The 57,831-nt window shown below is 46.1% G+C and overlaps 1 protein-coding gene across 1 annotated transcript; it reads left to right on the forward strand.

Moving 5' to 3' along the window:
* The first annotated feature begins 9,914 nt into the window (after window positions 1-9,914).
* CD9 (CD9 molecule) lies at window positions 9,915-49,249 on the forward strand. The gene is made up of 8 exons (XM_004387201.2): window positions 9,915-10,109; window positions 36,195-36,297; window positions 43,196-43,293; window positions 44,085-44,159; window positions 46,481-46,579; window positions 46,734-46,823; window positions 47,534-47,617; window positions 48,779-49,249. The coding sequence occupies exons 1-8, from the start codon at window positions 10,044-10,046 to the stop codon at window positions 48,842-48,844; spliced, it is 681 nt and encodes a 226-aa protein (XP_004387258.1). The 5' UTR covers window positions 9,915-10,043; the 3' UTR covers window positions 48,845-49,249.
* The last annotated feature ends 8,582 nt before the right edge of the window (window positions 49,250-57,831 follow it).

Raw genomic sequence — 57,831 nt, forward strand, 5'->3', positions numbered from 1 at the left:
ATAGAGAGAAGCTTCACTAGTTTTGCTTCTCTGGAGAACTCAGCCTAAGACAGATGACAACCTTGCCCCCTTGACTTTGAGTAGCCCCTTTCCCCTAGTCCACTTGAGTGGTGACCCCAGCCCCTTGGCCCTGGGCAGCTTCATTCTCCTGGCCCTTGGGCATAGCAGCCCCACACCCTCAGTTTTAGGCAAAGACCCCGTTCTCCTGGCCCTTGAGCATGGCAGCCCCATCCTCTTGGCCGACCTCTTGGCATACTCAAGGTGGTAGAAATCTGACTCTTTGAAACCTAAACCAAAAATATCCATTGCTGTTGAGTCGATTCAGACTCTTAGTGACCCTATAGGGCCCCATATGAATTCAGCAGTGGTTAAGAGCTCGGCTGCTAACCAAAGGGCTGGCAGTTTGAATCCACCAGCTGCTCCTTGGAAACCCAATGAGGGCAGTTCTACTCTGTCCTATAGGGTGGCTATGAGTTGGAATTGACTCAACAGCAACAGGTTTGATTTATAGTGTTTCCAAGGCTGTAATCTTTATGAAAGCAGACTGCTACATCTTTATCCCACCGAGGGGCTGGTGGGTTCAGACCACTGACATTTTGGTTGCCAGCCGAGCACTTAACCAAACCACTGCAACACCAGGCCTTTTTCTTTGAAACCTAGGTGGTTTTCCACCCTTTGAAATTGAGGCAGTCCTGCCTGCCTCAGTCCCTCCAACAGTTCTGCTGATCTCTGAACTATTCCCAGGATGGTGACCTCCTTTTCTTGGAGGACATCAGATGTTTGCAACCAAGTCGCTCCATTGGCCCATTTATTGCCTGTAGAATTCCAGGAGGCAGGCAGCTTTCCTGCATTTCGTATTGTCTCTGTCCCTTTCTGCTGCAGTGGTTGAATAGATCCATCAATCATAAGCTTAATCTCTCTAACAAAAGACTAAACAGGCACGCCCTTGGTGAAAGTTTTTCCAGGACGCACTTCCTTAGTTTGTACCACAGAATTTTCCAATTCTCTAAGTTCTGTTTTTATTTTGCACAATTCATTTTTAAGTCCATCTCTTTCCTTTCGCATTTTACTATAAGTGGCAAGGAGAAACCAAGAGGCCCCTTTAAGATCTTGCTTAGAAATCTGCTCAGCCAAATACCCAAGTTCATCACTTCAAAGTTCTACCTTCTGCAGGAGGGGACAGGAAAGCTGGTGATAGGGAACCCAAGGTTGAGAAGGGACAATGTTGACATGTCATGGGGTTGTTAACTATTGTCATAGGGCAATATGTGTACCAACTGTTTAATGGGAAACTATTTGTTCTGCAAACCTTCATCTAAGGTACAAAAAAAGAATTATCTATGTGAGATCAAATTGACAACAGCAATTCAAAAGGTTTGATGGGAAGCCTAGGGGACAGTGAGTTGAAGATAATGGTGATGGAATAATTTGGAAAAGGATAGTGAGAATAGCAGCACAACTGGAAGAATGTAATGGATGTCACTACACGTAGAAACTTTCAAAATGGTGTAACTTTGGCTATGTATATTTTCACCAGAAAAAAAGTCCTCAGGGTTGAAAAGAGAGAGTTGACATGTTGTGGGGTTGTTAACCAATGTCATAAAACAATATGTGTACTGACTGTTTAATGAGAAACTATTTGTTCTGTAAACCTTCATCTGAAGTACAATAAAAAAATTTAAAAAAAAAAAGTTCTACCTTCCACCAAACATTTGAACATAATTCAGACAAGTTCTTTGCCACCGCATAAAAATCATCACTTCCCTCCAGTGTTCAATCACATGTTCATAATTTCCTTTTAAATCCTCACCAGGAGCACATTTAATGTCCACATTTCTAACAACATTCTGTTCATGAGAATAGAAGTTTTCATCACAAATTTCAATTCTTTCTGAGCCGTCATCAGAATCGCCCTTAATGTCCATAATTCTTACCAAAAGCTTATCCAAGGTAAACTAGGGCCTTACTATGAAGTACATCAAAATTCCTCCAGCCTCTACCCATTACCCAATCCCAAAACCACTACCGTATTTTAGGTATTTGTTAGAGTAGCACCCCGCTCATGGTACCAAATTCTTAGTTTCATTGTTGTTGTTGTTAGTTGCATGGGTCAGAGGCCCCTTCCTATGAGCTCACTTAGCCCCTAAACCTATCTCTATGACTCCACAAATCACCTTCAATCTCACATATGCAGAGTAGAACTGCTCCATAGGGTTTTCAAGGTTGTGACCTTTCAGAAGCAGATCTCTGGGCCTGTCTTCCTGGGCACCTCAGGGTGTGTTTGAACTGCCAACTTTTTGGCTAGTAGTCAAGAACTTAACTGTCTGCACCACCCAGGGACTCTTCTTAGTTTCTTAGTGCTGCTATAACAGAAATACCATAAGTGGGTGGCTTTAACAAGCAGAATTTACTAGAAGTCTGAATTCAGGCCACTGGCTCTAGGGGAAGTTTTTGCTCTCTGTCAGCTCTGGGGAAAGATCCTTGTCTCTTTTCAGCTTCTATTCCTTGGCAATCCTTAAATGGCATTGCCTCTGTCTTTCCTTGTTTGTCCTTGCTTGCTTTTCTGCCTAATTTACTCTTTTATATCTCAATCAAAAGTGATTGGCTTAAGATACACCCTACATTGATAATGGTCTCATTACCATAACAGAGAAAACCTTATTCCCAAATGAGATTACATTCACAGTTATAGCGGTTAGGATTACAACACATGTTTTAGAGAGACATAATTCAGTCCATAACAGTCCCCATTATGGGTGGTGGCATGAGGATGAAAAATGAGAAACCAACACAGGGCTTGGAATCAAAAGACCAGGGGTCTTATCTTTGCCACCAAATCACTATATCCTGCCATGGGCTTGGTTCCTTATCTTTAAATTGGACTACCTCAGTGGTGCCTCACAGCAATGAATGATCTGGATCCTAGGAAACAGAATCATATTCCCTAAGCAGGTGTGAGACTAGAGGAAGAACGTTATGGATTGAATTGTGCCTCCCAAAAATGTGTATCAACTTGGCTAGGCCATGATTCCCAGTATTGTGCAGTTATACCATTTTGTCATCTGATGTAATTATACTATGTGTTGTAAACCCTAATCTCTATGACGTTAATGAGGCAGGATTTAGAGGCAGTTACGTTAGTGAGACAAGACTCAATCTACAGGATTAGGTTGTATTTTCAGACAATGTCTTTTGAGATATAAAAGAAAGAATCGAGCAGAGAGGAGAAGGACCTCATACCACCAAGAAAGAAGCACCAGGAGCAGACTGCGTCCTTTGGACGCAGGGTCCCTGCACTGAGAAGCTCCTAAATCAGGGGAAGATTGATGACAAGGACCTTCCCTAGAGCCAACAGAGAGAGAAAGTCTTCCCTTGGATCTGGTACCCTGAATTCAGACTTCTATCCTCCTAAACTGTGAGAAAATAAATTTGTGTTTGTTAAAGCTATCCGCTTGTGATATTTCTGTTATAGCAGCACTACATAACTGAGAGAGGAAGGAGTCACAGGTGCTGATAAGAGAATGGAATGGAATTGGAAGCTAAAGAAAAAAGAAGTCAGTCTAAGGTGTAGGGAGACCCCTCACCCCCCAGAGATTATGGATTCTGACCTCAATGTTTATTTTGACATAACTATATTAGTTTTCTATGTTGCTTCTTTAACAAATCACCACAAACTTAGTGGCTTAAAACAACGCAAATTTATTACCTTTTAGTCAGAAGTATAAAATGAGTGGCAGGGCTGGATTCCTTCTTGCAGCTCTAGGGTGAATTCTTTCCTTGCCTTGCCTTCTCCAGCTTCTAGAGGCTGCCTTCCTTCCTTGGTGTGTGGCCCCACATGACTCCTCTGCATCCACTGTTACATCTTCTCTGACTCTGACCCTCTGCCTCCCTCTTAAAGGGACTCTTCTGATTACTTTGGACTTTCCAGGATGATCTCCCCATCTCAATATCCTTAACTTAATCGCATCAGGAAAATCCCTTTTGCCGTGTAAGGTAACATATTCACGGGTTTCAAGGGTTAGGACATGGACATATTTGAGGGGCCATTGTTCAGCCTACCACAGTAACAGTAGGGCATTGAAGTGGAAATGCCCAACAGACCCTCAGATATCATGACTTGAATTTAGGGAGAGGTCAGCTAAAAAGAGAAAACGGTGGTATGCATGAGAGATGAGTGCTCAGTGAGCAAGCTGAGCGTTCAATGAGCAAGCTGAGCAAGAGGAGCAGCAGGCTGAGGACTAGCCCCTGAGAAAGGACACTCACTTTGCAGTTATTCCACAAACGTCTACAGAGGGCCTGCTCTAAGCCAGCAAGGGACTAGGCGCTATGCAGAACACAGAAATTAATCAAATGGGAGCAAACTTTGGAGGAGCTAACCACCAAAGTATTTACACACGAAAGAACATGATGAAGGCCAATGAGTGGCCCTTGAGGGGAGTCCAAACAAGAAAATCCATGGAGAGAAAGACTGAAGTGTTCAAGCCTTCATGAGGAGTTGCCACTTGAGCTCACTAAAAGGAACGAGCATCAAAGAAGTTTCTAGAAATGAAGGCAGTGAACCAAGTTGGTGTAGCACAAGGGACATGGAGGAAAGAAGGAATGGTCAGGAGAGTCAAATGCTGCCATTGGGTGTGGTGCTGGAGGGCCTTGGTGGCCTGTGAGAGAGTGGGTCCTGTCTATTGCCTCATAAAGCCATCTCCCACCCCTGGGAGATGGGTGTGGCTGGTCATCACCAAGTCTGGCCACTGCATGTTCAAATCTTACCACCAGGGGCTGCAAACAGCCAAAGTGGACCCTCAGCCTGATTCTGGGGTTTTCCAAAAACAAGATGCCCTGGGAGAAGGACAGAAGTTTTCCTACTCCAGCACCACAAAGCCTGGAAGGCCTTACTGCTTCCATGTGATCGCTGACTCAGGGGCTTACCCAGATTTTCCTCTTCCAGTAAAGCAAGCCCAGTTTTTTCCATCTCTCCGTTTCCTGGTTGCCCATAGCACTAAGCGCCTATAACAAATAAATTTTGGCCTGGAGGTTTCCTACATGGTAGAGTGTCAGAATGGAGGGGACCTTCAACATCTCCTAGTCCAGATGCTCATATGGCAGGAGATTGAGGCCCAGAGAGAGAAGTGACTTTCCTAAAATAAACCAAAGGGTTGGAGCCAAGAACACAATTCAGATCTTCCCACTCTAAATCCAATATTCTTATCACATTATAAGGACCCTCTGGATTATATGAAATTTGGCGCTTAATTATAAGCCCTCTATTTGTTCCATAAAGGAGCCCTGGTGGCACAATGGTTAAGCGCTTGGCTGCTAACCAAAAAATCAGCAGTTCGAACCCACCAGCCACTCTGCAAGAGAAAAGACCTAGCAATCTGCTCCCATAAAGATTTCAGCCTAGGAAATCCTATGGGGCAGTTCTATTCTGTCCTGTAGGGTCACTATGACACACAACAACAACAACACTTGTTTCTTGGGAGCCCCTGGGTGACGCAAACAGTTAAGCACTCGACTACTAGCTGAGATGTAGGCAGTCAAACCTACCCAGAGGAACCTCAAAAGACAGGCTTAGCGATGTACTTACAAAAGATCATAGCCTTGACAATCCTATGGAATGATTCTACTCTGCATACATGGAGTCACCAGGAGTCAGAATTGACTTGAAGACAATTAACAATGTGGACCTAGAGATATCATTCTTTACCTGTGTTTTATTAACTGCACAAAGGCATTCAATTTTGTGGATCATGACAAATTATGGATAACATTTCAAAAAATGGGAATTCCAGAACATCTAATTGTCCTCTTGCCAAACCTGTACATAGACCAAGAACAGTCTTTGGAATAGAACAAGGAGATACTGCATGGTTTAAAATCAGAAAAGGTGCACATCAGGGTTGTATCCTTTCACCGTACTTATTCAGTCAGTATGTTGAGCAAATAATCTGAGAAGCTAGACTTACAAACATGAAGAAAAACTTGGCATCAGGATTGGAGGAAGGCTCATTAACAACCTGCGTTATGTAGATGACACAACCTTGCTTGCTGAAAGTGAAGACGACTTGAAGCATTTACTGAAGATCAAAGACTACAGCCTTCAGTATGGATTGCAGCTCAACATAAAGAAAACAAAAATCCGCACAACTGGTCCAATAAGCAACATCATCATAAATGGAGAAAATATTGAAGTCGTCAGGGATTTCATTTTACTTGTATTAACAATCAACACCCATGGAAGCAACAGTCAAGAAATCAAATGACATACTACATTGGGCAAATCTGCTACAAAAGACCTCTTTAAAGTGTTAAAAAGCAAAGATGTCACTTTGAGGACTAAGGTGCACCTGACCCAAGCCACAGTATTTTCAATCACCTCATATGCATGCAAAAGCTGGGCAATGAATAAGGAAGACTGAAGAAGAATTGATGTCTTTGGATGATGGTATCGGTGAAGAATACTGAATATACCATGAGCTGCCAGAAGAACGAACAAATCTGTCTTGGAAGAAGTACAACCAGAATGCTCCTTAGAAGCAAGGATGGCGAGACTTCATCTCACATACTTTGGATGTGTTATCAGGAGGGACCAGTTTTTGGTGAAGGACATCATGCTTGGTAAAGTAGAGGGTGAGCGAAAAGGAGGAAGACCTTCAAGGAGATGGACTGACACAGTGGCTGCAACAATGGGATCAAACATAGCAACGATTGTGAGGATGGCACAGGACTGGGGAACATTGTGTTCTGTTGTACATAGGGTCCCTATGAGTTGGAACCAACTGGACAGCACCAAACAACAACACTTGTTCCTTGAGCAACAGTAACAATAACCAACATTTCTTGAGCACTTTTGTGGCAGGCACTGTAGAAAGCACTTCATGTGGATTATCTCATTTAACACTCACAATTACCCTAAGAAATAGTTTCTATTATAAATATTAACTGAACTCCCACCTGAAGAATTGTAGAGATAAAATCTTTTCTTTCCTTTGACCTGTCTCCCTAGGTAGGTTGGGCTCTGGCTGAAAGCAGCACAACGGGACATTGTTTTTCTATCTCCCCCTCAGGGCCTGCTGGGCAGGAACCATCTTGAGTGGGCACTGGATTAGGGTGAATAACTGAATTAAAACATTACCAAAATTCCTCTGCTTAGCCACTAGTGGCATTAGGCTCAATTTAAGGGAACCCTTTTTTCTCTGCTTCTCCTTCCTTGTCCTCCCTTCCTTCCCTTGCCCCCTCTGTTGGTAGTTCCCCCCACCCCCCACCCCCAGCAGCCTGCCAGCCAGCCAGTGTGTGGTTTCATGTTTCTGGGCCTTTGCGAAAACAGTTCCCTGTGTCTGGAATTCCCTCCTCCGCCTTGCACGCTGACCCACCCTCACAGTCAGCATAGTGCCCTCTGCTCTGGGGAACCTCCTCGGGCTCAGCAGACTTGGGGCCTGTGCCCCACTTATTCCTGGACCACATCTGCCCCGGAGAAAAGATCCCATGCACTTGTCCTTGTCTGTTAATGGGTCTCTCTCCCCTACCCTGAGATTCTTCCATGCAGGATAGAGATTGTTTCATCTCCATAGCCACAGCATCTGGCCTGGTACGTGACACATAGAAGGTTCTCTCAATAAACGTTTAAAGAAGAAAAATTAATGAAGCCCTCCATAATCTGGCTTCTGCCATTCTGTCTCTGCTCTCTCTCCCTTACCTTCTCCCCCTCCCACCTCGTCCCTCCATCAGGTTTTGCAGTACCTTCTCCAGCCTCCATCCCTTCGCCCCACCTTAGTTCAGTCCTCTCCATCCCTCACCAGGACTGTGGAGCAGCCTCCTAACTGATCTTCCTCCTTCAGCATCTCCCCACCCCTCACAGCACACACACAACCAACTAACCCTATCCATCCAATTCAGGTCCTCTGTCACCCTCTGCTCAGCAGCCCTTAATGGCTCCCCACTTGATCCTGAACAACTGAGGGGGGCGGCCTCTCTACTCTGTCCTCGGCTCACCATTCATCTCCCACTGCTCCCCTCATATTACCCCCTTGCAGACCCCCTAATACAACACCTCCTAACTTTCTGTCCAATCTCTGAAAGGCCTGGAGATACAATGTCCTTTATCCTTAAGGAGTTTACTGCTTGCCCCTCCTACCCTCCACCAGCCACCTACCTAACATACAGGTAGGAATCTACCTAAAACCCATAGCTCATCAAACCACCCCCCACTTGAACCCTGCAGTGACCCCTCACTCTCAAACGCAAAGTCCAGGACCCAGAGACTCTTCCTCACCTCACCCCTACCTCGGTCCCCACCTTTACCTCCCACTACTCCTACCCCGATTGGGAGCTCAGTTTTCTCCCTTGCTTGTAAGAACTTTCCCTGTGGCTCCATAGCATCACTTCCCAATCTGGGTCAGAGGCCTCTCCTATGAGCTCACGTAGCCCCTAAGGCTATCTCTATGACTCCACAAGATCACCCTCGTCCCCCTGTCTGGCTGAGTATCTGCTTCCCCCACAGGACTCTGAGCCCCAGGAGGGCAGAAACAGGATCTACTTCATTTTTTTCAGCCCCTGCACCTTACAAAATATCCTTCATAAGATAGATCATGAACACTTTTTTTGAATGAATCTATCAACGAATGAATCACTGGGAAAATTTTTTTAATGATAATAAACAGCAAAGTAAGAGCTACAAAGTGCTAACGGTGGCTGTTTCTGGTGGGTGAAATCTTGAATTATGTTCTTTTTGCTTGTTGATATTTCCTGATGTTTCTGTAATGAGTATGTTTTGCTGTCATAATAAGAAAGAACACCAAAGGAAACTTCATTTTGAAAAAAAAATACAAGAATTTTGGACCTTCAAAAGCGGGGGAATTTCCTTATCCAGTCGTCAGAATCAGAGGAGTGTTTAAGGAGCGATAGAATTTCTACAATGGAAAAGGGGGTGGGTCAGCCAGCCAGAGAGAGCCCCTAGTGCAGAGCTGTGCTGTATGATGGTAGGGCTACAGGTGTTATGAACAGGGCCTTGAATGCCAGGATGAGGAATTTCGACTGCCATCTTTGAACGTGGGGAACGTTTTTTTAGCAGAGAAGAAACCTGCCCGGTGCTTGGTATCTGCAGCACTAAAGCGGCATCAATGGCAGAAATCAGGACAAGACAGCAGACGGAAGATGGGGTGGCGGAGTCCCGGCAAGAACTGGCTACAAACTTTGTTCCCCTCTGGGGCATCTAAAACACACCTCCAGGAAGCGCTCCTGGACTGCCCCAACCTTCAGCCATATTACTATTCGGTGATTGCTATTTGATAATTGCTTCCATACGCCCCTGATCTGTCTTCTCACCTGGACTGCAAGCTTATAATTCCTCCTACTCCGCAAGATGTGCCAAAAAAAAAAAAGAAAGAAAACCCAGCGTGCTCAATGAGTGAAGGGTTGCAAGGAGCCGCCCAGGGGAGAAAAAAAGCCAGGGAGCTGCCCTACGAAAGCAAAAAGAGCCCTCGTTCACCTGGCAGATGGCCTTGGCTAAGGGGCCTTTAGCCCAGACGAGCTGGGGAGGATCTTCCAAAGTAGAGGGTTCGGCGGTAAGCCCAGAATCAACCAGGGGAGAACCGGAAGCGAGAGGCCTCCTGGAAGCTCCTTGGTAAAAGTGGCAGGGGATGGCGGACTGGAAAATCCCCAGGGTAGTCGGGAGGAAAGAGGAGAAAGCAGGGCTTGGCCAAGTCGGTGTGGAGAGGGCTGGGCGGGAGGAAGGAGGAAAGAGTTCAAGGCGGGTTCGGAGCAGCGGCTAGGTCCAGAGTCTGTCCGATTCTGGGTGGGGCTGACCGCACGGCGTGGGCGGGGCAGGTGGGTGGGCGGGGCAGGTGGGGTCTGTAGGCGGGGTCGACGGGGGCGGCACCATTGCACATGCGCACCTCACCGGCCGCGCTCCGTAAGGAGTGGCACTTTTTAAAAGTGCAGCCCGGAGTAGGACTCGCAGCCTACGGCATCTCTGTCCGACGCCTGGTCCTGCCTGTCCCAGTCCAGTCTAGTCCCTCAGCCGTCCGGCCCAGTCCAGTCTAGTTGGCACCATGCCGGTCAAAGGAGGCACCAAGTGCATCAAATACCTGCTCTTCGGATTTAACTTCATCTTCTGGGTGAGTGAGCGCGACTGCCGCGCGCTCCTCCCCGGGGCCACCTGTTCCCGGGCCGGAGGCCGCGCACGTGGGGACACTGTCCGCGTCCGGGGGTGCCAGGCGGCTGGGGGCGCCGACGGCTGGCACTGCCGGCGCTGGGCAGACACTGAGCGGGAAGAGAAATGGCACTGCGGCCGCCAGCTGGCTTTCGTCCGGGTCTGGAGACGGGCGGGGCGGGCACTTTGGTGGGGGGCTCATGCGAAGCGAGCAGCCTGGGAGAAGGTGGGGGTCTCTAGTGGGCTGGGACTCTGGAGACTGTCCTGGCCTTCTCCTTTGCCGAGGGATTTGGACTGGAGTTTGTCTGCGCCCACCCAAGACCCTCCGAGTGCAGGAAGGGAAGACGACAGGGACAAACGGAGCACCCCTCTTCCGGGAGCTCAAGGCCCCAGCCAAGGAGGACTGGAGGGGTGCAGTTCGTGACCGGGATGGGGTTTCACAAGTGGTCTGGGCTCCCGGAGAGGACAGTCTGGGCGCTCTGCGGGACTTGGTGGCGCCGCGAGGGCTCAGCGAAGACCTGTTGGCACTTTTACACTGGAGGGGAAGGGGCGGCCGGCCGGCCGCGGGTGTCTGCCCTCCAAGGCTCACTCGCGGAGTGAAAGTAGGGCACAAGGTATTTTTCCGACTACTCCTAGGTGGGCAACAAAGTGGAGACCCAGCCCTTCCACTCCCGAGGAGGAACCTGGCAGGCCTATTCTCTCAGACTTTGATTCTGAGTCGCTGTGACAAAGTCTGAGCTCCCTCGAAGCTACCTGAAAGACTAGTTTGTCTTGATTTTCTTTCTCAAGGGCGATAAGTATGTTAACTGGAGAGAACTCTGGGAAAGTTGGGCAGAGGAGAGGCCTGTCAGCACATCCAGTGGGATGAGTCCTGTGTTTCTCCATTTCCGGGAGGGATCAGGTGGGAGCCTCCCGCTGCCCACCCAGGAGGGCCTCTGGCCTCGCCCCCTCCCCTCTAGCCCACCCAGCAGCAAGGTGGGGCCACAGAGAGGAGCATACCTGGGCAGCCACAGGGACACCTACAACCGGCCACAGACAGCATTTCTGCAAATGAGAAGGCCACAGAAAAGGAGAGTGTCCACTCCATGCCTTCCCTTGGGGGATTAAGGGACTACCCAAGGACAGAAGCGAGGAATAGGTCTCCTTTGTGTCCTGGTTCTGAGGCCAATTCCTCTGCACACAGGTGGAAACATTTGACCCTCTGGAGCAGGAATGGCTTTGGAAAGGCAGCCCTGGTGCCACTCTCAAGGGAGATGGCCAAAGAAACTAGTGCGTGGATGCAGACCTTGCCACCAAAGGCTTGTCACAAAAAATGTGCTTGTTCTTCTAGTGCTGGTCACTGGGGTCTCCAGGAACCTTGGGATGAATCTAAGATTTAATCCTCTCCCCGGAGCTGACGGAGTGGTAGGAGAGCAATTCTCCAGCCTGCAGAAACTGGCTTGCGCCTGCAAGTCTTCACACCCAACACACATCCTAGTGAGAATGGCACATAGGTGTAGCCCTACCTAGCCCTTGATTCGCTTTAGGGAGACCCTGACTGCAGTGGGCACCCCCACTTCCTGGTGTTCCCACCAGGACCCAGCCAGCTGCCAGGCTGGGCAGCCTTTTCTCACCAAACCCCTGGCAGCAGAAAACAATGTTGGAAGACTGGCTGGCCCTACGCCATCCCACCCCACCCTTGTCGTTTGGGGAGTTTTCTTCTCGCCTCCCTAGCACAGTCTGTCCCCAGCTAGGCTAGTCTGTTACATGTTAGTCAGTCCTCAGCTATCAGCCTATGTTGCATCAGGGTTTGAGGGTACGGGGATACCGTTATGTGTGCTACAATGTGCCTCCACGTCTGCCCCATGACATAGGCAGGAGCCTGATGGAAGCCTTCCAGGGCCACTCCTATATCTGCTAAGTTTTTTGCTTAAAACCAGTCGCCGTCAAGTCAACTCTGACTCGTGGTGACCCTATGTGTGTCGGAGTAGAACTGTACTCCATAGGGTTTTGAATGGCTTATTTTTCAGAAGTAGATCCCCAGGCCTTTCTTCTGCTCTGGGTGGACTGAACCTCCAACCTTTCGGTTAGCAACCAATCATGTTAACTATTTGTACCACTCAGAGACTCTTAGTCTTTTGTCTACTGGCTTGCAGTCTGTCAGTACTATCCCCAACCTGCCCCTCCACTCGTGTTCAGAGCTGCCTTGCCTGGGCTAGGTGCTGCTGGTCAGCTATGTAGTCTGAAACAGAATGATCCAGTCTTCGATCGTTCGGGTTTAGAGTTGGGGAGGACATTAGAGATCATCCACTCCTGCCCACTTATTCACAGTAAGGACGCTGAGAGCGGAGAGGAGGGTGATTTGCCCAGGATCACACAGCTAGTCAGAGACCAAGCCAAGACTATGACTCCTCGGTCCCTTACTTCAGTTCTGTCTTCTTGATCTCCATCACAAAATCATTAAGGGATCTGGTAATGGATTGGTATAGGCAGGTGAGCAGTTGCTATGATTTCTGAATTAATTATTGTTCTGCCACTACATAGTAGAGCCTGTAGACATGAAGCCCCGTCTCCCAGGAGATAATGGGATAAAGGAATATTGTGATCCATTGTATACAGAGTTTTACAATTTGCAAAGTCCTTTCTTGTCCAAGACCTTGCATATGACCCATGATATAGCCAGAGCTGGAAGCATTATCCCCATTTTACTGATAATCAAGAAATTAGTCCCCAGAGAGGTTAAGTGACTTATCCAGGGTCACACACGTAGCAGGATGGTCTCAGAAGTCTGCTTGAATGCAGGTCAGGCTGGTTTCAAGTCCAGCATACTTTCCATTGAGCATGCTGCCTGACCTAGTTGGGTTTGGATGCTGGGTGGAAATGGAAAAAGGATGGGAACAAGCTCTCAAAAAAATATCTATTAAGGGAAACTATGGTCTAAGGCAACTACTTGCACAATTATAAAGTCACCACTACCCTTTCTCTCTTGAGACCAGGAAGTTATAAACTTGGCATTTAGGACTAGATATGGGCCTTAAAAAGTAGCTGTGGGGTCAGGGGCCAGCGGTGCCCTGTGAGCAGAGGACCCCAGTCTGGCAGAGAAGGAGCCAGCCTTGGCAGAGGTGGAAGCATCGAGTGGGTACCGCTTTCCTGGCCCTTTTCCCTGCGGGACACTCGGTGACAGCCGAGCCTGGGCCACCTGCCTTCCCCTAGTAGGGCTTCTGATGCCCACAACCAAACTAGCGGTCTCTTCCTCCAACGCCCCCATAACCAAACCTCCCAGCTCTATTTCAGTTGTTTCTGCATTTCCTTCAGACCTCCCTACCCACCCCTCACCCCCCCCCCAAAAAAAAAGGTTCAGAGGAAAAACATCCTACTGATGTCAGAGTGACAAACAACACAACTATTTCAAGGACACCTGGGCTAAGAGGGCCAGGAATGTGTCTTTCCTGTCTACCCCTGCCTACCACCTCAAATCCTAGGCCTGCACCTAGAGGGCTTCCTTGACATGGTCAGGCAGGGAGATGAGCTCCAGGCAGAGGAGGGACAGGGTTGGCTGTATAGAAAGAGCCCAGTCCCTACCCCACTTCCCTCTGCCCCTTTGCTCACTGACTTTCATCCCATACCCTCCCTCACTGATGGAAATAGCAGGTGGTGCCTCTTTCCCCAAAAATGGTGTCTCCTGGCCCCAACAGAGGCTGCTTGGAAACACGAACAGAGCCCTGGACTGGGAATTCAGAGACCTGGGTGTTGGTCCAATTCTGCCCCCAACTCACTTTGAAACCTTGGGCAGGTCATGTTTGTGCTGCAGACCTCAGTTTCCTCATCTGTAAAACCATTGAGTTGGAGCAAATGGTCTCAAAAGGTCCCTTCAAGCTTAGCCTATGAAGACAGCCATCATCGCCCCCACCCCCACTGCCTACAGCAATAGGACTTTCCCACACCATCCAGAATAGGAGTCAGGAGATGGAAGTGTGCGGTGGACACCAAGGTTGTCCTCTGAACTTGGCTTCATTTCATAAGCCTCTTGACCTTTACTTCTGGAGTCTAATTCTTGCCCCTCTTAACCTCACAGTTCCCTCTACCAACCCTGTGTCCTAGTCATCTAGTGCTGCTTTAACAGAAATACCACAAGTGGGTGGCTTTAAAAAAGAGAAGTTGATTTCCTCACAGTAAAGGAGGCTAAAAGTCCTAATTCAGGGCATCAGCTCCAGGGAAAGGCTTTTTCTTTCTGTCGGCCTTCTCATCAATCTTACCCCGGACTAGGAGTTTCTCTGCGTGGGAACCTCGGGTCCAAAGGACGCACTCTGCTCCTGGCACTGCTTTCTTGGTGGTATGAGGTCCCCCTGTCTCTCTGCTCACTTCTCTCTTTTATATCTCAAGACATAGCCTCAGGACACAATCCAATCTTGTAGATTAAGTCCTGCCTTACTGCCGCCCATCCTCCCTCATTAACATCATAGAGGCAGGATTTACAGCATATAGGAAAATCACACAATACCAGGAATCATGGGCCAGCCAAATTGATACACACATTTTTGGGGGGACATAATTCAATCCATGGCACCCTGTGGAAGGGTGGTCTCTCTGCTTGGGGGTTCTCTGCTGAGAGACACTTTTTCATTGCCCATGAACCTTAGCTGTTTGTGGTTGTGCAGTCTAGTGGTTAAAGCCTCAGCTCTGGAATTGATTTCCCCATCACCAGGTGGGGCTAATGTCTACCCAACAGGGTTGCTGAGAGAGTTAAATGAAAAAATGTATATACAATAATGCAATGAGCAGAGTAGCACAGTACTAGATGCATAGTAAATTTCCAGCTGACAGTACTTATTGTTATTTATTAGTAGAAAATAGATTGTGGCAGTTAGGGAGGGTGGGAGCAATTCCCTAAGAGGAGTGGAAGTTTAAACCACAGACGTACCAGGAGCAAACTCCGAATCCGCACACATTCCTCTCTTTTTTTTCCTTCTTTTCCTGCACCCATGCCAACCTCATTTATGCCACCCCCGTCTCTGCAAGTCCTGCATCAAAACACTGACTCCATTTTATATGTTGCTATTCATTTGACTTTGAGGCGGCCCAGCTTCTAAAAAAACTACATGGCAGAGAAACCCTAAGACATCAGGTTTCTGGGTCTGGGCAGAGAATGGACCAGGTGGGGTGGTGGTGGCAAAAGCCCATGCCACACAACTTGCTGCTTCACCGAAAAGCTGTTTGACTTCAATGTTGGGGCTGAGCGAGGAGTTGTGAGACTGTGGCATAAAATGGCTTCCCACCTCCAGCATCCCGACATCCTGAGCGGGCAGTGAAGCTGGTTGTGTGTGTATTGAAGCTGGCAGGTCTGGGGAAAGGTGAGGCAAGGCCAGGTGTCTGTATCTGTTAAGGAAAATAGGACTTCTCCCCTGCTCAGAATCTTGATGGGTTTTTTCACACATACACACACACACACCACCCTTTTCTTTACAGAGTGGCCAACAACACCATTCTAGACCCTGTTCTTTTGTGCCTGTTTAAGAAGTGGCCACTGGTTAAGACCCAGATTTGGAACTGCTTTGATAAGCAGCCTAAAGGAGGGGTGTCCTCACCAGAGCACTTTCTGTTCTAAATGAGTTTTCCTGTGGTTTCAGACCTCACACTGCATGTCCTCACACCTTCCTTTTGAGAGGAGTGTTGGCTGTGGATCGTCCCTCTCACACACACACAGCCGATGCCCTGTGTTTGTCTCCTCTGTTTGTTTTCCTGTTCAGTTCAATTTTATAAGGAGGTGTGACTTCTGGAATTGGTCACACGGTTTGGAACTTAATAATACCTTGTATTTATGAAAGCACCTTTTCTTCTAAAGAACACCAACCTTGACAGTTCTTCCCCGGGTGCATCTACCTGTAAGGGTAAAACAGCCCAAAGTCACCAGGTTACCTTGGATTCCATGATCCCACTGCTGCCTTGTTGGCAGTGGGTTCTAGATGACCTGTGTCGAGTTGGGGAAAAGAGGGTGGAGAATAAATATGTTTGGTGTTCCTCCCTCCTCCCAGGATGAAGTCAATGGGACTTTATTTGGACATGCCACAGGTCTTTTCTGCCAAAACTTGCAGAAACACTTACTGAGGTACCTCTTACACACAGAAGAGCAATGACTTCATAGTTTCAGGGTTTGAAAGTCTGGGTAAGAGCCTATCAGACCCATGCCCTCAATTGTTGTTGTTGTTAGTTGCCATGGAGTCAATTCTGACTCATGGAGACACCATGTGTGCAGAATAGAACTGCCCCATAGGGTTTTCAAGGCTGTGACTTTTCAGAAGCAGATTGCCAGGCTTGTCTTCCAAGGCTCCTCTGGTTAGGGTTCAAACTACTAACCTTTTGGCTAGTAGTCGAGCACTTAACTGTTTGTGCCATCCGGGGACAACTACGCGGAGAAATCCTCTTACAACTGAAGGAATTCAGAAGACAAAATAGCTAATCTTAATACTTTTTTTTTTTTTTTCTTAACTTTTGTTTTGGAGGTCTGACTGCAGATCACTTGCCTGTTTTCATTCGTGGAAAAAGTAATGCTGGTCCAGGGACATTTTCATTTTCCATCAAGTGATGGCATGCAGCTGTGGAGAGCAGCATCCTGCCCCTAGATGAGATAATGTTATAATAATTACATCCATCCAGTAGTTTCCTCCCTGCTCCAAAAAAGAAAAAAAATAGTTGGGGTTAGTTTTAAAGTACTGTATGCTATCATCCAGGACGAGTGAATCATAACCTTTTGGGGGAAATTCCATAAAATCAGTGGGACCTACCTCCAGAAGAATGTTATGTCCACTTATTTGCCCTTTTTCTGGAGGTCTGTGGACCTCAGTTTATGAACCCCCCACCAGTGTTGTTTTTTCTCCCTCAGTTTCCAGGCAGCACCTGCTCTGTCCTAAATCCCATGTTTCTGCCATGAGAGAAGCAGGCTGCCTCACCACTCCCTGAGGATGGAATGGGGAAATAATAGGGGAACTTTGAGAAAAGCATTAGAGAACTCTACGCTTCTGTGATGATTGAGAGCAGCCCAGACTGGAGAGCTACCTCCCCACCCAGCCTCGCTCTGATGCTCAGCTTAATCATTGCCCAAAGAGTGGCTTTGAACTCTCGATTAATTTAATGAGTGTTGTTCAGTATTTCTAGTCTACGTGAAGAATCCAACTTTATGAGCTTCCAGCCAAGTTTTGCCTCTTGAGTTAGATTTACCCATAGCTTGGGTGATTTGTCTTTGTTCACGAACAGCAGAGTTCTGTTTCTCTCTTCTGCTTCCCACCAAATTGAGACTAGAAGGCTTGGCCCAACCTTCTATGGTCTTGTCCCTGAGGGCGATGAGAAGGGAGAAATGTCTCATGGGAGATCACTTGAAGCTTTGGACTCTTGAGGAGATGATAAGCAGCTTGGTTGAGTAACAGGGAAAAATGAAGCAGTCTAACTTGGAGAGGGGCCCGGATTAATTTGAGTCCGGAGAAGATCCCTTGGTGGAGAGGTTTGGGGACTGTTGACTTGGAGGATAATCAGAAATCTGAGTTTTAGGAGCCTTCTTGTTGAATCCTCTTGCCAAGTATTGTGTAAAAACCAAAACCAAACCAGTTGCCGTCAAGTCAGTTCCAACTCATAGTGACCCTATAGGACAGAGTAGAACTGCGCCATAGGGTTTCCAAGGAGCAGCTGATAGATTAAACTGCCAACCTTTTAGTTAGCAGCCGAGCTCTTAGTCACTGTGCCACCAGGGCTCCAGCATTGTGCAGGGAAGCTGAAACGGCAGCTCTTGCTGGCTCCATTAGGAAAGTGACCCTTCAGAGCTTACCCAGTGCACATTCAGAGTTCCACCTCTCAGACCTAGGCAGGCCACTGGCCCACAACTTCTCTGAAGCCCCCACCTCCACACTGAAGTTCTCAGCTTCTAGAGAGGGAGGGAGGCCTTGCTTACACCCCTAATCTGAACTATGTTAATGCCCAGCTGCAGAAATAACACAACACACGGGTCATAGGAGAAAATCCTTGACTTGGGGTTAAAAGTAAATTGAATAGTTACATTGAATTCAAAACATTTGATGCCCTGTAGCATTTTAGTTTTAATTTATTTTTAAATCTACATTGATTTGAGTCAATGATAAAATTGATTTATTAAAACCTTAATTGAAGATAACAAAACTGTTTTTATACCTATGTGTGTACTCATACCTATGTGTGAACTTGTTGATTTTTATTCAAATCAATAGAAGTTTGGCGTTTCTAAACGAAAATTATTTACAGATTTAAATGAAATCGCCTTTAACCTCCATGTGAGTAATTCCAGTGTGCCTCAGATCAATGCCCTGCCTCTGAGGGGTGTCTTAGGAGTAGGAAGCCACCCAAATCCCCTCACCCACCCCCACTCCTCAAGAGGAATGTGCACTCCAGAGACAAGAGATCTCACTAAAATGTCTCCTTCCTGCTCCCCCAACACAATGTGAACATCTTTCTTGTGATGTGGGGCTGTGGGTTAAAAGCTTCCTTCCACAAGCCTGGCAAATCGTTCTATATTCAACTTTCTCCCACTCTACTCAAATCACAGCCCTTATTCCCTACAACAAATAACCCTTTAGGAACCCAGAAGACTCATTTCAAATAGAAATTGGATTCTCTTCCAGTTCTGGGGAGGGGCATTTAGTCTTTCTTTGTAATGAGAAGCTGGCATTCTCATGTCCCAGGACCCCGTGGTGGATCTTGAGAGCCTTGCACAGGGCTATCACACAGAAGCCTGTGGTGATGTCATCATCTTTGCCATTTGCTGACAGGATGGTGCTTTGGGCAAAGGGGAGAGGCTCTGGCCTGCACTTTGGGGCCATAGCTGTAGGAGATGCAAGAACAAGGGCCACTTGATGGACCATGGCCCCATCTGTGGACACTTAGCCAATGGTAGCCACAGCAGCATCTGCACTGGCCAAACTTGCAGCGTAGCAAAGCTAGGATGGGAAGAAAACATGCAAAGTGACTCTGGGGAACCTGTTTCCCGGAGCAGTGCTTATGTCCACACTGACTTTCTGGCCAGCAGAGCAAGGGCATGGATGAAGCTCTCGGGCCAGTGGCCAGTGAGAGGAGTGCAGACTCTTTCTCTAGACCCTGTGTATCAGCAGCTGCCTCAAAGAGAGGCCAGGTTCAGGTGGCACCTCCAGCCCAAGTGGTCATTGCAGGTGCCTTCCTATTAGGGAGGAGGTAGAGACCTTTCTCCTTGCACATGGGCTCTCTGGGGCCTAAAAGGATAGAAGATGCCACTTGAAATAGGATCAGGTATTGCTGTTGCAGGGGGAGGTAGGTGGGTGCAGGTAGTGGCAGTTTATTGGTAGAATTCTTTCCTTGTATATGAGAGACCCAGGTTTAATTTCCAGCCAGAGCACCTCAGGCACAGCCACCTGTCAGTGGAGGCTTGGGGTTGCTATGATGCTGAACAGGTTTCAGCAGAGCTTCCAGACTAAGATGGATGAGGAAGAAAGGCCTGGTGATCTACTTCCAAAAATCAACCAATGGAAACCCTGTGGATCCACAACCAATCATGGAGATGGCGCAGGACCAGGCAGCATTTCACTCTGTTATGCATGGAGTCGCCACGATTAAGATCCACTCGAAAGTAGCTAACAACAACAACATTCTTGTAAGAGAGAAATGACAAAAGGGAAAAACTCTGGCTCTGGGATCCAAGAAACAGATCAAAAGATAGTTTAGCAGAATGACTGAGAATGTGGGCTTTGTAGTCAGGTGGCTCTGGGTTCAAGTTCCAACTCTGCACTTAATTTGCTGTGTGATCAGAGACAAGCTCCTTCTGTGCCCAAGTTTTCTGACTAAAAAAATGCAAGATAGGCACTTCACCAAAGAAGACATTCAGGTGGCTAACAGATACTTGAGGAAATGCTCACGATCATTAGCCATTAGAGCAATGCAAATCAAAAGTATAATGAGATACCATCTCACCCCAACAAGGCTAGCATTAATCCAAAAAACACAAAATAATAAATGTTGGAGAGGTGGTGGAGAGACTGGAACACTTATACATTGTGCTGGTGGGGATGTAAAATGGTACAACCACTTTGGAAATTGATTTGGCAGTTCGTTGAAAAGCTAGAAATAGAAGTACCATACAATCCAGCAATCCCACTCCTTGGAATATATCTGAGAGATATATTCCACACGAGTAGATATATGCACACCCAGATTCACTGCAGCACTGCTCACATAGCAAAAAGATGGAAACAACCTAGGTGCCCATCAACAGATGAATGGATAAACAAATTATGGTATATTCACACAGTGGAATATTACACAATGATGAATCCATGAAACATAATGTGGAGGAATCTGGAGGGCATTGTGCTGAGTGAATTTAGTCAGTCACAGAAGGACAAATATTGTATGAGACCACTATTATTATAAGAACTCAAGAAAAGGTTTAAACACAGAAGAAAACATTCTTTGATGATTACGAGGGTGGAGAGGGAGGGGAGAGTGTTATTCACTAACTAGCTAGTAGACAAGATTTATCTTAGGTGAAGGGAAGGACAATATACAATACAGGGGAAGTCAGCACAACTGGATTAAACCAAAAGCTAAGAAGTTTCCTGAACACAACCAAATACTTCAAGGGACAGTGTAGCAGGTGCAGGGGCCTGGGGACCATGGTTTCATGGTCCATCTAGCTCAATTGGCATAACAAAGTTTATTAAGAAAATATTCTGTATCCCGCTTTGGTGAGTGGTGTCTGGGGTCTTAAAAGCTAGCGAGCGGCCATCTAAGATGCATCAACTGGTCCCAACCCACCTGGAGTAAAGGAGAATGAAGAATACCAAAGACACAAAGAAAATATTAGCCCGAGAGACAAAAGGGGCCACATAAACCAGAGACTCCATCAGCCTGAGACCAGAAGAACTAGGTGGTGCCAGCTACTACCAATGACAGCCTTGACTGGGTACACAACAGACAGTCCCTGATGGCACAGGATAAAAGTGTGGTGCAGAACTCAAATTCTAGTAAAAAGACCGGACTTAATGGTCTGACTGAGACTGGAAGAACCACAGAAGACATGGCCCCCAGACTCTCTGTTAACCCAGAACTAAAACCATTCCCGAAGCCAACTCTTCAGACAAAGAATAGACTGGACTATAAGACATAAAATGACACTCGTGAAGAGTGTGCTTCTTAGTTCAAGTAGATACACGGAGACTAACGGGCAGCTCCTGTCCAGAGGTAAGATCAGAATAGAAGGCAGAAAGGGTCAGGAGCTCGTTGAATGGACATGGGAAATCTGGGGTGGAAAGGAGGAAGGTGCAGTTACATTATAGGGATAGCCGCTAAGGTCACATAACAATGTGTGTATAAATTTTTGTATGAGAAACTAACTTGAACTATAAACTTTCACCTAAAGCACAATTTAAAACAAAGCAAGATAATATTACCTACCTCATGGGCCAATTGTGAAAATTAAATAATTCAAATGAAGTGCTTAGGGCAGAGCACGGGACAGATAGTAAATATTTGAGTGCTTAAACCAGTAAACCAATTGCCACCCAGTCAACTCCAACTCATGGCAACCCCATGTGTGTCATAGTAGAACTGTGCTCCACAGGGTTTTCGGTGACTGATTTTCAGAAGTAGGCGCCTAGTAGCACCTAGTAGATTTTTCTTCTGAGGCACCTCTGGATGGACGCAAACTTTCAGCCTTTTGGTTTTAACCATTTTTACCACCCAAAGACTCCTTTGAGTGCTTGCTATCTAATAATTAAGGGACCAGAAATGAAGGTGGGGATCACAGCAGAGGGATATAGGCAGGCGATGGATTAGACACAGCAGTTTGGGAACCTTGACTCTTACCCCCCTTGCTGGCTTGATGCTCTGAATGTCCTATGATGGGGAGAAGGGCCATTCAGCTGAACAGTGCCAGGTAGCCTTTTGCTTACACTGCCAGTCCGCACACCACATGGCATTGTTTGAAAGCTCTGTGAAAGAAGGGTTCTCCCACCACTCGGGGCATGCAGGCAAGTGGTAACTAGCTCCCCAGATGGAACAAGCACTAACTGATCTACACAGCTAAAGTGTATGTGTTTGAGAGAGAGAGTGATGGCCAGACATCTTAGTTAGACATACACAATGGAAAACTAATGTGTGGTGTTTTGAAATTTAAAGCAAAACAACTCCCAAAACAATCTCCCACATCAGATGATTTTGGTTAAGATCAGAACGCCTGCTTTCAGCAGAAAAGGGATTTGTGGGTTGGCCAGTGTGTGCTACATGTCTGGCAAGCAGGCAGAGGAAACTTGAAATGAGATTTCTTGTTTAGAAAGAGGTTACCTTGGTAGGGGTTGAGGGGGGGCCCTACCTCCCACCCCCTCAGCCTCAAATGACTTATACCAGCAAACCATGTTAGCTGAACCTTTGCTCCTAAAGCAGAATAAGGGCTGTGGTTTTTAAATGATGCTGACTTTGTCATTGGGAGGAAGGTTTTCTCAACTCTTGAACTTGTTCATACCGGATGTCCACCCAATTTCCATAAAAGAGTGCTGAGAAAAAAGCTTACGGGGCCCTTCATCCTGTGCCACACCCCAGAGAGGGGACAGAGCCACCTCCCTTCCACCAGGGTGAGACAGGCAGGGGAGAAGCTGGGTCTTTGTGTGGTATAGGTTGTACATGTGACAGAGGTGAGGGGCCCATAGCCCTCGGTTTGAATTGTGGTGTCACTCCATACCTGCTCTGTGACCGTGGGCAAGTTACTTTACCTTTCTGAACCTGTTATCTAAACTGGGATGATAATTACTACCTCACAAAGTGTAAGGCAGCCCCAACACCATTAGAATCAAATCCAGTTCCCTAAGGAAGGCAGCGAGGGAGGCTGTCCCCGTGAGGAGGGGTTGCGGGGCCTTACGTTATAACCCTAGCCTCCCAATATTCAGCACTGTTATCCCTACAAAGCATCATCCCCTGTTAATGTAACACCTTGTACCAGCCTGAAGTCAGGCTTGAAATACAGTTGCCAAAAAAAGCGGGGCATAGCTAGATAATGGCACCCCCACACTATAGCTGCCTTGGGCCACCTTCGTCCCTCCATCCTGGGTGCCCCTAGGTTTACTAGAATCCCCAGAAAGGGAGGCCACAAGGTCATACCCTCCTTAGGGCACCAGCAGTGCAATTAAGTCCAAGTAATCATGGGCAAATAAGCACTTTCTTGAACTTCTTTTTACTTATTTCACAATTTTTTTTATGTTGAATTATATGAGTGGTTGAGTGGGTACCATAATCTCAGTGTTTAGGGCATTAAATGGCCACAAGAGGCAGAAGGCTCCTCCCCCAGCCCAAGGCTACCCACAACATTCAGGTTTCCCCCGAGGACCTGGCTTCTTATGGATGGTTGTGATTTTTTGTTTGTTTGATTTTAATATCCATGCCGAAGCCTTCCCCTGATGCTGTAAGAGAGCAGTAGATAATAGCAGGGGCTCATTTATGACACTTTAAATAATTGTAGGGATTAAGTGCCTACACTGTGTTCCCCTCCATGTGGTCTTGATCCGCCATTGGCATCAGAATCATGGAGGGGAAGGGGATTGCTGGTTAGAAGTGCAGCTTCCTGTGCAGAGGCAACAAATGAGTCACTCTCCTTAAGCCTCACTTTCCTTATCCGCATAATAAAGGTAATCATACAACATTTTAGGGTTGTTATAAGGAATAATGAGATAGTTGAGCTATTATCACTCTTAAATTTTTTCATGGGTTGAGGTTGTCCTCAACTTTCACATTCATTGATATCTTACTGCTTCCGTCTGTAAAGCCACATCACACAGGATTGCTCAAAGGTGAAATTTTACCTCTTGTCTTCTAGTTTCATTCCTTCCAGAACATGAATTGGGAGGCCTTCTCTATCGATCTACAAAACACTCCTCTTAGAGATACCCCTTTGGGGAAGGTTGGTGGAGAGACGGCCAGTTTTGTTCTTTGCTAGAAATGGTCCTGTAATGATGCCCAGTTGGTAGGGGCTTGCCTGTGGAGCCCAACTTGGAGTTTAGTTTACCAAAAGGAATCGAAAGAAAAACACCCACTTTACTCCAGACCAGAAAGGGTGGCCTCAGCACCTCTCCTTCCATTCACTCCCTGTGCCTCCCAAAAGAGCATTTATTCCTTTTACCTTGAGCTTTCTAGACAACTGGAACCTCCAAGACCAGGTCCCAGAGAGGGGCAGAGCCAGAGTCTCCATTGCTTCTGTACCAGCAGGACACTGCAGAGAAAAAAGGAGAGAAAGGTAGCGATAGCCCTGAAGGGTACATCCCCCTGGGATCCGATCACTGGAGGGGCTTGAGACCACCACCTTTCTCTGGTCTCTCCCAGCAGTATCTACCCTCCCTTGGCCTCAACAGAGAAGGGAGGGAGGGAAGGAAGGAGAGAACAAAGCCAAGAGATACATGGTCAGGTGCCCTCACCCAGGTTAAGGTTCCGGTCAAGGCATTTTGCCAAATCCACCATGCCCAGACCACTCTTCTGCCCCGCAAGAGAAGTTATTGGAGGCCCTCATTCTTCCGACACACACCTTGGGCAGTAAGAGAGTGCAATGCATTGGGGACAGTAGCTTTGAGTTGTCTTCAAGGATCTTTGAGTTGTCAGTTTAAACTCTGCCTCTTACTAGCGGTGTCTTTTTGGGTACGTTGCTTAACATCTCTGAGCCTGTTTCATCTAAAAAATAAGGGTGACCAGAAGATTAAATGAGATGATGTTTGTAAACCACTTCCTATGTTTAACCCCTAGTGGGTACTCAGGAAATAATATCTGCTTTGATTATCATACTGTTGTTTCTGTTATTATTTTATTTTCCCTTCCCCAGTCTCTAGAGGAGATGCTAATGAACAGAAAAGCCTGCAAGAAGTCAAGTTAACCCTAAGGCTAGATAACTACAACTTGACCATCAGCCTCTGCATGTATTCTTAAAAAAAAAATTTTTTTTTCCTAGAGTATGGATTGGTTTGGGAAGAGTCCACTCTCTCATACGTAATAAATAGCAGCCTGGACTAGGGAGAAAGGCAGGCTGCAGAAACCAGATGGGAAGTTTTTACCAAGTGGGCCCTGCTCTGGAGGTCGGATGAGGTATGCCCACTGAGTCATTATGGCTCCTTGTGGAAGGAGAGGTCGCCTGGGCTGAAGCCTGCGTGATGTATGCACATTTGGGAGTCAAATGCAGGTTCCAACTTGAACCATTTCCTATGACTTCCTGGGCTGAGTGGGTTCAATATGGAGTGGTCCAGCGAGTTATCTGTTCTTACCTCCTGCTTCCTTCCACTTACCTCTCTCTATATCCTTACCCTTAACTGTCACCAGGCAGCAGGCCCAAATTGGTCCCGGGCCTGCTCCCGATGGCTTCATTTACAGTAGCATTTAGGGCATTTGGCCCCACCCTCTACAGATCTTACTGTGGAGTGACAGGGTAAGATGCTGCTCCCGTTGTGGGCTCTCTGAGAGGCTGTGAGCTCCACCTTGCATGAACACGAAACTTGAACTCAGAGAAAGCTCACGCCTCCAATCCGTGGCTTCACGCTTTTCAGCACTGGCATTTTAGAAAGCTATTCTCTATTCTCTGGGGTCAGAACCCCAAGAGAGAACTTTTTCATATCTTTTCTAATGGGTTCATTTTTAAATGAAGCCCAGAGCAGTGGTTCTCAAGCTTGAGCAGGCATCAGAATCACCTGATTGCTGGGCCCCACCCCAACCCCACCCAGAGTTTCTAATTTAGTAAATTTAGGATGGAATCACCTTGAGTCTGAACAACAGCAACAGGATCAGGTCTGCAGATTCGCATGTCTAACAAATTCCCAGATGCTGCTGCTGCTGCTGCTGCTGGTCTGGGGACCATGCTTTGAGCACCACTGGCCTAGAGAGAAGTTTCCCAGGTTGTCTTTGAGGATATAGACTTCTGAAGATTTGAGAACTGCGCTAAGGTGGTAGCTCGTTAGAAGCCCCAAGAGCAGAATGTATCTAGAGATAAGAGCTGGCTCCCTAGGCTGTGTCTGCCCAACCAGTCCCCAGGACAATCACACTTACTAGGGGTGCCTTTTGTTCTCTAGGCACAGGTGGATTATCCAATAGGCAAGGTAAGCATGGTGCTTACCTTGCTTGCCAGATCATCTGCAGTGAACAATTTCACCTTTTTTCACCACTTCAAAGATTCTGCTTCTGGGTATGACTGGCATTTGTCGCTCTCCCAACCCCACAGCACCTTTCTACAGAATCAAAGCTTCTTTGCAAATTTACAATCCCTAACAGGCGTAGATGACCCAATAAGCAAGGTAAGCACGGACTTACTTGTGCTTACTTACTAATCTGTAGTGAACAGTTTCACTATAGATGATCTGGTAAGCAAGGTAAGCATCATGCTTACCTTGCCTACTGGATAATCCGCCCGTATCTCTAGGGCTGTGGCCTCTGGGGCTTTCTAACTCATCTCTAATAAAACTAAGGTTAGTGCTATGCTCTTGTTGGTAGCTTTAAATTCTGCCGTGAAATAATAGCTTATTTGTGATCCTTAATGAAGGCAAGTCATGGCAATTTTTTCTGCTGATTAGAGTGGAGATTGTTGGTTTTTTTACTGTTGGTTTACTGTGTGAAGGGATTGGATAAGGGAGGGACTCCATAAGACCGCTAGTCCTGCCCAAGTGGGTTTATACTTCCAAACAAAACAGCTCCAGCCTTAATTTGGAACTGGGGGAGGAGGATGCAGGGAGAGGATTAGAAGAAGAGGCTGTGGGGACTGGGATCCTGTTTGTTCTTGCTGCTGGGTCCAGCCCAGCCTCCTGACTAGTGTGAATCATCCCATCGCTGGCTTGGCATTCACTGGCAGCAGAGGTTGCCATGGAGATGGGTAAGGCCCAGAGCCCACAGGTCTGGGTAGCCTGACTTGTTTTTAAATGTTGAAGCCTGTATGAACATTGTAGTTGTTAGATGCCGTCGAGTCAGTTCCAACTCACAGCGACCCTGTGTACAACAGAACGAAACACTGGCCGATCCTGTTCCATCCTCACAATCATTGCTGTGTTTGAGCCCATTGTCGCAGCCACTGTGTCAATCCATTTTGTTGAGGGGCTTCCTCTTTTTCGCTAACCCTCTACTTTACCAAGCATGATGTCCTTCTCTAGGAACTGGTCCCTCCTGGTAACATGTCCCTTATCTCCATCTCTGAGGCTTTTTGCATGACTGATGCTTTGGGGCCTGGAAAAGGCTGGCAGGGGAAATTCAGTCTGTTACTGACTTCCTGGGTGTTGGGGGCAACCACGCCTATGGGCATACTACTATTACTACACCTACTTCAGGCATCCCTGAGTGACGCAAGCATTTAAGCACTTTACTACTAGCCTAGCCTAAGGGTTGATGATTCAGATTCACCAAGAGGCACCTTGGAAGACAAGCCAGGTGATCTGCTTCTGAAAGGTCACAGCCAAGAAAACCCTATGGAGCACAGTTCTACTCTGCACACACAGGGTCACCATAAGTCAGAATTGAGTCCTTGGTAACTAACAACAACAACACACCTAGTCCAGTACATAAAAAAAAAAAAAAAAATGGGCTGATGTGACACATCTGACTGAAGGAGGAAAGAGGTCAAGGTTTCCTTTCCTGCCCAACCCAGGAAAATCTCTCCCTCTGTTATCTGCTGTTTTTATAACTCCTTTCAGCATAGTTAATTCACCCACAGAAGCCATCTGTGATCCAAGGAAGGACAGAGACCTAAAGTCTGAACAGTCTTCCTTTACCCTTCCTTCTCCACTTTGCTTTTGCCATTCCCATCTGATCTTGATGGAGCTCTGGGAGGCAGTGTATGGGTATGAAGAGGGTAAATTTATCCATCTTCCTCCATCACACAACCCTCACACTCTCACAGAAACAGACAGCAGAGCCTCAGTGTCTGAAATTACCTGCTTCCATCCAGCCAAGGCCTGCTCAGATGATAGCAAGACATACACGGGCATCCGCAGAATGCCCGTGAATCGCCCCACTGTCGTCTTGTGTCTTTCTCAGAGTATATTAATTATGGTTGTGACTATCGTTTTTTTCCCCTACAGAATCTGGCCTGAGCATAGCACTTCACAGTTTTCAGAGTGTTTTCCATGCATCACTTCATTTAATCCTCATCTTTGACTTAGGTCAAAGGCAGGGTGGGTATCATAATTTTTTTTTTTTACACATGAGAACTCTGAGGTTCAGAGAAGCAAAATAAATTGCTTACACAGCTCAGAAGTGGCAGCACCAGAATTAGAGCCCACAGTACACGCCCTCCATTCTAGACCAGTCATTTTCAAAGAGAGATAGGCAGGAAAATCACCTGGGAGCTCTCGATTCCCCTGGGATGGAGCTGAGGCAGGCAATGTGTAGAAGCCCCCAGGTGATTCCAACATCCCCCATGTGTAGAATCAGGCCCTGGACCGTGTGGCCGTGCGATTGACCAAAGACAGAGCCAGGGCTTCAACTCCTGGTGCATGTTCTTTCTCTGATGCCACCTGGCCCCTCCTGAAAAGTTTGCCACATCTTTCTGATCATGGGCTGAGCAGAGTAAGCAAATAGTCCTTGCTCTTCCAGAAGGACAATGGGAAGTAAGAAAGAAAGCACCCACTTCTTCCCGGCCCCACCCACTCACCACTTCCCACCTCAACCCCTCCCAAAATGGTAGATGTAACTACTTCAAGTCTAAGGCCGGCCTCAAAGACAAACCACTCCTGGATAATGACCTGCTCTCTACCTTTCTAGACATTCTAAGATAAAGAAAGGATAAGGAGTATTTTGTCCTTTTAAAACGTAAGTGTTTCTGTCAGTGGGGCCACCAGTGCATAAATACTTCCTCATGTTCTAACTGAAACGGGTTTTGCAAACTTGGCATAGGGGCCAGAAAGCAGCCAGAGGCCCTAAGCTCCATTACATGTTGGTTTTTGGTTTTTGTTTTTAATACTCCTTTAGAATTGGAAACATTTCTTTTCACTCTACGTGTGTATTTCAGTGTAAGATTTCTAGACCAGTCCCTGTAGCAAGGTTTGTGGTGCAACTCAACAGAAATCCTGAGCTTTTTTTGAGTGTCTGTCGAGGCTGAGCTTTCAGTGGTAGGTGAATGTGGTAAGAGAGGAGATGAGCCGGAAACCATGTTCCTTGTGGGCCTGAGTTTGGGGCAATGCTGGGTTTTCATTCTCCTGAAGCTCTGGCATCAGCCCCAAGGGACTAGGTTACCAGTGTGTTCATCAAAATATAGAGGGTTTAGGTGGAGTTTTTGGGGGGAAGGGGGAGGTGCTGATAGAATTGCCACTAAAGAATGGGGAGAGCAATGCACAGGATTTTCATAAACTTTCGTTTCCAAAAGACTTAAAATGGATTTGCCCCTAAATCTCATGGTGACTTTCATCAAATACTGAAAGAGAAATCTTTGCATACACTAAATATTCCCCAACCAGGCCTCATGGATCTTGTCAGTATTTTCTCTGGGCAAGTAATTATACATTGTAGTTTGTGACTTTTGGTATGAGGTATTAGAATGAGGACCGGGGTGGAAAGCTGGGTGGGAAAGGAGTCTTGTCCAGAAGGAGATGAAATTTGAGCGGATTCCAGAAGTTCTCTTCCGCTGAAGTACTCATTCATTTAGTGGAGAATTATTTACTGATGACTGTTCTGTTAAAAGTCTGGGTGGGGCAGGGGAAATATACAGATTACTGAGAGGTAGCTCCGACCTCAAAGAGTTTATGCCCACAGATCAGAGGAAGGGCAGAATGGGAGAATGTTGGAGAGAAGAGCAAAGGCAGAGCCTGGGAGTCTGGGAAAGGGAGATTGCATTCCCTTGGGAAGAGACTGGGGAAATCTTGGGAAGGAAGCAGACAGAGGTCTAGGTGTTGGGGGCGGCATTCCAGGAAGGACTTGACATGAACAGAGGCAGGAATGTACATAGCTTTTAGGGGACACTTTGGGGAGGAGACGAGGGAGAGGCAGCGTACAATGGTGTTGTGCTGCTGAGAGAGCAAAGAATGTGAGGGTTGAAAAAAAGCTGTAGAACTTGGCCACTGACCAAGGCTGTCTGCCACCTTTCAGAGAGGAGCTGCTGCCCTAGATCGGGGAGAGTTGAGCAGTCCTGGTTAGTGAGGACGTAGAGGTGGTGAGTGACAAGCTCCGGGAGCAAGGGAAAATGCAGAGCAACCAGAAGGTTGAAGAGAGAGATGGTTTTGTTTCTATGTTTGTTCTGTTTGGTTTTTTAGGATAGGGAGAGCTGCCCAGCCAGGTTTGGTGGCAAAAGTAAAAACGTGGCAGAGAACAGATGCAGAGGCAGGAAAGAGCTTAATTAATAGAGCAAGTTCTTGAAGGAGACAGGAAGCTTTGGAAGAGAGAGAAGCCCATCTTCTTTATATATATATGTACACTTTTTATTTTAGAATAGTTTTAGATTTACAGAAAAGTTGCAAAGATAGGATACTTTCCATATACCCCTCACCCAGTTTGACCTGTTGTTAACATCTTGTCATGTTACATTTTTCACAACTAAGAAATTTACACTGGTACATCACTGTTAACTAAACTCCGGGCTTTATTTGGATTTCACCAGTTTTTCCACTAATGTTCTCTTTCTGTTCCAGGATCCCGTCCAGGACACCACATGACAGCTAGTTGTCGTGTCTTCTTAGTCTCCTCTGGGCAGTGACACTTTCTGTCTTTCCTTGTTTTTCATGACCTTGACAGTTTTGAGAAGTAGAATGTCCTCAGTCTGGTTTGTCTGATGGTTTTCTCATGGCCCATCTTCTAAGAAGAAAATGGACGTGAGTGAAGAGGTGGAAAAATTTCCAACAAAATAATAGGGGGGTAGGGGGGATCCTTTTTCTTCCTGCACTATCAAGTGGATAGAACCATTTTTGGCCTGGTCACAAAGAAGCTTTTCCCAGCAAAGCCAGAATGTTTCCAATTAACATTAGTTAGAAACAAAAAAGGAACTGGGCCAACTGGTGGCAGGACCTCAGGCTGGGAGTAGAGGTTCTGGCCTTTCTACCAGGACAGTTGGTGATCTTGGGCAGGTTGCTGTCTTCTTTCTAGGGCCCTGTGAGCAAGGTTGAATCCCTGGGTGGTGCAAACAGTTAAGCACTCAACTACTAACCAAAAGACTGGCAGTTCCAACCCAGCCACAGGCACCCCGGAAGAAAATCCTGACAATTTGCTTCCAAAAAGTCACAGCCTGGAAAACCCTATGGAGCACAGGTCTACTCTGCACACATGGGGTCGCCATGAATCGGAATCAACTCTACAGCAACAGGTTGAGTGTAGTTTGGTGAGCGAGGTGTCATCTAACTAAGCACCCAACTGCATCCATCAAATCTGCTCAGATCTTGAGGACAGGAGTGAAGCAGCTGTGGAGCACTTGTATGGCCAACATTATTGCCAATATGTCAGTTAATTAACCTGGGAGCAAATCATCAACTTCTTGGCCTCTGTCATGAATTGAATTGTGTCCCTCAAAAATACATGTCAGTTTGGCTAGGCCATGATTCCCAGTATTGTATGATTGTCCACTATTTTGTCATCTGATGTGATTTTCCTATGTGTTGTAAATCCTATCTCTATGATGTTAATGGGGCAGAACTCAATCTACAATATTGTTGCTTCTTTAGCCAATCTCTTTTGAGATATAAAAGAAATGAGGAGAGAAACATGGGGACCTCATACCACCAAGAAAGCAGCACCGGGATCAGAGCACGTCCTTTGGACCCAGGGTTCCTGCGTAGATAAGCTCGTAGACAAGGGGAAGCTTGATGACATGGACCTTCCCCCAGAACCGACAGAGAAAGAGAAAGCCTTCACCTAGAGCTGGCACTTGAATTCAGACTTGTAGCCTCCTAGACTGTGAGAGAAAAATTTCTGTTTGCTAAAGCCATCCACCTGTGGTATTTCTGTTACAGCAGCACTAGGTAACTAAGACAGCCTCCCAGAGCCCTATTTTATTTTATGGAGTCCCTTTATAATTGACTTGGTGCCCTTTGTTAAAAGTTAAAGCTCTCTTTGGTGCTTGCTGCTGGTCCCTTCCCATTTCTGTAACCTGTTATAAAAAGCGGGGAGATGTTGGAGGGAGAGTCCCTGTATGCCTCACCAAACAGTGAGAAGTTGTCCTGCGAGGTACTTTCAGCTCCTTAGACAGTGCTGCCTTTACAGCCATTACTAGGTGGCACTGGTTTCATGGCCCCGTGACTCCAAGCCTTTGTGATTCAGCCATCTAAAGCAATCTCTCCAATAGTATTACAGAAAATGGGACAAATAATGGCTTACTTAGCACCCCCTCAGGCCAGTTAACTCTGTAATTCAGTCAGAAAAGGCAGGAGGGTTCATTTGTCTGTGATTTTGCAAACCAAATACTACCAGTCCTGCCCCTGGACTTTCCTTCCTTATGGGTTTCTTGAACTTCTCTCCTCTCTTATGGTGAATTTTGGGCATAAGAGACTGAAATCTATTGCAGCTTTTTTTTGTTTCTCCAGAACCAGCTGCTTTTCCTTCCTCGTTTTAGCAAAGTATCATGGCTTTGATGACCAAGCAACATGACATTAGATTTGGGGCTCCCGGCTGTGTCCTTGGCTAGAGTGAGACATGAAGTCCTTCCTTTCCCTTTCTGGCTCCAGTTTTCTAGCCCAATATCTTTCTTGCTACCTGTTCTTGTAGACCAGATAAATGACTGGACTTCTACAGATTGGCTCAGGATCCTTAAAAGTAAGGCTTTCTCTTAAATGGAAGGGGGCATTACCCTTAAAGAAGTCTTTTTTTTTTTTTTTTGATCACCAGGCTTTCTTCCAAGGCACCGCTGGGTGAACTCAAACTTCCAGCTTTTTGGTTAACAGCTGAGTGCATTAACCGTCGGCGTGAAATTATTTCCAAAGCGTCCCAACTCCTTCCCATGAGACGCTTCTGTGCAGAGGGAAGCTTTACATCATCATTTGTAGCATAGTTATTATGGATGGGATTGTTTTTATTCTTTTCAAGGTGACTTGTTTAGGAGTTTCCCTGGCAGAGTAAGGGGTGAGTGACTAACTTTACCCAACATGAGGGATAAAATGACTCAAGGATAATTCTAAGCACAAGCCTAGAAAACAGGAAAGAAAGCCGGCCTCTCTCAGGTCACAGGTACTTTTCAGCAACAGCATCACCAAGACTGGCAAGAGGGAGGACCAGACTGAGAGAAAAATTGTGGCTAATCATTAACCAAACTTAAAACTACCAGTCCACCTCCAGATGTGTTGGAAACACCATCCCTACAGGGTTTTCAGGTCAACTCTTCATGTCCAAAAGGCCAGGTAGCCTCAGTCTTCCAAATCCCAGGGGTCTGATTGGACCTCCGTGTGTTGCAGAGGGGGGAAAGCATCACCTCTTTTCTTTTAATTCTTTAGGACCCCAGGTGAGCTAGGCCCAGCCAGGGCCTGCCTACCAGTGGAGTCAAGACCCACTTAGTGGGTGCTTATTCAGTACCCAGTGTATGTGGGCCTAAGCCACACCTGTTTTCTAGCCTGAAATGTCCGCAGCTGGGCCCCACCATCCCCTGTAGGAGAGCAGGGGAACCTACAGTCTGAACGAGAAACAGATAAACCTGGCTGGGCACAGGGTGGGAGAGACTCATGCTTCTCCTCCATGAGGTTCTGCTATCCTATTTTTGGATTGGCCAGGGGACTCTTGCTCACCTGCATGCCTTTTAATTAATGAGAAGGAAAACCTGACCCAAGTGCCTGAACCCAAAGCTCTTACATTCATATTAACTCTCACATTCCTATGCCTTCAGGCCTGGAGTCCATGAGTTTTTCTTTTCTCAATTGTCCAGTCACGGGACACTTCACATTGTGTGGGTCTTACTGATGTTTGGTGTTGCCTCACCTAACCTGAGGACTGAGAGGTGTGGGAAGCTGCACACAGCGGGTGGGAGTGGAACATTGGTCGACCTTAGTGCTGATGAAGTTACTCTCACAAAGTACATCTTTTAATACAATCGTTTTTACTCTTTAACCATACTTAAAAGGCAAGGAGTGGGGGGCAGTGGTGGCTTAGTAGTAGAATTCTCACCTTCCATGTGGGGGACCTGAGTTCAATTCCAGGCCAGTGCACCTCAAGTGCAGCCACCACCCGTCTGTCAGTGGAGGCTTGCGTGTTGTTATGGAACTGAACTTAGCTTCCAGACTAAGACAGACTAGAAAGAAGGGCCTGGCAATCTACTTCCCAAAAGTTAGCCAAGGAAAACTGTGGATCACAATGGCCCAATCCTGTTGTGCGTGGAGTTGCCATGAGACCAGCCCGAGGGCAGCTAACTATAACAACAACAAAAGACAAGGAGTGGCCAAATCTTGTCCTTGTTTTACAATTGAGAAAACTGAACCAATAGGCCTCTAAGCCAGGAATTCCAGACCCTCATTGCTTCCGTACTTGTGGAAACACACGTATGTGGTACAACCAAACCAGCATGCACCACCTGGGGGTATAACCAAGGTTTTGATTCCACTGCAAGCCTCTAGTTGCCCTTTCCATTGTTCCCCTCTCCCCTCTCCACCCAAAGCCTCCAGACGCACTGCCAAGTCATGGGGAAAAGGAGAAGAGAAAAGAAGGAAAGAAAGAGAGGCCTGTCCAGACCCACGGGCTGTCGCCAGCTCCTGGGACAAAGAACCAAGGCTGCCTGAAGAGCAGGACTCTGGCATAAGGGCGCCTCTGTTGAGGGGGGCAGGGCACAGAAACCTGGGGCCTGGGCATTGGCCCAGAGCCCACCCACTCATGCATCCAGCCAGCCACTACACTGGAGGCCTGTGACTCACTGCCCTGGCAAGCCCTGGTACGAGCACCAGAGAAGCTCAGCTGGCTCTGAGGGTGGGGTGGGGGAGGTGGGGGTGGGGCCCTGGCAGGAGGCTGTCCTTCCCAGACATCCAGTTCAAGAGGGCCAGGCCAGGAGTCGGTCACCTCAGGTCTGCGCCTTATTGAGAAAGTCTGCTCATTTTGGTTCAGTATCTCAACTTTCCCACCTTTGAAATGGAATGTTCATGAAATTTTAGGATCAGAAGATTACTTAGAGGTTTGTTGTCTGACGTTTATAAGGATCCACTCACAAGGAAGCATGCGCCCTGGGGTTGGGTTGGTCAGCTTGTAAAGTCTCATTGTGTAAAGAGGGAAGGAGCCAAGTGCACGCAAGTGAGGGGAGGCTCTGATATGTCATTTACCAATCAGTGTGGTTTGCAAAGTACATCTCAACTGCCTTCATCAGTACATGGGTGTGTCCTTTGTGTGAGGGTTTCTTTTTTTACTGTTTGATTATATATACAGAGTGTTCATAAAACATTTGAACAGTTTAAAGAATAACTGGGAAGTGACTATCCCTTGTAACCACCACCCAAGTGAAAAGCTAGAATACTACCAGCACCCTAGAACCTCCCTTTCTCCCGTAGTCCTCCCTGGTCATCAATCCCTCCTCCCCAAGAGGTCACCCTTCACTTGACACTATGATCATTTTCTTGTTTTTCCATTATCATTTCTATGTACCTAGCCAAGAGATGGGCAGTTCGAATCCATCAGCCACTCCTTAGAAACCCTTTGGGGCAGTTCTACTTTGTCCAATAGGGTGTCTGTGAGTCAGAATTAACTTGACAGCAATGGGTTTGGGTTTTTTTTGTTTGTTTTTGTGGTTTGATGTACCTATAAATGTACACATATGTGTGCATCCCTAAAAAGTATAGTAATCATTTTAACTATACGGAATCATATCATATGTGTTCTGGTGGAGCTTGCTTCTTCAGCATCGTGAGATGCGTGTAGCTATCGCTGGTTCATCTTCATTGCCGTATACTATTCTCTTGTTCTTAAAGTATACATTCTACTGCTGATAGGTAATTGTTTATTCTCAACTTGATGATGATGTTTTTAGCAAATGGAGTAATTTTTTCCCGCTCACTGGCTGCTGCTACCACCAGGTGCTTAGTGAGGGGTTCAGACCAAAGGTAGTCCTGGGTTCCTTTATAAATTGGACACTCAGCACTCGGGGATTGTGTTATCCCTGGCAGCCAGAATTCATGCCAATATCCTATATGTCTTACAGCTTGCTGGGATCGCAGTCCTTGCCATTGGACTATGGCTCCGATTCGATTCTCAGACCAAGAGTATCTTCGAGCAAGAAAGTAATAATTCCAGCTTCTACACAGGTGAGGGAGGAAGACGTGGTGCTTCGTGCAACTGTGGAAATTCAGTGTCAATGCAGGGACTTGGGCTTCGGAAAGACTTTTGCTCTTGCCATATTGGCCAGTCCTGTCGCTTTCAAGCCATGTCTTTGTGTAGTTGCGCCCATGAATTTTCATTTGACTGATGTGGTTTCTTTTCATGCTGGCTAAGTCTGGCGTGTTAACCATTCTCAGATGTGAACTTGGTTCTGCCCAAGTTGCTGCCACCCTTGAGGGTTTAAGAACCTGTGTTCTTGTCCATGATCCTCTCTCCTCATTACATATCTTCTAAGGCTTTGTCATTTCCCTAATTCAAAAGACTTTGTCCTGAGGGTCCACAGTGTCAAGGAAGAGGATAGGTCACTATTCTCCTCACTGTTGAGATATGATCTCTGAGACACAGAATAAGACCCACCTCCTGGAAAATATAGTCACAACCATGGGAGGGACTTACAGTGACCCAGCCCTTTCCATCCTCGTGCTGCCATGGATGGTTTGTTTTGTTTTCATACTGCTTGCTTTTGCTTTAGGGGGACAGCCTCCAGTTTAAACACACCTGGGATCCTCTGAAAGAGTCCCTGCATGGTGCAAACGGTTAAGCACTTGGCTACGAACCAAAAGGTTGGTCGTTTGAGCCCACTCAGAGACGCCTGAGAAGAAAGGCCTGGCGATTTGCTTCCAAAAGGTCACAACCATGAAAACTCTACAGAGCACAGTTCTTCTCTGCAACACATAGGGTCACCATGAGTTGAAATCAACTTGACACCAACTGGTTTGGTTTTGGAGCCCTGGCGGTGCAGTAATAAGAGCACTCAACTGCTAACCGGAAGGTCAGCGGTTCGAATCCACCAGCCGCTCCTCGGGAGAAAGATGTAGCAGTCTGCTTCCGTAAAGATTTACAGCCCTGGAAAACCTATGGGGCAATTTTATTCATCCTGTAGGGTTGCTATGAGTCAGAACCAGCTTGACGGCACTGGGTTTTTTTGAATTTGGTTTGATTTTTTAGGGGGGATCCTCTGAACTCGAATAGACTTAGCAGGTTACTTTCTACACACGGGCTCCTTGGCATCTTTTTTCCCATCATCCACACGTAAATAGCCTCCCTAAGAGGAGTTGGAGTTCTAATGCCTGTCAAATGCCATTTCCCAGTTTCCAAGTAAACTAACAGTATCCGTGGCTTTACTTTCTGACTAGTCTAGGGGTAGGAAACATTTCATTTGTGAGAAACAAAAGAAGCCCCCTATTTTTAGGGTGACACTGGCATGTCATCAGGCTCTAAGTGTTTAAGTTAGGTCATTTCCTTCCCACCCACCAAAGAAGTTATTTTTATAAAAGGCGGAGAAAACAGTCTGAAAAGGGTTATCTCCCATGCCCACAGGAAGACAAGGCTGCCGGCCATGCCATCTTCCATCTCACTCCTTCCAGAGGCCGGGCTTGAAACCGACTGGGGGACTCTTTAAAAACAGGCCGTTTGGTTGCGTAGCACCTGAGCCTTGTGAATCGTTTTCCTGGTTTTATTGCTTTTGTTGTTGCTAGTAAAAGTTTTTTCAGGGTGTGTCTCCCTATTGTCAGAAAGAAAAGCACAATGTGTGTTTTCTAAAAAACTACACATCATTTTTCAGGAGCAGGTTTCCATAGTGCTGACTTGCTTTAGCAACAGAGCTTTTTTTTTTTTTTTTGTGACTATGGCAGGGTTGGAATGCTGCCCTGTAGAGCTGGAGCAGTGGGGGCAGGGAAGGCTGTTTAGCATAAGGAGTATGAGGCACAGGGTGTTGAGGGGAGACCTTTAAAGCCCTATGTCCCTACATAGCACTCCACATCACGAGGAAGCTGTGAACTCCCTCTCTGAGGAGAGCAGATCTGCTGGCAGGAATATGGAGACAGGTAGCATGCATTTCCAGAGGGTTTTTCTAAACGAGTACCCCACAGGAAGAGGTGCTCTGTCAGCCCATTGTTCGCTGCAGGGTGCGTGGCTCAACACACTCTGGTCGTTCCTAACAGCAAGGTTTTTATTTTTTGTTATCTAGGACTCGTTGGCTAGTTCTATGTATTTTTAGCCATGGGAGGTAAGGATCTCATTGGTAAGGCAATGGAATCAGGAAGACGAAACTAACATTCTTGAACCCTTCTTGGTGTGTCAAGCTCTGTGTTGTGTACATTGTTGTAGATTTAAACCTTATAACTCTGCAAGGTGCGTGGAATGAAGCCCATCTCATAGGGGAAGAAACCAAGACTCGGGAGATTAGATAACTTGCCCAAGCTCATGCCTCTCAAGAGGCAGGCTAGAATTTGAACCCAGGTCTGTGCAAGTCTCTTGGATTATCTGTGCTAGGTTATAGGGAGACTCCCTATGTAGGAAAAGAAGAAATTGTTTCCCATTTGTAGCAGTGGGTAGAGGCTGTCTTGGCATTGTGACTTCACTCAAACTGTAGACCTCGGAGAGAAGCCCTCAGCCCCAGGGGCCCTAACAAGCAGGTGACAGGTGGGAAAGGCTCACAGGGGGCAGGAGAGTGAGTGAGCACACAAATGGAGGAGCCTGGGCCTGCCTCTGGGAACCTCATGGAACTCGAGTCCCCCAGGTCATTGCAGCCCCCCCATCCCCACCCAGTGGCCAGTGTTCCTGCCTGAAGTGACCAGGAGGATGACTCAAAGGCACAATACCAAAGAGACATAGCAATCCCTAGATAGGGGTTAGTGACCGCTGCCTCCTTAACTCTGCCAGAAGAATAGGGTCCCTTGAGGCTGGGAGCCCACAAACAGAGAGTGGCATTAGAACATCAGCAAGCTGAGCGGCTGTTTGTGTCTGACTGGGCCCTGTGCCTCACCCAGTGCTTTGGGAAATGGAATCCTTGTAGCTTGTGGGCAAAGGGCCAAGGAGGCTTCACTCTGTCTGCTTGCCCCTGGGACTGAGACCAGCCTCTTCTAGCAGATGAGCTTAGAGTGCCAGCTGTACCCCAGCACTGTCCCCACATCATAGAGGGACTATCCCTTGGCACTGGGCACTAACTGTCTACAGGCATCCCACAGGCTGGCCTGACCACACAGCTGAAAACCTGAAAAATCCAGGGGCGTCTTTTCTCCAGCAGGTCCACAACTTTCAAAGTAGGGAAAGACTGTATAACCAGGCAGAGAAGCAAGTGAAAACAGAAACGTTTCCAATGTTTAGAACAGTCTATAGTGAGTCCAGAACAGATGACAGCCTTATATGGGCCTTCTCTCCAATTCAGGCCCTGGGAGATTCAGCCTGTCAGCTGGATCCGTAATCCCAGGCTACAAACATGTTGGGAAACTGCGTTTTCTTGTTGCCGGGCCAACAGCCCTTCTTAACTCCTTGGTGTCCTTCCAGAACCACAGCCACTGAAGAAAGGCATCTGGGGGCTCCACCCAGCAGCCGTGGCTACCCACCCCCCCCCCCAGGACCATTCCCCTTCTTATGACAAGTGCCAGGTGACTTCTAGAATATGGGCACTTGCCCTTAGCACGCTGGTGTTCCACTGCTGGCTCATGGTCTAGGCTGGGCCCGTTTGTTTGGTTGCTGTGTGCCTGATTTTCCCCATCCTGAAACTGGCATAGTTTCCACACTCACACCTCTCTGAGGCTGAGAATTTCCCTGCTGGCAAATGATGGTCCACTGCAGTGTTTATTCATGAGAACAGCCATCCATGGGAGGGAGAAGAACCAAGGGAGAGCCCGTGGGGGTTGGAGTTAGGGCTCCTTGGAACCCCTGGCTGAGGTTTTTTGAGATAATAGACTGTCCTGAGCAAGTGGAGCCCAGGGGCTCTGCTGGGTTTTGTTTTCCTCCATATAAACGGGTGGTGATGTTTGGAGTTGGGGTGGGGGTGGTGACAGGAAACTAATGTGTCCACTCCCTCGCCAGAACCGAGAGCCGTGCTCAACCAGTGAGGGAGAATACTCCACTTCTGGTGTAAAGGACACCCTGGCATATGCTACTGCTACACCAAACTCTGTGTTGTTTTTTTAACTAGGCTTATCATGTCAGTCTGAAAAAAGCAGAATAAACAGCCCTTAAGCCAATTAATACAGTAACCCTAGAGAAGGCTCTGTGATGACTAACTTTTTCCATGAGTCACACAGAAAGCTAACATTCATTTGTTTAAAAGGGGGAACACTTTGTCATTTGTCACTGCCAGCATTTCTAACAAGCTTGGGGTGTAGGCCCCAAGTGGCCTTTCCAAGGAGAAGCACTAGATGGCCCTTTTAAGAGGCAGCCCATGCCCAGCAGTAGCACCAAAACTTCCAGTGGGCTGCTTTCAGATGAGTCACCCTTAGCTGGACGTTTGCTACTAAAATCCCCATAAGCAGCTGCCAGAGAACTTGTCTTCAGCACTGACTGGAGAGGGCAGAGCTGGGCCCTCCAGATCTGCAGCTGTCTGTGCAATATTTAAAGGCAACAAGACCTTTTATCTTAAAATCTTACTCTGCTGAGCCATAGGAGAAGTATTTAATACTAGCCGAGAGACCCATTAGGAAAATGTTCTCTCTCTCTCTGCATGGGAAATGCCTTTTCCTTTAGTAGCCCACCACTGCTGCTGGTCCAACTCCCCTGGCTTTTGCCAGGGCCACCTGTACTTACAAACTGGACCTGGACTTGGAGAAAACACGTCTGTCTGCTCAATTCCCACTCAACTGTACTTCCTGTGCTTATAAAACCCTTTGATCTCTTAATGCTTCCTACGTATTCAGCCCTGCTATAGGGCTCAAGGAAGTGGCTTTATCCTCCATTGTCTTGCCCTGATGAGATGGGGGGAGACTGGGCCCCTTTTCCTGCCTCCGCTCACTAGTTTCCCCATGTTAGAGCCAAAACCCAAGGGCGGCCACCCCTCCGTCCACATGCATGGTGTGAGGGGCTGCACTGCCTTCCCAAGCCCAGTCTGGCTCCACGGGTTGTGACTGCACAGGAGGATGGGACTGGAGTGCATTTGTCACCTTGCCCAGTCTAGGCCGGGCATGCGTGGGAACAATGCCCATATTCACATAACACGCAGGGGTTTGCCAGGAAGTCCACGTGACTTGACATCACAACAGATGTTGGGGAAGAGGGAGGAGGCACAAATGCTCCCTTGTGTTGCTTTCTGCTCTGTCGCCCAGGACTCTCCGCTGCAGGCAGATTACACGACTGGTAGCCTGCAGAGCCATGGCCCCACACCGAGGGTACAGATGGGAGACAGTGAGGTCACTGTGTCACTACAGAGGGTTCTCATTGCAGTATCCTGTTGTGTATTGTGGGGCAACATCACAGACGCTCTGATTTGCAGCCCCTACTTCAGGGAAGCCTCCGTGGTCCCAGTTCCAGGATAGTAGGGAGGGAGTAGCAAGTGTATAAACATTCATCCCTGTGGCTGTTAGTAATTATCACCTATCCTTTGTATTATTAAGGTTAACAATTGTTGTTAGGTGCTGTAAGTAGATTCGCACTCCCGGCAACCTCATGTGTGCAGAGTAGAACTATGCTCCATAGAGTTTTTAAGGCTCTGACCTTTCAGAAGCAGATCACCAGGCCTGTCTCCTGAGGCACCTCTGGGTTCAAACCTCAAACCTTCTGGCTAGTAGTTGAGCGCTTAGCCTTTGCACCACCCAGGGACTAGCCAGGGCTAACAACAGCTAGCATTCATTGTACACTTGAGGATTATATCATTTAATCCTCACAACGCCCCTTAGGTCAGGTAGGCATTCCTACCATCCCCATTTTGCAGATAGAAAACTGTTGCACAGAGAGATGAAGTGGCTTGCCCAGAGTCACAGAGCTGGCCTTCAAACCTTCAGAGCTGGTGTTCTCAACATGTGACAGTCGCCTTTCCCAAAGTTGGATAAAACATACCTGCAAGACAGGGAGGCCCTGGGACTTCTCTGCCAATTTTCCTGCAGAGCCTGCTGGGGAGGAGGACATGGGGGCAAAGGGGTGGTCCCTGCAGGGTGGGCCCCTCTGGGCTTCCCTTGGAGGGGTCATGGAATAAACAGGGCCAAGGCTGCTGGCTGTGGTCCCCTGTCCCAGGACCCTGCATGGTGTTGGGTCAAAGGCAGGGGTTATGGAAATCACCGCCCTTCTCCCTGCCTCCTCCCCAGTCAGTCATTAAATTTGAGGACTTGGTAATGGTGTCACTCACCTTCCGCTTAGCAAGAAGGATCCTTTTCACCCTTAACTTAGAGGAACTCAATTGCAACTGTAAGACTTCCTTCGTGTGCTGTAAGGCATCTTTTGAAATTTTCTAGCAACCAACCTCTTCAATTTTACCAATAAGGCATCTTATCTAAGATCACACAGCAGTGCCCTTGGGCGTGGCTGCGCATGTCTAACTGTGCAGTAGGGTGACAAGGCATCCCTTCTGGGAACGAGACAGAGCTGGCCAACCCACCTGAGAGCGTGATGTCTGAGGGTGCAGCCCCTTCCTGTGAAAGTCCGCCTGGCAGCCTCTCCTGTGAAGCAGAGGCCAACTGGAAACTTGGCAGAGTCCAGGAAGTGAGCCCAAGTGTGGAGAGTCTGTTGTAACTGACTTGAGTTGCATTCATCTTGCTGGAAACAGCTGATGGACTGGACCAGTTTGTGTCCTGAGTAGAATCTGGGGGTTCTCATGGATATTTTGTGTCCTAAAGTGGGGGGTAGTAGCGACCTTCCAGAAAAGCTGAGGGAGAGGTAGGGGCAAAGGCTTGATGGGGCAAGGGCCTAGGGGAGAGACTGGTGGGAAGGGGACCAAGAGCAGAGGTGGAGGGGGCTATTTTTTTAAGGAAGGGCACTTCCCTGAGACCGCAGCAACAAGAAGTGGGAAGACACAGAGTCACGTGGAAGGAAAACGGGATTACAGGAAATGTCTGGGTCCCCAGACTATGTCTCCATGTGTGTCCTTTTCCTGTCCTCTCCCCTCAGGAGTTTATATTCTGATTGGAGCCGGGGCCCTCATGATGCTAGTGGGTTTCTTGGGCTGCTGTGGCGCTGTCCAAGAGTCCCAGTGCATGCTGGGATTGGTGAGTATCCCTTTTGGTTCTGGCTAGCCACTCTGACTCCTACCTCCCCCAACCCAATCTCAGTAGGCCCAGAGCCATAGAACAGATGGAAGGAGTGGGAGAGGACAGGATAGGGTGAAGAGGGTACCTAAAGGACATGAGCTATCCTCAGTCTCCCTAGTGTTCTCCACTCTAGGCTCTGCCCAGCCCCCTAGCTAGGCAGCCATCTTGTCCTCCACCCTGGTTCCCCTCCCCTGTGTTGATGCATCACTCCTCTGCCTTTCTGGAGCCTCTCTTATCACTTCCCTTAGGCAACTATATGCCAGAACTTTGTTCTTCCCTTTCTCGAGGACCACATTTGCTTTTTCACTCTGAATCCACAGGTACCTTTGCCTTCTCTCTTTTTTGTTTCAAAATTTGTTCCAGTTTCCCCCACACTCCACAGGGTGTGTTCACTTCCTTTCTTTCCCCAAATCTTTATGGTTTTTGTGAGTGAACAATGGTATTTTATTGCTCTTAACTAACACCTTATAAATACCAGAGTTGGGGGTTGGCTGTGTCCAGTTCTTTCCTCCTGAATGGGTATCCTTTCCCGCTACAACTTTCAATTTCCTTGCCTTGGCTTAACCCTTCCTGTTCTGTAAACTTTCCCTGCCCCTTCTAGGTTGTTCCTTTGTGCCCCAGAGATTTGCCATTCTTCCTTGTTCCAAAATACCATCTGACTGAACAGCCCCCTTTGAAATCCTGGAGCCTGACTTTCCAGCTGTTTGGCTGTGATTTTTCCTTACTCTTGTCGCCTCTTTGCCTTCTAGTTCTTTTGCTTCCTCTTGGTGATATTTGCCATTGAAATAGCCGCGGCCATCTGGGGATATTCGAACAAAGATAAGGTAGGTTTTTCCCATAGGTCTCTTGGGTCCTGCAATGATTTGGGGTTGGAGGATGATGAGGGTAGAAGGGTGGTCAGGCCAGTCAGTTTAATCAGCTTTCAACCCTCGAACGTGCCTATTGTTTGCCACATTCCCACGTGCCATCAGAACACGTGCTTCCTGTGGGCAGGGAATGTGAGCATTTACCACTCTGTGTGGGTATTATGCCAACCGCTATGCATCCAGTTCCCAGAATGGTGACTGGCACATAGTAGATGTTCAGGAAATATTTGTTGATTTTTTGTGTGTGTGTGTGTGTGTGTGTGTGTGTGCATGCATGTGCACACTTCTAGTGTAGTAGGAAGGCATGCATCTGAAAAGTATCCAAGTGATTTGTATCCAGAAGTACCATAGGATTTGAAAAGGCCTGGGCAGGAGGATCTCTTCTGGCTTCATGGAGAAGTGGGCATTGGCCTAAACTTTGACTAAGAGACAAGATTTTAGGAGGAGAGCTGGTGGGAGGAGGGACTTCAAGGCAAAGGTAAAAGAAAAAGAAAAGATTTAATAATCTAAGCATTAAAAGCTAGAGCCACCTCACGGACTCTAGACTTACCGGAGCTGTGGAGAGTGGATGAACCCCTGAATCTCTTGCCGTGAGATAATCTTTAAACCTTAAACCAAAAATATCCCCTAAAGTCTTCTTAAAACCGAGCAGTGGTTTAGCTTAACTAGTGAAAAAAGGCCTGCCTTGAGCATTACACTCTTTTAAGAGCTATCCATATGAGATCAAACTGACAACAGTAATTTGAAAGATTAGATAGGAACCTTAGGGGCCAGTGAGTTTATGTTAATGAGGGAGGAACAACTCAGAAAAGGAGGGTGAGAATGTTGTACAACTTGAAGAATGTAATTAATGTCACTAAATTGTACATGTAGAAACGAATTGGTGTAGTTTTGCTGTGTATATTCTCAGCAACAACAACAATAAAATAAATAAAATTTAGGAAAAAAGAAAAAAAAAGCTGCAGCCACCATGGAAATAGGAAGGGATAATTACAAAAGATGCTAAAGGGAAGTTGCTGGATGTTGATCAGTTAATAGGATGTGGAGGTCAAGGGAACAGGCATGCATTCAACTGGGATGCACCTAAGTGTAAGAGGATAATAATTGCGATTAATAGCTCTTATTCCAAATTTACTCTGTAGTAAACATAGAGTAATATGCTAAAGACTTAACGTGCAATATCTCGTTTAATCCTCACAGTAATTTATGAGGTAGAGATTGTTATAATCTCCATCTATATATGCAGAAACTGATCTACAGAGAGGTTTAGTAATTTTCCAAACATCACACAGCTTCTAAGTGCAAAAGAGAAAGAAGGAAACTAAAGACTCAGTGAAAAAACTAATCTACAGGACTAACAGTCTACACGAACCACAGCCTCATCTACCTTGAAACCAGAAGAACTAGATGGCACCCGGCTACCACTAACAACTGTTCTGATCAGGGCCACAGTAGATAGATCCTGATAGAAAGGGAGAAAAATGTGGAACAGAATTCATTCTTTAAAAGTCCAGACTTACTGGACTGGTTGAGACTGGAGGACTCCCTGAGAATATTGCCATGAGATATTCCATAAACCTTGAACTGAAACTACTCCCTGAGGTCACCTTTTAGCTAAATAACAGATTGGCTCAGAAAATAAAGAATATTAGCAGTGAATACTGTGCACATTTAAAATTTTATCTATATGAGACCAAATGGTCCACAATTACTCTAAAGCAAAGATGAAAGGGTAATGGGACAGGGAAACCAGATTACTGGAAGCGAAACATCCAGAAGGGAATTAATGAGAATGTTAACACATTGTGACTGATGTCTCTGAATAATTTATGTAGAAATCGTTAAATAGGAACCTAATTTACTGTGTAAACTTTCACCGAAAACACAATAAAACGTTATTTTTTAAAAAAGAAAAAAGGAAGCCTGAGGTAATAGCCAGGTCAGAAGATTCAATCTTGTTGTTAGGTAGAAGGTAGAAGGGAAGGAACCAAGTAGAACTGAAGGGACCAACCAAAGGTACAAGAGAAAAAGGAAAACTGCTGAAGCAAGTTCCTAGAGGGTGTGGGAGGAGGTGGGGTCCACAGCGGAGGAGATGGGAGGTGCCACAGAGGCACTTAGAAGGAACAAGTGGCTTCAGTCTTCTCAGTGACTGAAGTCTTCTCTGAGCCCAGACATTGTTGACAGAACTTGAAGAGAATGAACAACATGGAGCAGATGACATCTGTTCATTATGAAGTATATGCAAAAGCTGTCTCTGATACTCTGTCCATTCATTGTAGGTGATTGAGGAAATCCAGAAATTTTACAAGGACACCTACGAAAAGCTGAAAGGAAAGGAAGAACCGCAGCGGGAGACGCTAAAAGCCATCCACTATGCGGTACGTCATCTAGTCTGCAAAGATTCCAACCCTTCTTCTGACCTTTCTTCAGAATACACCTGCACACAGGGTACCTGCTGTGCCAGACCAGTTTTTAATCATCTTTTTATTTTATTTGTTCTTCTCATGCATATCCCCATCCCTCTTTCTGCAGTTGAACTGCTGTGGTATGCATGGAGGTGCAGAACAATTTATTGTAGACATTTGCCCCAAAAAGGAGCTGATCGCAACCATCACAATAAAGGTAAACTTAAGGACAAGACTCTTGTACCCCTGCCCAGTTGCTCCGGGCAAATCCTACGAGGGTGGATGGGAAATCAGCCATCTCTTTCTAGAAGGATGGGTGTCCGGGCACTTCATAGAGACCTTTTCCTCCTGTGAAAGAGCCCCAGGGTGGCTATCTCATTTCTCCCTACCGTGGGGGCTCTGTTCCCTTGAGGGCAGCAAAACAAAGGCCAGACCAGGGGAAGAGCAAAGCGTTCTAGCTCCCAGGTGGGCTTTGACACCTGGGGTTTCCTACTGCTGCTCCACCTTCTAGTCCCCAGCCCTCAAGCTATTGAGGACAGGTCTGCTCCTGAGCCCTGACTCCTGCAACGGCCTAACACTACTATTTTGACTTTGTAAGTGGCTCATGATTGTATAGATAGATCTAAGTCCAAGCTCTGGAATAATAAGAAGTGACCCTAAAACCAGATCAGAAATAGACCCCAAAGCGGGGGCTTAACCCTCTTCCTTCCCTGGTTTCTTGCTCAAGTTTTAGGGACCCACCTCATACCTCTCTTGATTTCCCTTTCCATCCACCAGCCAGGACATCTCTTCTCCCTGCTTTTGTCCCCACCCATTCCCTGGGACCACCAGTGCTCCCTGTGTGAAGCGGGTGCTGTGGGGGCGGGGGGAGGGAGGTTGCACCTGGAGCTGGGATGGTGTGTGACCAGCTCTTGCTTTGCCTCCTAGCCCTGCCCTGAGGCCATCGAAGAGGTCTTCACCAACAAGTTTCACATCATCGGCGCGGTGGGCATCGGGATCGCCGTGGTGATGGTGAGTGCAGGGAGCCTCCATGGAAGGAATGGTACTTTTAGTGGTTACCGTTTACTAAGCACGTGCTCTATGCCTGGCACTGCTGTAAGTGTAGTATGCCCATCAACTAATCGAATCCTTGCAATCCCTACAAGGTAGGTACTGGTAGTATTTGCATTCTACAAACCAGGAACCAAGAGACAGGGAGGTTTGGTAAGTTGATCAAAGTCTCTCAGCTCATTAGTGAAGTTTCTGGGATTTGAACTCCCGTGTGTCTCCAGAATCCATTAAGGTAAAGTGATACCAGAGCTGCTGGTCCATGTACCATAATCTGAGTAGCAAGGAGGTAGATCACTCAGACCTGTTAACTAGTCTGGGGATATCTTCAGAACATGTTCGCATCATGCATCTGCTTTTCTTTTCCCAAGAAAACAGTTGACTAGAAGCTTCATGAATTGGCACTGTTTCACCTCCCCCTATAGTCTGAAAGGTGTCAAAGGTGGCCAGTCAGAAGAGAAGACAGAAAGCTGTAAATGACCCACTCTCTTGCTAATCAGCCTCTGGGAACCATCCAGGGCCAATCAGACTCCCCAGTGTCACCCCTTACCTCTCCATGATAGTGATGAGAAACCCACAGGGGACACAGCCCTCAGGTGGGGCAGCCTGGCTCACCAAAAACCCTAGAATCTTACCAGCTCTCCTCTGTCCCTAGTAAGACTGCCTCAAAAGAGAGAATTGCCTCCTTTTTTATTGGTTATTTATACCCCAATATCTGCATCCAAGAAATAACTTGAAGCAACTTTCAGTAAAAGACATAACGCCTGTTAAAGTAGAATATAACCCCCCCTCCAAAAAAAGAAGCTAAGTATGGGCTATTGGTATATCTGAAATTAGAGCATTAAATTTAGCTCTGGGCTTATTTGTCTCACCCTGAAAGTTGTCCAGGGAGGGTATTTGTATCCAGTAGCAACACTGCTGACTCGGAATCCCAGAAGTCCAGCAATCCTTCCCATTATCTAGCCTACTTCTCTCCTGCTTCAATACCCTTTAAGTTGTTTGGCCTCGTGGACACATTCCCCTTGTTGTCTTTTGTCTTGGACTGAACAGCTTGTGTTTTTCCCTTCCCCTCGCCTTCCTTCAGACGAAGCCACCCTGTTTCTCATGTTCCTTCCTGTCTTCCAGATATTCGGCATGATCTTCAGCATGATCCTGTGCTGTACGATCCGCAGGAGCCGTGAGATGGTCTAGAGTCGCTTTCACCCTGAGCAGGAAAATTTGCCCTAGCAGAGTTTGTCTTTTTTTTTTTATTTTACCACTAACTTTAGTATTCATTCTGCATTTCTAAACAAAAAGTTATTCCGTATTTGTCTTTTTAATGCTTTATTTGATATTGGCGTTTGTAGTTGAGGGATTTGGGGGTTTGATTTGCTTCGATTTATTTTTGTTTTGTTTTTTTTATCGTCCATTTTTGCTTGTTATATCAAGCAGAAATCCTGCAATGAAAGGTACTATAGATGCTAGACTCTAGACAAAAGATATTGTACATAAAGAGAATTTTTTTGTCACTAAATAGATAAAAATGTCTATCATGTTTAATCAGGTTATAACTTATGTTGAAGACAATTTGATACATAATAAAAGATTATGACAATATCCTAGACTGTTGTTTGTTTTTTGAAATGGCCTTGGTCTTTTCTAGTAAAAGGAAAATCTTGCTATTTTCTTGGTGACTTAAATCTTTTTATATACATGTGGATGATCCATAGAGAATGTGTAATTCCATATTATACACAGGAAGCTGATGTGAGAGAAGGGAGACATCCGAGTCATCTCAAGGAATGATAATTGATTTAATTTATAGCTATTTAGTTTTCAACTGTCTTTCAACTGCTGTTTGCTCTAACACTTCTTTTATGTGTGAGAGAGTTTAGGAGGCCTATCTCCCTAATTTACTAATGAAGAAATTGAGACATGGAGAGATTAAGGAATTTTGATCCAAGGACACACAACTGTTAATAGAAGAAACAAAACTGGAGGCTAGTCTCTGGACTCTTTCATTCAGCGGTGTGTTGTATCTTGAGGATACAACAGTATACAGGAGTTCCGTGGGGGTGGGACTTTGTTTTACTCACTGCTGTAGTACCAGCAGAGCCCTGGTGGCACAGTGATTAAGAGCTCAGCTGCTAAACAAAAGGTTGGTAGTTTGAATCCACCAGCTGCTCCTTGGAAACCATATGGGGCAATTCTACTCGGTCCTTTAGGGTTACTATGAGTCAGAATCGACTTGATGGCAATGAGTTGGTTGATACCCGCAGCACCTAGAACCTAGTGTCTGGTACATAGTAGGTGCTCAATTAATATTTGTTGGTTGAATGAATAAATGTGTATTCATCAGGGTTTACTCAGAGAAGCAGAAACACTAAGAGATAGATATGGCTAACAGGATTTGACCTTAAAATCATAGGCACCTTATAAAAAGCAGTCTTTATAGGACTATCGTCTTTTTGCCTGATGCTGGAATTTGAAGCCCACAGGGCAGTCAGGAAGGAAGGAAAGAAGGATATAAAGCTGGGGGAAGCAAGAACAAGCTGGGGCTGGTGAGGACAGACACAATTCCGTGTCTGTTCTTGTTGCTTCTGGCCTTGGTGTGTGGATCCTGCAGAGGCTGGGCCCTCCATAATGGAGCTAAACACACATAGCTCAGAAGTGGGAGAAGCTGAGGTGGATAAGGGACAATTTGTGTGAGCTACAAAATGCTGCTTCGTTTTCATCCTCCAGGCCTCCCACAAGAATCTTCTTTGTGCTTCACCCCTAACTGGAAACACAGGGAAGAGAATTCTGGGAAGTACAGTTCAGCTGAACCAAGTAGACAGATTACAAAGTCACCACAGTGTGGGAGATGAGTTCCTGCTTCCAATGTCTGTAATCTAGTGGGCCATTCAGAGTGGGAAGCTGGCAATTATGACAGCGAGGTAAACACTGAGAGAAGTATAGAGTCATAAGAAACCTATTTTTATTTTCCACTCCTTGATTCAAGTTTGGTTCTTTCATAACTTAAAAAAAAAAAAAAAAAAAAGAATCAAAATGACCCTGAATGCCAATACATTTAAAAATCAGGCCAGCTAGGTTAGCACCCTTGAGTCTTGTGGCTACTCTGTGATCCCAAGTTCCTTTTTTAATTTGAGCATTTGAGGATGAACTACTATTCCAGTTGTGGAAATAGCAGGTCAACCATTCATTATAAAATGATGGATAAGAGTGGATGGACTGTCTTAACTCCTGGCATCACAATTCCTGATTACTTTTAATGCCCATCCTGCTTGTGAGTGTAGCTACCTCTGGGAAAAGCCAGCCCATGTATATACTTTCTACTCTGTTTCTTTGCTGAAGAGGGGGTGGAGTTAGTTGTATAAGAAGCAGATAACCACTACTTCAAAATCCACAACAACCCATCATTATACCCTGTCTTTCTGTTTGTCATAAATAACAGACCAACTTAGGCTACAAAAGTAAGGAATCTATTATGAACACAGGTGATACCTGTCTTAGGCTGGGTTCTCTAGAGAAGCAAAACTAGGGAAGCATGCATATAGAGAGTGAGAGAGAGATTTATATCAGGGAAATGGCTCATGAGGTTGTTGAGGCTGGAAAATCCCATGTCGGTGGGTCAGGCTGGAGGCTTCTGACTCAAATGTTGCTGCAGGAGCTGGCAAACACAAGATCAGTAGGTCAGACAGCAGGCCTCTGATTCACAGGCTGTGAAGGCTGACAAATCCCAAGACTGGCAGGTAAACTGCTAGCTCAAGTCTCAAGAACCAGAGGTCAGATGAGGATCTAGAGCAAACAAAGCCAGCGAGCTTTGCCAGAAAGTCCACCTATATTGGATACAGACCACACCCCCAAGGAAGCTCCCTTTCAACTCATTGGCTACTCATAGCAGATCTCATCATGGAGCTGATTACATTATATCAGATATCATTATGGAGGCAATTACATCATTACATAGCTGCCAAACTACATCATAACTCCAAATCACTGAGAACCATGGCCCAGCTAAGTTGACACACAACCTTAACAAACACAGTATCTTATGGAACCCAAGAGCGGAAACACAGCAGAGCCTTAGGAAGCTTCTGCAACTATAGATTAGAAACACTGAAATTCTTCACTCCTATGTGCTGTATTTTGCTTTCCAAAGAGACCAATTTTCTCTGCACAGGGTGGAAAAAGGGTTGCCCCTTAACTCCTAAATGTGCAGAGACAGACAACCTCTGTGAGCCCTATTTGAAGTTTTAGGAGAAATAATCTGATCCGGTTTCAGTCAAGTATCTACCCTGCCCGATCAGCTGGTAGGTGAAGGAGTGGGGAGGTGGTATATGTAGTAAAGACTCAGGCACCCTCTGTGGCCTGTGCACTGGGCCCAATACCAGAAGAGAAGAGATCATTGAGAGCTGGCAGATACCCCAAAAGGAGCCAAGTCATTCACACTGCCCTCAGCCAGGCTGAACCAGCTTCCCTGACCTGATGGGTAGGTCCCAGGGAAGTTAAGGGGACACTAAAATGGCCTGCAGCTCTCAGAATCTAAAGGGCTTCTGGAGCCAAGGCCTTTAGGAAATTTTGGGTCATGGAAAGACAACAGACTCTGCCAATAGCAACAATAGCTGTGAGTCCAGGAAGAGTCTCCTTTAGCATAAGAAGAACAAGCATCTGGGCATGTTGGCCTTTTGGATCAACTGTGAAAAGTAGCTCCAGGCATTCAGTTTGAATAGGAATAGCTGCGTGGTGGTGTAGTGGTTAAGAGCTAGGCCGCTAACCAAAAGGTGGGCAGTTCTAATCCACCAGCCACTCCTTGGAAACCCTATGGAGCAGTTCTGCTCTGTTCTATAGGGTCGCTAGGTGTCAGAATCACCTCGATGGCAACGAGTTAGCTGTGTTGTTGTTGTTGGCTGCCGTCGAATCGGTTCTGACTCATAGTGATCCTATGTACTACAGAACAAAACACTGCCCGGTCCTGCGCCACCCTCACAATCGTTACGCTTGACCCATTGTTGCAGCCACTGTGTAAATCCATCTCATGGAGGGTCTTCCTCTTTTTCACCTACCCTCTACTTTACCAAGCATGACGTTCTTCTCCAGGGACTGGTCCCTCCTGATAACATGTCCAAAGTATGTGAGACGTAGTCTCGCCATCCTTGCTTCTAAGGAGCGTTCTGGTTGTACTTCTTCCAAGACAGATTTGTTCATTCTTTTGGCAGTCTGTGGTGTATTCAATATTCTTCGCCAACACCATAATTTAAAGGCGTCAATTCTTCTTTGGTTTTCGTTATTCATCGTCCAGCTTTCACATGCATATGAGGCGACTGAAAACACCATGGCTTGGGTCAGGCACACCTTAGTCTTCAAGGTGACATCTTTGCTTTTTAACAATTTAAAGAGGTCTTTTGCAGCAGGTTTGCCCAGTGCAATGTCTTTTGATTCCTTGTTCGCTGCCTCCGTGGGTGTTGATTGCGGATCCAAGTAAAATGAAATTCTTGGCAACTTCAATCTTTTCTCCATTTATCATGATGTCGCTTATTGATCCAGTTGTGAGGATTTTTGTTTTCTTTATGTTGAGGTGCAGTCCATACTGAAGGCTGTGGTCTTTGATTTTCATCAGTAAGTACTTCAAGTCCTCTTCACTTTCAGCAAGCAAGGTTGTCATCTGAATAATGCAGGCTGTTAATGAGTCTTCTTCCAATCCTGATGCCCTGTTCTTCTTATAGTCCAGCTTCTTGGATTATTTGCTCAGTATACAAACTGAATAAGTATGGTGAAAGATACAACCCTGACACACAACTTTCCTGACTTTAAACCACACAGTATCCCCTTGTTCTGTTCGAACAACTGATCTATGTACGGTTTCTTCATGAGCACAATTAAGCGTTCTGGAATTCCCATTCTTTGCAATGTTATCCATAATTTGTTATGATCCACACAATCGAATGCCTTTGCATGGTCAATAAAACACAGGTAAACATCTTTCTGGTATTCTCTGCTTTCAGCCAGGATCCATCTGACATCGGCAATGATATCCCTTGTTCCACATCCTCTTCTGAATCTGGCTTGAATTTCTGGCAGTTCCCTGTCGATGCACTGCTGCAGCCACTTCTGAATGATCTTCAGCAAAATTTTACCTGTGTGTGATGTTAATGATATTGTTCAATAATTTCCTCATTCAGTTGAATCACCTTTCTTTGGAATAGGCATAAATATGGATCTCTCCCAGTTGGTTGGCCAAGTAGCTGTCTTCCAAATTTCTTGGCATAGACTGAGCACTTCCAGGGCTGTATCCATTTGTTGAAATATCTCAATTGGTATTCGGTCAATTCCTGGAGCCTTGTTCCTCCCCAGTGCCTTCAGTGCAGCTTGGACTTCTTCCTTCGGTGCCATCATTCCTGATCATATGGTACCTCCTGAAATGGCTGAACGTCAACCAATTCTTTTTGGTACAGTGACTCTGTGTATTCCTTCCATCTTCTTTTGATGCTTCGTACAACATTTAATATTTTCCACATAGAATCCTTCAATATTGCAACTCAAGGCTTGAATTTTTTTCTTCAGTTCTTTCAGCTTGAGAAATGCCAAGCATGTTCTTCCCTTTTGGTTTTCTAACTCCAGGGCTTTGCACATGTCATTATAATACTTTACTTTGTCTTCTTGAGGCACACTTTGAAATCTTTTGTTTAGCTACTTTACTTCATCGTTTCTTCCATTTGTATGGAAGCAGGTTAGCTGTGTAGTAAAAGGTTATTATTTCACCCAGCACCCTTCAAGGACTGCAAGTGCTTTAAAATCCATAAACTCCCTGGACCTTCTTCACAAGGGCTTATCTCATCACATCCCGTGTCCTCTAGAATGGAGTCAAGTGACACAAGGGTAGAGCCAAGCTTCCACATTTACCCCAGTGCTTATTCCATGATGCTGTCATTTCCTTTGGTGGTTGAGGGGGGCGGGGTGGGGGGCAGACAGGGAAGGGGTTAAACTAGTGCATAAGGACATTCCATGGGTACGTTGATTTTTTTTTTTTTTACATTTTTAAAAAATATTTTATTGTGCTTTGGTGAACATTTACATTGTAAATTAGGTTCTCATTTAACAATTTCTACATATTGTTCAGTGACATTGGTTACATTTTTCACAACATATCAGCATTCTCATTACTTCCATTTTGGTTGTTCTGTTTCTATTAATCTAGCTTCTCTGTCCCCCCTAACCTTCTCATCTTTGGTCTAGGGTAAATGTTAACCAGTTGGTTTCGTCTAGACAATTATTTTGAGGAGCACAGTACTCACGGACGGTATTTATTTTATGGGCCAATCTGTCATCTGGCTGAAAGGTGACCTCTGGGAGTGGTTTGAGTTCCAAGTTTAAAGAGTATCTCAGGGTGATAGTCTTGGGGGTTCATCTAGTCTCTGTCGGTCCACTAAGTCTGATCTCTTTCTGAGGAATTTGAGTTTTGTTCAACATTTTTCTCCATTTTATCCAGGACCATCTATTGAGTCCCTGGTCAGAACAGTCAATGGTGGTAGCCAGGCACCATCCAGTTCTTCTGGTCTCAAGGTAGATGATGTCATTGTTCAGGTAGACTATTGGTTCTATAGACTAGTTTCTTCCTTGAGCTTTGCTTTCCTTCTTTCTCTAGCTCTGGACGAGTACAGACCAATAGTTGTATCTTAGATGGCCACTTGGAAGCTTTTAAGACCCCAGACGCTACTCACCAAACTAAGATGTAAAACATTGTCTTTATGGACTATATCATGCCAGTTGACTGAGCTGCCTCACGAGACTATGGTTCTAAGCCCTCAAACCCAGTAGACCAATCCCATGGGGTTTTTGGTTGTGTCTAGGAAGTATCCATAACTGTGCCCCCTATTGCTTTGTTTTATACTTGAAAATATATGCAGCACACATAAACAAGTATATACATATATATATAGTTGTTCATATATGCCTTCCTGTACATATTTATGCATACTTATATAACTATGTAACCAAACACATATTTTTAGTTGTTATTACTGTTGTTGCAAAATTATATATCCCCCAATGAATTTTTTTTTTACAAATTTCCAGATAAATTGTTCATTGACATTAGTTAAATTTATCACAATCTGTCGGCCTTCCTTTAATTGTGTCTATACCCTTCTATTTGTGCTGAAACACTCATCTTTACTATGGTTTTGCTGTGCTCACTACTTCCACAGTGAGAGTCACATTTCACATCACCAAAAGTAACAAGTCTCTAAATTCTAAAGCATACTTACCCCTCCCCCTCGTTCCTTCCTGACAACCACCAGTGAATATCGGTCTCTCTATATTTATCTGTTCTTGTCTTATAAAAGAGGGATCATACAATATTTGTCCTTATATGCTTCACTTATTTCACTTAGCATTATGCCCTCTGGGTCCATCCATGTTTTGAGGACTCATCATTGTTCTTTATGGTTGTACAGTATTCTGTCATGTGTATGTACCACAATTTGCATATCCATTCATCTGTTGATGGGTACGTCAGTTGTTTCCATTGTTTTGCTATTGTGAATAAAGCCACAGTGAACATAGGAGTGCATATGTCTGATCGTGTCAGTAGTTTTAGATCTCGCGGGTATATTCCTAGGAGTGGGATTGCTGGATTGTAAGGCAGCTCTTTTTCTAGCTTTTTGAGGAAACGCCAAAACATTTTCCATAGTGGTTGTACCATTTTACAGTCCCACCAGCAATGAATAAGAGTTACAATTGCCCCACATCCTCACCAACATTAGTCGTTTTCCATTTTTTTAATCAGGGTACAGTAAATTTTTATTTCACTGAAAGGCTAGGGCATCTCATGAGCTTCTTGGGCACAAGATAGAGACATATGAGTAGAATCACAGCTTAACCAGGTATATCCATAGCTGGGTGAACATCCCCATACAAGGAGAAAGGTCTCTACTGGTGGGCTATAGGGCCCTGCTTTGCCATATCCTAGTCAATGTTTTAAATAATATGGAATATTATTAAATATTACAGATCTCATAAAGCTCTGAAGAACATCCAGTAATTTGAGTAACAGAATTATAATACAAAGAAATCTCAGAGACTGGGATAATGAGCTGTAACAAACAAAGGATGTATCGTAACAGAAATGAGTAATAAGTAAACTAAACCAGCCAATCCATATATGTTTAGCGTAGTCCCTGATCCTTACCACAACACTTCAAGTTAGCTGAATTAGTTAAGCATACATTTGGCTGATTAAATAATAGGGTATTTCCCCTTGTGTAATAATAAGGAGCCCTGGTGGTGCAACAGATAAAATGCTCAACTGCTAACCGAAAGGTTGGCTGTTTGAACCCATCCAGTAGCTCCATAGGAGAAAGACCTGGCTCTCTGTTCCCGTAAAGATTCCAAAATCAAAAAACCAAAGCCACTGCTGTCAAGTCCATTGCAACTCATAGCCACCCTATAGGACTGAGTAGAAGTGCCCCATAAGGTTTCCAAGGCTGTAATCTTTACAGAAGCAGACTGCCACATCTTTCTCCCATGGAGCAGGTGGTGGGTTCAAACCACCGACCGTTTGGTTAGCAGAAAAGTACTTTAACCACTGCACCACCAGGACTCCTTCCTGTAAAGATTACAGCCTAGAAAACCCTATGGAGCACTTCTACTCTGTCACATGGGGTCAATATGAGTCAAAAATTAACTCAATGTCACCTAACAACAACAATAATAACATCTGGAGGCAACCACAGGCATTGATTCAGCAGCTCTACACTGTCAAGGATGGCATCTCTATAATACTCTTGGCTTGTCCTCCATGATCACTAGATAGCTGCTGCAGCTCCAGCCATTTCATCTGCATTCACACCATTAAATAGGGGAGAATGGCAAGTGTTAACCACTACTACCCCTTTTATCTAAATAAAGAAGTATCTCCAGAAATCTCCAGCAGACTTCATTTGTGCATCACTGACCAGGTAAAACCGACACATGGCCACCTTAGCTTTAAGGGGTTGCTGAGAACATGAGAATTTAGTTTTTTCAATCTATAATGAAGACAGGAAAAAGACAAGTGGGTTATGAGTATTTTACTTCATTTTACAGTTGGAGAACTCAAGGTTCAGAGAAGTTAAATCTTTGCCTCAAAATCATACAGTTAATATGATGGATATAGATCTGAATCCAAGTCTGTCTTTCTCAAAATCCTTATTGCATGT

Source organism: Trichechus manatus, unplaced genomic scaffold (genome assembly GCF_000243295.1).
Source record: "Trichechus manatus latirostris isolate Lorelei unplaced genomic scaffold, TriManLat1.0 scaffold00182, whole genome shotgun sequence".
In the NCBI taxonomy this organism is placed as follows: domain Eukaryota; kingdom Metazoa; phylum Chordata; class Mammalia; order Sirenia; family Trichechidae; genus Trichechus; species Trichechus manatus.

What these genes read in the sequence shown, in the direction of transcription:
- CD9 (XM_004387201.2), top strand. Translation starts at nt 10,044, where the DNA reads ATGCCGGTCAAAGGAGGCACCAAGTGCATCAAATACCTGCTCTTCGGA. An exon ending in CCCAGTGCATGCTGGGATTG is followed by an intron (nt 43,294 to 44,084) that starts GTGAGTATCCCT and finishes TTTGCCTTCTAG; the next exon opens with TTCTTTTGCTTCCTCTTGGT. An exon ending in GATATTCGAACAAAGATAAG is followed by an intron (nt 44,160 to 46,480) that starts GTAGGTTTTTCC and finishes CATTCATTGTAG; the next exon opens with GTGATTGAGGAAATCCAGAA.